Genomic DNA, 72,089 nt, shown 5'->3' with positions numbered 1-72,089 from the left:
CAGTGACAAAGTAATACGACTGATTTTTATTCTTCTGACCTTGGCAATGTGTAATATCCTGAGCAGAGCGGAGAATCGGATGCTCAAATGAGTGATATTTGTAACCCCCAATAGCTAATAAGCTAAACCTAGATTTATAAATCCTGGACTATATACCTGGACATATTGTCACCATAGCTCCTTGACCCTCTCATTGTTCCTTTCAAAAATGGAACAGTGTAGAGCTGCTTCATTTGTACTCTGTGTTTGGACACTGTGTGAGCAATAGTTGTGAGGCTGATGTTATTTATATTCATAAATATTCCATGGTCCTCCACAATCTGTGTCTTAATCTTATGTAATTTTATTGCATTGTTAGCAATAACCATTTGTACAACAGCAAGTTCTTGGTCATTATTCAGGAGCTTTACCCTTCTCTCAGAGGGTGAAAGATGTTGCATTCTGTAAAGGGACAGAAGAAAACACATGCATTACTGTATGGCCCTCTTGACATGTCAAGTAAGAATAGAAACAATCCATGTGAAATGCATGACTTACCTGTTGGTTTCTTGAAAGATGCATATAATGGAGGCAGCCATGGACCGCCTCAGATTGGGCTGCACTCTTTCACCAACCTCTCTTAGTGAAAGGCCGTGGTTAATTACATGGTCAATGATCGTGGCACGTATTTCATCAGTGACCACTGCTCTTGCAACCCTTGCAATGCCACCACTACGCATCCTTACACCTCTCCCTTGTCCTCTTCTTGGGCCTGCTCCTCTCACACGGCCCCTTTCTCTTCCTCTTCCAGACATTTCAGTGACAGTCATAGTTGTCTTTCCTTTTTCTGTTTCCAAAAACGTCACTCTTCAAAGTCCTCCTTGTATATGTGCCAAAGTAACTGAAGAAACTTCAACACCTGCCTCAGGGTCAAATGCTAATTGGAATCAGCTATGATTTGGCCCAATTAACCCATCATGAGTCAGGTGTGTCAGTTGTTTGTTTATTTATTATTAGCTGTGTTTTTTGAGCTGATATCATTGCAGAAATTGAAGTTTTATACTGCATCTAAGGTTTTGAATATTGTTTTTTTAATTGTGGTATGTTGTGTGTTAACATTTGCAAAACAGTCACAAATGAAACATAAGTTTGTTGCTGGGTATAGCTTGTCTGTTAAGAAAATGTAAGCATTGTAGAAATGTGTTCACTGACTGCATATTTTGTGAAAACAACATGCACTGTGTGACTGGTATGGCCACAACAGGCCAATGTTGTGATAATTGTATTTACAGTTTTGAAAATGTCGCAATTGTTTGGACAAATGCGTGTTAGTGACTGTAAAAAACTGTAAATCAAATGACACCTCTTTCCAAAAGTTGTAACTCAGATAACAGACTAAAATGTTTTGTTCCTCCCAAAATGAGATGTTCTGCGTTACATGAATTACATTGATGTTGACCTGCAGCACAGCCGACTGCAACAGCTCAGCTTAGAGGTATGGAGTGACATTCATGCCATTAATGCCTGAAAGGAAATGCTTTTGAGAGAAACTACAGATTTTGTTTATTTTTATTTATATCCAGAGATTAAGGATCCAGTGACCAATTTCACGGTCGCATTTCTTATTCACGGGCAGCCACCTGTTAGTCATTCTCCCTTTTCAGCACAGGATTTCTTGGATTATTTTGAGAAGAAAATAGAAGATATTAGGCTGAGCATATGGCACGCCTCGGCCCAGCCATTAAAACCTGCTATGGAGGTGGGCGCTATCATTGATGTGTTAACTAGATTGACAGAATTTACACTCAACAAAAATATAAATGCAACACTTTTGGTTTTGCTCCCATTTTGTATGAGATGAACTCAAAGATCTAAAACTTTTTCCACATACACAATATCACCATTTCCCTCAAATATTGTTCACAAACCACTCTAAATCTGTGATAGTGAGCACTTCTCCTTTGCTGAGATAATCCATCCCACCTCACAGGTGTGCCATATCAAGATGCTGATTAGACACCATGATTAGTGCACAGGTGTGCCTTAGACTGTCCACAATAAAAGGCCACTCTGAAAGGTGCAGTTTTGTTTTAATGGGGGGGGGTACCAGTCAGTATCTGGTGTGACCACCATTTGCCTCATGCAGTGCAACACATCTCCTTCGCATAGAGTTGATCAGGTTGTCAATTGTGGCCTGTGGAATGTTGGTCCACTCCTCTTCAATGGCTGTGCGAAGTTGCTGGATATTGGCAGGAACTGGTACACGCTGTCGTATACGCCGGTCCAGAGCATCCCAAACATGCTCAATGGGTGACATGTCCGGTGAGTATGCCGGCCATGCAAGAACTGGGACATTTTCAGCTTCCAAGAATTGTGTACAGATCCTTGCAACATGGGACCGTGCATTATCCTGCTGCAACATGAGGTGATGTTCTTGGATGTATGGCACAACAATGGGCCTCAGGATCTCGTCACGGTATCTCTGTGCATTCAAAATGCCATCAATAAAATGCACCTGTGTTCTTCGTCCATAACAGACGCCTACCCATACCATAACCCCACCGCCACCATGGGCCACTCGATCCACAACATTGACATCAGAAAACCGCTCACCCACACGACGCCACACACGCTGTCTGCCATCTGCCCTGAACAGTGTGAACCGGGATTCATCCGTGAAGACAACACCTCTCCAACGTGCCAAACGCCAGCGAATGTGAGCGTTTGCCCACTCAAGTCGGTTACGACGACGAACTGGAGTGAGGTCGAGACCCCGATGAGGACGACGAGCATGCAGATGAGCTTCCCTGAGATGGTTTCTGACAGTTTGTGCAGAAATTCTTTGGTTATGCAAACCGATTGTTTCAGCAGCTGTCCGGGTGGCTGGTCTCAGACGATCTTGGAGGTGAACATGCTGGATGTGGAGGTCCTGGGCTGGTGTGGTTACACGTGGTCTGCGGTTGTGAGGCTGGTTGGATGTACTGCCAAATTCTCTGAAACGCCTTTGGAGATGGCTTATGGTAGAAAAATGAATATTCAATACACGAGCAACAGCTCTGGTTGACATTCCTGCTGTCAGCATGCCAATTGCACGCTCCCTCAAATCTTCCGACATCTGTGGCATTGTGCTGCAGTCTAAGGCACACCTGTGCACTAATCATGGTGTCTAATCAGCATCTTGATATGGCACACCTGTGAGGTGGGATGGATTATCTCAGCAAAGGAGAAGTGCTCACTATCACAGATTTAGACTGGTTTGTGAAGAATATTTGAGGGAAATGGTGATATTGTGTATGTGGAAAAAGTTTTAGATCTTTGAGTTCATCTCATACAAAATGGGAGCAAAACCAAAAGTGTTGCGTTTATATTTTTGTTGAGTGTAATAGTATTTCATTGGGCGTGCTGATGAAACTTGTGGCATCTACAAAAAGCACAACCTGTTTATTTGATCCCATACTAACAAAATTGTTTAAGGACCTGTGGCCCACTCTTGGGCCGACTGTGCTGGAAATTATTAATCTGTCATTAACCTCTGGATCTGTTCCGAAATGTTTTAAATCAGCAGTGATTAAACCATTACTTAAGAAATCTAATCTTGACCCTAGTGTATTGAAAAATTACAGGCCGTTATCAAATCTATCATTCTGTTCCAAAATTTTAGAAAAGGTGGTTTCATGGCAGCTCATAGACCACCTTACTGAGAATGATCTTTTTGAGCTGCTGCAATCTGCTTTTAGGAAATATCACTCCACAGAGACAGCGCTCACTAAAGTTGTGAATGATCTTCTGCGAGCAATGGACGACGACACTACTACGGTTTTGGTGTTAGATCTCAGTGCTGTGTTTGATACCGTGGATCATCATATTTTGCTCAATAGGTTGGAGAATTTTTTGGGGATTACTGGAAGTGCCCTTGCCTGGTTGACGTCATATCTGTCCAGTCGTTCTCAATGTGTCTTGTATAATGACACTACCTCTGACCTTGCTGATATGAGATTTGGGGTTCCACAGGGATCTGTTTTAGGCCCCTTGCTTTTCTCCCTGTATGTGGCACTTCTTGGGCGTATACTGCGGAGTTTTGGGGTTGCCTTTCATTGTTATGCTGATGATACTCAGTTGTACATGTCGATAACTGCGGGAAATCTCACTCCCATAAAATCCCTGGAGGACTGTCTTCTATCAGTGAGACGCTGGATGTCTAGTAATGTCCTACTTTTAAACTTTGATAAGACTGAAATCATGGTTCTTGGTCCAGCGAGACATCGGCATCAGTCTGACCAGCTGGCACTCAGCCTGGGTTCCTGTGTCATACATCATACAGACAAAATGAGGAACCTTGGGGTAATTTTTGATCCCACGTTGTCTTTTGACCTCCACATCAGGGATGTTACTAGGACTGCTTTTGTCCATCTGAGAAATATAGCGAGGATCCGCCCCATCCTGTCCATGGCTGATGCTGAGACCCTGATTCATGCTTTTGTTTCTTCTAGACTAGATTATTGTAATGTTCTATTTTCAGGGTTACCACAGTCCAGCATTAGGTGTCTTCAGCTGGTTCAGAACGCTGCCGCCAGACTTCTGACACGTAGCAGAAGGTCTGAACATATCACACCCATTTTGGCATCTTTGCACTGGCTCCCTGTCTCTGTGAGAGCACATTTTAATGTTTTGTTATTGACTTATAAGGTTGTTCATGGACTGGCGCCATCTTATCTGGCTGATCTGGTGGAACTCTACGTGCCGGCCCGGGCTTTGTGGTCGCAGGATGCGGGACTGCTCTGTGTTCCCAGGGTGAAGAAGAAGTCAGCAAGTCAAGGAGCCTTTTCGTATCGTGCACCCACCCTGTGGAACAGTCTTTCTGCAAGGCAGTCTGAGTCTGTGGACATTTTTAAGTCAAGACTCAAAACCTATTTTTATTCTCTTTCTTATGGTTAGTTTTTATTTTTATTTGTTTTATTCTTTTACTTCTGTTTTTATTTATGTATTTGAAATTTTTATTCATTTTTAATTATTTATTCAATTTTATGTTGACTTGTTTTATGTAAGGCGCCTTGAGACGGCTTTTGCTGTGATTTGGCCCATTATAAGCTAATTAAATTAATTTAATTAAAATTATCAATACCCATCCCTTATTATTTATGTTAAAATGTGTTAGTTATGCCAAAGACATTTAAAACACACAGAGATGTTTAAATCTTAAAAAAAACGATGTTTAAAATATGACAAAAGATAAAAATAGAAGAATAGAAAGTTCTTTAAAAACAATGTTTAAAATGTTTGAAAAGGGTGGAAATTGTGTGAAAGAATAGAAAGTTCTTTAAAAACATGTTTAAAATGTGTACAAAGGCTGTAAAATGTGTAAATGCATAGACAGTTCCTTAAAAACACACAAATACTTTTAAAATGTGTTTAAGATGTGTAAAAGAATAAAAAGAAGCATATGAAGATATTGAAATTGTGTGTACTGTATGTGTATCAGAGGTGGGGGGGTAGCTAATCTTTTGTTTTCTGAGGGGGAGCTCACTCTCCTACACTTTGAAAACCCCTTTTGTAAACTGCATAAAAATGTTTGATTTGTTTTCTTTTTCAGATGTTTCTTTTTCAATGTTCACGGAGCTGATATAGATGCAGGTGATACATAGAAAGGTGTGATTTTTATTCACATGCAAAAAATAATAATTGAAATCAAAAAAGAAAAGGGCAGTTTTTCAACTTAAAAGTCAGATCATGTAAATTTTAAATGATCAAAATTAATCCTACTGCATAAACACAGTAAACTGTGTCTACTGAATCGAGCTAGGATGCAATATGGCTTCAAATCGCTAGTTTTGAGTGTATGTGTCCTTAAATTAATTATTTAAAATAATTTCTCCAGAACCAGTTGACTGTAGTTTTAAATTTGTGACACGAGTGACACTGAATATCTCTTTGGGTGCACACAAAAAACATTTTTCCAATTCTCCGTAATGTATACCAGAAAACTAGAAATAAATCATACAGATTATTCTGCAGACTGCCAGCTTTGAGGGTAATTGTATCTAAATCAAGAGAACATTGTTTCAGTTACAGCCTTTTATTCCCTGTGAGATTATCCTTTTTCAGGGAACAAAAGTTGCTGAACTACTTCATGGTGCAGCGGTTCAGAGAAACTACGTAATTTCAGTTTCTGGCAAATTCTAATTTCACATTTGCATTGAACAAATTCAGGTCATACTTCCATTACTCTCTAAGGTTGGCACTCTGTTGGAAATGATCTGTTCAGCTCAGAACGAGCCGGCAGCCAAACCTTTACTCAGTTAAGTGTTTATTTATGACTCTGAAATCCTCATGTGAACAGCCAGCAGTGCTGAGTCCATGCATGTAAATGAAGTGATTTTAATGAGTAAGTCATGTTCTCCTTATGCAATTTATTTCTCCCCCGTGAAGACGACTTCATCACTGGAGGTGATTTTATCCACCAGATAAGATTTGATATCACTTTTCTGACACTTATCGTAAATTTTAATTTCCTCTTGCAGGGTTTTTCTTATTGTATCTGCTTCTTCTTTTTTTTTTTTTATCCAGTTGAGAACTTCAGGGTCCTTTTATTACAGACCACTTACTCCTGCGTTCATTGCCTTGCTGTCCCATTAGTATGTTGGCATCGTGCTCGCTTTCATCCCCATGTCATTAGCAGATATGGTTTCCCCTGCTCACTTCATATGTGTGACATGACCATCAGGTCATCAGACAAACTGATTAGAAATCCAAGTCATTACAGATGTGGAGTTTCTTCCATCTCACGATGAGGAAATGTGTTGTCTGAGTAATCCCAGAGCCTCTAATGAAATTTAGAGTTGGGCTATATATTACAGCTAAAGAGGAGAGTGCTGATATGCTTCACATAAAAATTTACATTTTGGCCTCATGTACAATACTAGGGGAGCTATGGCCACTACCTTTGCACCCCCAGGACTAAACCAAACCAACTTTTTTAGGTTCCTTAGATGACCCCAAAACACAATCAGGATGTTCCCAAAAATAAAAACTGGCCTCAAGCCAGTTATCCAAGATGGTGTCCAAGATGGAGGTTAAATATCACAGGTTAAATATCACAGGTTAAATATCACAGAGATTCAATGATAAGGGTCTATTGGTGGCCATTTTGGACGCCATTTTGAATCTTAAACCCATGAATGAATTTAGGCACAAATGAGTTTGCTGTGACCTGCAATGGTCTTCCCATTGAATCTCTGTGATATTTAAGTTGTTTATACAACCCCTGGCAAAAATTATGGAATCACCGGCCTCGGAGGATGTTCATTCAGTTGTTTAATTTTGTAGAAAAAAAGCAGATCACAGACATGACACAAAACTAAAGTCATTTCAAATGGCAACTTTCTGGCTTTAAGAAACACTATAAGAAATCAAGAAAAAAAGATTGTGGCAGTCAGTAACGGTTACTTTTTTAGACCGAGCAGAGGAAAAAAATATGGAATCACTCAATTCTGAGGAAACAATTATGGAATCACCCTGTAAATTTTCATCCCCAAAACTAACACCTGGATCATATCAGATCTGCTCGTTAGTCTGCATTTAAAAAGGAGTGAACACACCTTGGAGAGCTGTTGCACCAAGTGGACTGACATGAATCATGGCTCCAACACGAAAGATGTCAATTGAAACAAAGGAGAGGATTATCAAACTCTTAAAAGAGAGTAAATCATCACGCAATGTTGCAAAAGATGTTGGTTGTTCACAGTCAGCTGTGTCTAAACTCTGGACCAAATACAAACAACATGGGAAGGTTGTTAAAGGCAAACATACTGGTAGACCAAGGAAGACATCAAAGCGTCAAGACAGAAAACTTAAAGCAATATGTCTCAAAAATCGAAAAATGTACAACAAAACAAATGAGGAACGAATGGGAGGAAACTGGAGTCAACGGCTGTGACCGAACTGTAAGAAACCGCCTAAAGGAAATGGGATTTACATACAGAAAAGCTAAACAAAAGGCATCATTAACACCTAAACAGAAAAAAACAAGGTTACAATGGGCTAAGGAAAAGCAATTGTGGACTGTGGATGACTGGATGAAAGTCATATTCAGTGATGAATCTCGAATCTGCATTGGGCAAGGTGATGATGCTGGAACTTTTGTTTGGTGCCTTTCCAATGAGATTTATAAAGATGACTGCCTGAAGAGAACATGTAAATTTCCACAGTCATTGATGATATGGGGCTGCATGTCAGGTAAAGGCACTGGGGAGATGGCTGTCATTACATCATCAATAAATGCACAAGTTTATGTTGATATTTTGGACAATTGAAAGGATGTTTGGGGATGATGAAATCATTTTTCAAGATGATAATGCATCTTGCCATAGAGCAAAAACTGCAAAAACATTCCTTGCAAAAAGACACATAGGGTCAATGTCATGGCATAGGGTCAATGTCAATGAGCAGATCTGATATGATGCAGGTGTTAGTTTTGGGGATGAAAATTTACAGGGTGATTCCATAATTTTTTCCTCAGAATTGAGTGATTCCATATTTTTTTCCTCTGCTTGGTCTAAAAAAGTAACTGTTACTGACTGCCACAATCTTTTTTTCTTGATTTCTTATAGTGTTTCTTAAAGCCAGAAAGTTGCCATTTGAAATGACTTTAGTTTTGTGTCATGTCTGTGATCTGCTTTTTTTCTATAAAATTAAACAACTGAATGAACATCCTCTGAGGCCGGTGATTCCATAATTTTTGCCAGGGGTTGTATGTTGTTTAAAGGCATTTAATGAAAAACCCGATTTTGGCGGTTTAAAGCTCGGTTAGAAAGCTGCTCGGTGGCAAGGCTCCTGGGGTGGATGAAATTCGTCCTGAATACTTTAAGTCTCTGGATGTTGTGGGACTGTCTTGGCTGACACGCCTCTGCAACATCGCATGGCGATCGGGGACAGTGCGTCTGGATTGGCAGACCGGGGTGGTGGTCCCCCTGTTTAAGAAGGGGGACCGGAGGGTGTGTTCCAACTATAGGGGGATCACACTCCTCAGCCTCCCTGGTAAGGTCTATTCCAGAGTACTGGAGAGGAGAATTCGACCGAACCTCGGATTCAGGAGGAGCAGTGTGGTTTTCGTCCTGGTCGCGGTACACTGGACAAGCTCTACACGCTCCATCGGGTGCTTGAGGGTTCATGGGAGTTCGCCCAACCAGTCCACATGTGTTTTGTGGATCTGGAGAAGGCGTTCGACCGTGTCCCTTGGGGCACCCTGTGGGGGGTGCTCCGGGAGTACAGGGTCCGGGGTCCTTTGCTAAGGGCTATCCGGTCCCTGTACGATCGCAGCAGGAGCTTGGTTCGCATTGCCGGTAGTAAGTCAAACCTATTTCCAGTGCACATTGGCCTCCGCCAGGGCTGCCCTTTGTCACCGGTTCTGTTCTTTATTTTTATGAACAGAATTTCTAGGCGCAGCCAGGGTGTAGAGGGGTCTGGTTTGGGAACCACAGAATCTCGTCTCTGCTGTTTGTGGACAATGTGGTTCTGTTGGCTTCGTCAAATCAGGACCTTCAGCATGCACTGGGGTGGTTTCCAGCTGAATGTGAAGCATCTGGGATGAAAATCAGCACCTCCAAATCCGAGGCCATGATTCTCGACCGGAAAAAGGTGCCTTGCCCTCTTCAGGTCGGTGGAGTGTCCTTGCCTCAAGTGGAGGAGTTTAAGTATCTTATCGGATGGAGCGTGAGATCGATAGACGGATCGGTGCAGCATCTGCAGTGATGCGGTCACTGTATCGGACGGTCGTGGTGAAGAGAGAGCTGAGTAGGGGGGCAAAGCTCTCGATTTACCGATCGATCTACGTTCTGATCCTCACCTATGGTCATGAGATTTGGCTCATGACCGAAAGAACGAGATCGCGAGTACAAGCGGCCGAGATGAGTTTCCTCCGCAGGGTGGCTGGGTGCTCCCTTAGAGATAGGGTGAGGAGCTCGGTCACTCGGGAGGAGCTCGGAGTCGAGCCGCTGCTCCTCCACATCGAAAGGAGTCAGTTGAGGTGGCTCGGGCATCTTTTCCGGATGCCCCCTGGACGCCTCGCTGAAGAGGTGTTCCGGGCACGTCCCATTGGGAGGAGGCCCCGGGGAAGACCCAGGACATGCTGGAGGGACTACATCTCTTGGCTGGCTTGGGAACGCCTTGGGTTTCCCCCGGAGGAGCTGGGGGAGGTGTGTGTGGATCGGGAGGTCTGGGCGGCTTTGCTTGAGCTGCTGCCCCCGCGACCCAACTCAGGATAAAGCGGAAGAAAATGGATGGATGGATGGATGGATATATATTAAGTATATACAAATGAGTTATAAAACAAATTTAACCTTCACTTTAGTTAAGCTCACACAAAATACTTTACTAACAGCTTGTAAAGGCTTTATAATAGTATTTTTAAGTTCACTAATGCATTGATAAGCATTTATAAATGGACAAATAAAAGTGAATTGTCAACTGTTTGACATTGTGATTAAAATATATATTAAGTATATACAAATGAGTTATAAAACAAATTTAACCTTCACTTTAGTTAAGCTCACGCGAAATACTTTACTAACAGCTTGTAAAGGCTTTATAATAGTTTTTTTAAGTTTACTAACTCGTTGATAAGCATTTATAAATGGACATATAAAAGTGAATTGGTCAACTGTTTGAGATTGTGATTAAAATATATATTAAGCATATACAAATGAGTTATAAAACAAATTTGTACTTTTTAAAACTGCATACTTATAGTGATGGGGAAAGAGACTTGAGCTTTGTACATTATTAACAAATGGTACATAAAGGATACATTGAGCATCAACTAATGGTTTATTAATGCTTAGTAAAGGCTTAATAATTTGTGAGGAGAAAATGTAAAGACAATAAACATATGATTTGTACAGTACTTTTTATCACTAATGAATAGTGTCTTATCACTAATGAATAGTGTCTGATTTTTACATTTGTAAATGATGAACTATTAATGATCAACTTTTCTTAAATGGTTTATAAAGAATTAAAAAACATTTATAAAGACATTACATATTTCATTATTAATAATTATTAAGCCATCTATTTATGTTCTTACCAGTGAGTTACTAATAAAAAAGAAAGCTTTGTAAATGTTTTACAAGTAGTTATTTAAATATTTACTTATACTTTATAAATGCTTTACTAATGCTTTATAGCGTGCAGTTAATATAAAGTGTTACCCACTTCATGATAATAAAATATGAATGTGCCTTACACCAGCAATGACATCAGCCACATGGGTTTGCAGCCAGCACACTCTTGAGTGCCATTCCCAAGTCTGCATAAATGAATAGAAGGAGGAAGGGCATTTATTGCAAATTAATTAATCCTTGCCAACTGGGGGTGTACAGCCAGTGCATTCTGAATTTTGGTCCCAAGCCTGGATAAATGAGTAGGGTTGCATCAAGAAGAGCATCTGGTGTAAAATGTGCCACAAAAACATACAGATCACAGTTTTAATTTCCATACTGGATTGGTTGAGGCCCATGGTAACAGCAACCACCACTGGTGGAAATTAGACTACTGCTGGGTGAATAAGAAGAGGAGGAGAACTTGCTAACATGTTAGAAAAAACATGACCGCTGGACTGAAATGCAATGAGGCAGATTATGAGTAAAAGATAATAGTGGTTATTAAAATGTGAACACTGAAACCAGACATGAGCTGGAAGTACTGGAAGTCAGCCAAAGTGTGGTTGTAGAGCTGATAGGTCCAGGTGGGAGTCAGTGGAGCTGGAGTGGGGGCAGGGCATCTGGAGATAGGAACAAATGGAGATTAAAGCACAAAAACACAGTTCTATCCATGCAAAAAAATGTTACATAGAATTCCTACAGACCTCTATAGAAATCAATTAGATTTTTTATAACAGCCTTTTCTATAGAAAACAGATTGTTCTGATAGAAATTCTATAGTTCTGTTGAACTTTCAATAGAAAAAAGAAGTACTTTATAGAAATTTATATACAAATTCTTAAGTAAATGCTGTCAATGAATCTTCTTGATCTGTTGTACTTTCTTTAGAGTAAAAACACAGAAATTTCTGTCCAAATTCTTTAGAAAGTACTCTCTGTGAAATTTTCTTGAAATTCAAAACCCAAGAATTGGGTGCACAACTTCGAATTTATTTTGGATCTTCATCTAATCCACACAGGGTAAGAAATTATACACACAGGTGCAAATATATACATACACCCGCTGAGTTACCCTTTCTACACACAGGTAATAGAGAAAATTTTAGTGTCATTGTATGTTTCATGTCAATTTAGTTAGGGCCCATTCACACATAGTGCAAATCAGGGCAAATCATAGCGGAACAGCTCGTATGAGCGAACCACGAAAAAACATAGAGTTGACAGGCAGGCGTGAATGATGCTGCAGCGACGGTTTCATGCACACGGGAACACAGTGTAAGCAGCTGTGGAAAAAAACAAATAAAAAATACATTCCACCCAAGGGATTCGAACCTGCAATTTGCAAAAGCTCTGATTGCCAGATAGAAACTTTACCACTGAGCTACCATCACTGTCCTGTAAAAGGTGCAGGAAAATGCCTGATATCAAGAAGGACATGGACGTATTTAAAATAAAATAAAACCACACACAATATAAAAACACCGCATTTTATTGAATTCCTCTTATCAAGCACACTGAAAAAAGAGAATGTTTGAACCAACTTAAAAAAAGTGTTACAATTTGTAAAAACCTGAAATAATTAAGTTGTTTGAGCTTACGTTTGTAAGTTAGAGTTGATTTAACTTTCAAACTTAAGTTCAAACAACTTAATTCATTCAGGTTTTTACAAATTGTAACACTTTTTTAAGTTGGTTCAAACATTCTCTTTTTTCAGTGCAGGCAACACAAGTATGAACTGTCTGTTCCTCTGTTGATGACCCATGTTCACAGACGTACAGTCATGAAATGACATGAATGAGAAGCAGGGTGCTCTTATCATGTCCACATCTGCTGCCAGCATGTCCAGCCGGCCCCGCGCGCACATCTGGCCTAACATGCATGTCTTGTGGACAGCGTGCCGCAGGACTGACACCGCGTCATGTGGAACAGAGCTCACGTGGGTGACTTGACATTCAGATCGGCCACTGTGTGTTATGATCTGACGGTCGGTTTCACCTGGGGTAGCCTGTCAATGTGCACGATGTGCGCTCACTCGCTGCAGCTCATTGCAACAGTGATATATGTTTTTATGTCTGTCCACGTGAGGACAGCAAGCACACACATGCACATCACAGTGAGCAGTTGTTAGTTCATGTTCATCCCAGCTGGGATGTCCAGAACCACAGATCTCCATAGCCGCTCTTGTTGGCGGACACACCCCCTGTCAGTTCACTCTGTGTCTGCGCTATGTGCGATACACATGCAGACCACATGTGCGTTGCTGTTTGCAAAGCCACACTCATGGCGGCACTTAAACATATTTCACATCCAGCTCAACAGTGATCATCTGCTGATTGTTTTCGTGCTAACAGCATGAATGGCCACACATTTTGTAAGTGCCCAGCAAAAGGTATAGACGTTCATGTGTTTCACCTGGAATTTGGCCGACACCTGGTGCGAGAGGGATCGAATGGGCTCTCACAGGGCACACTCTGTCTTTCAGCTGGTGGTGTGGGTAAATAGTTGTAGCAACAGGTATACGAGGCATTAGAGGCAGCTACAATTTTACACGTATTGCATACGATTCCTGCTTCATGTGCAGTTCGACCACATTTGTACTATGTGTGAAAGGGCAACCCAGTCTCACGGCAAGTCATGATTCAGCAGCAGGAAATATACATTAATCTATTGGTTCGTGATATTGTGACAAAAAGTGCCTCATTTTCATCACAGCAGCACAAATTCATTCTAATATATTCCATGATGGCTGCATGAAATTAAAAGTGAAGCGGGGTGGGGGGGAGGATGCTTATGGTTAGGGTTGGGGGAAGGAGTAGGGTTACAATATGGTTAAGGTTAGGAGTAGGGTTAGTAATAGTGAGTTTAAAAAAAACCCCAGTCACGAAAATTTAACTCATTTCGCGATGGGAGCACGAAAAAAAAAAAAAACATGAGACTGGGCTGGAAGGGGCCCTTAAGATGTAATAAGTTGCATTGCATTGTGTTTATGTTGTCATCATTAATGTTGTGTGGGCTGCTGAAGAGGAGGTACTGCTGGCCCACCACCACCAGAGGGCGCCCTGCCTGGAGTGCGGGCTCCAGGCACCAGAGGGCGCTACCGCATCATGGGAGTAATCTGGGTGACAGCTGTCACCCATCACCAAACACAGCTGTTTCTACTCAGCACCGAGGTATATCAGGAGGACGGCGTCTCCACCTCAGTGCCGAGATATCGCCTAAGACCAAGGTAACATTCTCTGCAGCATATTCTGTGATTGACAAACTTGTTAAACCTTTCAGGACTGGTGACTACTGAGACCCTCCTTCTTTGGATAAGTACTCACCTTCCTGCTGAACTTTGCCAAGAGGTGGAGGCGGCTTCTCCCCTCTCTGTACTGGGTGCGTTCATCCACTCCTGTGTGTTCTTGCTCTCTCCTGCCAGCAGTACCGGATCCGACGAGCGGAGGCAGTGGCCACCTGGGAATTCGGGACTTGGCGGTTCCGGTATTTCCAGGGTTCGGTGGCAGTGGAGATCTGGGTGGTTCCGGTTCGACTGAGACGGACGTCTCCTATCTTCGAGCCTGCCCACACGACACCAGCGGATTCGACCCTAAACATTGTGTTTGTTATACTACTCGTGCTTGTTTCAGTAGTAAATCTTGTTTTTTACTTCCTCCATTGTCCATTTATTGCGCCCCCTGTTGTGGGTCCGTGTTCCTACACTTTCACAACAATTAATTTTCATAGAGCAATTTGTGACATTCATGAATGAATGATGATAAAAGGTGATAGCATGTCATATCATGACAATGCTCTGACATGTACACAGTAGGCACATTTTAATTGGAAAAAACAAAAACAAAAAAGGCATGCCTTAACTCACACGCACATGCACTGGCCCATTCAGATTGTAATTAAACTGCACCCTCGTCAGCCACTCCTACATAGTAAGTAAACTGTGACGCTTTTTACCTGACCTGAGTACCACGTGAACTGCAAAAATAAGGGCTCCAGTGAGTGGGTCATGATCTAATATATAAGTCTGACTGTGTGTGTTCACGCACATACACTTTCAACCTAAGGACCCCAGTGACCTCCTCCTTAGTGCCCCAGTCACCACGGCAAGTTTGGTGTTGATTGCGTAATTAATGTGGCTGTGCATAGCAAACACACACGGACACACGCACGCACACGTGGTCAGCTTTATATATTAGATTCACTAAAATCTTTTAATAAGTGGTGCTGAAGTTTCTTACATATCTTTTAACATGACAAGGCCAAGGCCTATGAATTCCTCACCAGTGATCATAACTGACTACAACTGCTAGTTTTTCTTTGCCAGCATAAAAAAAGATGTGTTTGACAGAACTCAATGGACTGACTAATACTCAGGACAATGCAAAAGTCCAAGGAACTCAGTGAAGATTAACAATACGCACAAACACCTGATTGACTAACATTCCATATAATGAGCGCAAAATTGTGTGGGCATTCCAAACTTTTGCGATTTGGGGTGGAGACAATTTTGTAGGTGATTTACTCAGAGTAAATGCCCGCCTTGATGCAGACAGCAGTATGTAAATGAGGATTTTGAGTGTGTTAATTGATATAAGCCAAATTGAAGTTAAATCAGTGGTCCAGCTACACACCTTCATTACGATTAAACACTGCTACATAACTGAGCATGTTAATGCACTGGTAAATAAAAAGAAAAAAAAAAATCTCCTATTTCAGAAATTTAATACTTCTTAAATCCATAGAATTTTTAACAAACTGGTGAATAATTATGTTGGTTTCTGCCAGTGAAATGCACAGAAAACTGTGTGTCACAGTTCTTAACTCCTTGAAATTGGAGGTGGAGAGATTATATCTCCACACTGGCCTTGGGATCCCCCAGTCAGAGGTGGTCAATGTGGCAAGGGTCCTCTGTTGGAGCTGTTGCCCCCGCGACTCAAACCCAGAAAAGTGGTTGAAGATGAGTGAGTGTCCCACAGACTCTTATCTGTGTCTGTGTGTGGTCCAAATGTTAGTCAAGGAGACAGTTATTCTTAAAGAAAAAGCACAAAGGAAACTGTTAACTCCTTAAAAATGCCAGATGTTTACAGCAAATGATTATTATTGCTATTATTATTGTTGTTCTGTTTGTACTGGAACAGCATTCTGGAACTCCAATATGTCAAGCACAATGAGTTAACACAAAGATTTTAAGAGAACAAATTACAGAAACTTTTAGTACCTGCTAAATTTCCTTTTGACCTTGATAAATAGCATGTGTAGACATCACCTATTTCATGTTCCCACCCACAATTTTGTGCATTCGGGTGGACAAACTCAAATTGCAAATTCATTAAGGCTAATACACAAAATTTACAATACATGCTATTTTTCGCATTTGACAGACGCTATCCCTGCTGCACACGCTTAGTGTCTCAACATGCAAGTGTATTTGTGAGTGCAATGATATTTGCGTATGTTTGTACACAGTAAATTTTTCAGAGTAAAATATACTCTGCCGGAATAACATTTGGTCCCAGTCCAAATAGAGTAAAATACACTCTATTATAGAGTGAAATCAGCTCTACTGACTTGTCAAATCACGTGTTTCTACTCCAATAAGAGCTGATTTCACACTGCAATAGAGTTGATTTAGTACTGTGATAGAGTACATTTAACTCTGTTTGGACTGGGACCAAATGTTGTCCAAATTTACTGTGTACACACGCAATCCTTTTTGTGAATCGAGCCCATAATCTCTTCAAGTGAGGTAATAGCAACCGAGAAAATGAATGCTGTAAATTTTCCACAGGATATGAAGATTTTCGGCTTCCCTGTGCCTTCCTTGTCAAATCGAATTCCACAACAGACCTCTAGATAAGAACGATGCTGAGTTCACAGCAACAAAATTACACTTTTAAAGTGTATGAAATGAAACAACAGGCAGTGTTTTGCTTCTTGTTCGGTTCATATCAAATTAATTGCTCCGGCACCAACCCTCCTGTGCATGGATCGATGCATTTCTTGATTCTGGTCTCCTGCAGGGAGCCTTGCGGGACCTCATCTCATTAAACATACTTGGGTTCTTGCGAGAATAAAGGCTAAGGTTATCTTTGATGGCACATCTCATTTCTGCATGCATCAGCCTTCACTTTGAAAGCTGGAGGGTAAATGAGTTGTGGCACGTGTTTCTCACTCTGCCTGAGTTGAAATGACAGAACTGTCATTTATCACAAGAGCCTCGGCAGAAAGTGCTGAACCCTCCTCAGGCAGAAGAATAGACGACATAGCAGCACAAAGTTGCTTTCACTGTAGACAACAGAAATCGATTAGTTCATCATTCCTGATTCATATACAAGAACTGGATTCTGCAGAGAGAGTGTAGACTTCAGCAGCTTAAATAGGTTTTTAACTTGAAACCAGTTTAACCTCAAAGGAAGGTGTCAGCACACAGCTGTAACCACGAATATTATTAATGGGATAATCTGTGACAAGAAAATTTAACACCTTTAAAAGAAAACAAAACTTTTCAACGCATTTTATGTTGGTATTAAACTGTTTTCTGAGTAGTTACAATATTTGTTTTTTTTTAAATAGACAAATGTATTTAAAAAGCCACTTTGAAATTCCCAGCACACAAACAAAGTTGCTGTCTTATATGTCAGCTCTGAGTGCATGTTATTCCTATTTTCTTTAACAATTTAATGATTAGATAATGTTTTTTTTTAAGTTTTCAGGCATGTGGTGCCATATCAGAATGTGTAATTATGCACACACTGTTACAAATATTGTTATTTAACAAGAATAAAATAAACTGTTGTTATAAACTTGACATATTACACAAAGGTCTCTAGTGGAACCCAACTGGATTTCATTGTGTAACCATGGATGTGCCAAAGGGTCATTCCATGCCAAATCAATCAGATTTCAAAAAGTGCTCCACATACACCCCCCCCCCCCCAAAAAAAGTGAAAAAAATTCACAGTTGTTCCCCTACCAGATAAATGGAATTTCCCCAAATTGTAATGATGTAGCTTTAATACTTTAGAAAATACAGCCATTTCAAAATCGCAGTATTTTTTATTTAAAAAAATGTGGTTTTTGGCCACCTTTGGAAAGCTATTTGTCCTAGAATATTGAAGCTCCACCCCTGAAACTTAGAGTCCTGGGTAAAATCTCACTGGAAAGGCCATATCTGGCATCAAAACAATGGTAGCTGGCTTCACGTTTGATCCATCAGGCTTTCAAAACTGCATCTTGCTTTGGGTGTGCAAAATGGATGAATGCAAAACCTTCTCTTTATTGCCATACACTTTCATGGTCAAGCTGCAACATCTGAATGTTTCAATTTTATATTTCAATGAAAAATGTGGTTATGAGGCAGACATTGAAATTACTCAATTTCCGTTTTTCACAAAAATACCCTATAATTGAACACAACAATCACCAGGTGTTTCCACCAATTTCAAACCAAAACACCAGTTGCTAAAAAATAAATAAATAAATAAATGAAACTTTAACTATGTATTTATACAGGTGTCAATATTATATAAACCAAGTTTAATCTTTGGGGAAGGAATATTTCTATTTTTAATATATTTTTTTCAATGTATGCCTTTTTGGCATGAAATTGCACATGGATTATGGTGAAAAGTAATTAGATATTGTTCAATAAGTACATAAATTCCAGGTTAGTCCCACTGAGACTGAGATCTCTTTGCAAGGGAGACCTGGACAATTATAAAGTTTCCAGTCCACCGAACCTGCATCTTTTTAAACGTGGGAGGAAACCGGAGCACCCCCATGCAAACATGGGGAGAACATACAAACTCCACACAGAAAGGCCATAGGTGGGCATTGAACCCATGACCTTCTTGCTGTGAGGCAATAGTGCTAACCACCACTAAGTCACCGTGTTGCCCACTGACATCATGAACCCATAAGCTCTTCCCAGGCATCTCTCAATTTCAAAGGACAAAGACCCAGAGACATATATGTCCCTGCCAAGTCAACGTCTCTACAAGTTTAACACTGTTACCACAGAAACACTTCAGATGACCTGATCCAGTACAATCAGTAATCCAGAGACACTGATTTGTCACTCAGCTTCTTAAGTGCTGCATTCATGACATCCATTGACTGTGCAAAGATGGCAGCATTATCCATGTGCTGCCTGGGCAGTTCTACATTGCTTAATATTTCTAGGTTCAGTTACTTTTGTTGTTCCCCTAATCACATCACTATGATGACTGCAGCCCACAAAGGATGTGGCCCCTGAACTAAGACACAACCATATTCCGTATATTCCTAACCTCATGTTTTCCATCACATTCCCTGTGCTTGGGAACATCCACATAATTTCACTGAGACAGATGTAACTTGGGGAATGAGATATATATTTCAAATAACATCAAGTGAAGAACTGTCATTTCTGCACTGTCCATCAGGTGCACTCAGAATTTGAGCAGTGAAATACAATTTATTTCTGCTGCCTGCAAAACATTTTCTATTAAGGATTTTTTGCTTGTGAATAATTAAAATCCTGATTATGTTGAGAATGTCTTATAAAGTATTGAAATGCATCTGTGGTTTAAACCATTTACTATAATAATTTCTGCCTGAGGCATAAGGACTTTTTTCATCATGTTGACATTATAGAAACTAGAATTAAACAATTAAAATGGGCTTATTGCTGAAATTTGTCAGGCAACAATTGCCTTTTTTTATTGTGAATCAAGACAACATGCAGGAAAAATGAGAAATGATAGCGTTAAAGAAAAAGCTTGATGACTTGAATGTTCAACCTCTATTAAGAATTTACATGGTTTCTTGATTAAATTGAACATGAAATGTGACACATATGAAAATATATTTCTCCTTCTTCATCGATTTTTAGCATATTATAGAAACATATTTCAAGATTTATGAAAGAGGGATACAACAAATCCAACTAGGTCATCTTGGAGCTTGAACTGACTTTGAATGAGTTGTTTTACTTTGTACCATTCTTTTTAATGGTTCATTTCCTTCCTATGGTGTCAGAAGTCACCCCACTGTCAGTGAGTGTATTATGAGGCTCAAAATACACTGGGTGTTTTTGCTTTTTATTCATAGCTTCACTCCCCAGACAGCAAATAGATCCAGGCTGGATGTAGTCCAACATCTGGTACCAATCCTGAAAACAGATCCGGTCCAGATAGTTTTTGCACCCTGGCCCAGATCCGGCACGGCTCCGCTTTACAGTTCTGGAACAGATCCGGACCAGATATGAACTGGATCCGCAAAAGACCAACCGTTTACAGACCATATCTGGCACGGATCTGGGGCAGATGTGGACCGCATCACAGCACCGTGGCAGGAACAAGTTTTACAGGGGTAAGTTCCGTGGATCCGAGGAAACTGATTTGTATCTATAACACACACAGATCAGTGTCCCTGGACTTATAAAACTTAATTGTCGCAGATAAAATTGCTTATCGTTATGCCCCATGTTCCTACCATGGTGCTGTGATGCGGACCACATCTGTCCCATATCCGTGCCAGATATGGTCTGTAAACAGTTGGTGTTTTGTGGATCCAGTTCAGATCTGGTCCGGATCTGTTCCACAACTGTAAAGCGGAGCCGTGCCGGATCTGGGCCAGGGTGCAAAAACTGTCTGGACCGGATCTGTGTTCAGGATTGTTACCAGATGTTGGACTACATCCGGCCCGGATGTATTTGCTGTCTGGGTCTGTGACTGATGACTGCCCCAGAGCAGACACCCCACGTCATGGTGAAGTTCAATGTGACCACTGGCACAAACCCAGGGAAGTACGAGGACTGCACTGGTCCTCACAGATCAGATAACTGTGGCAAAATGGCATAATGTTTGGTGACTTTACAAAAAATCAGGACAAGGAGTTGCACACTGTTATTTCTACCCGGTACTTTCATGTAATTTACTGCCTCTTACCAAGAACCAAACCATTGTGTTCATCATTTTTAGTTTATTAAAGGTCACGACAAAAACCAGGCCTGTGTCCTTCAGACAGTGTCCATCCTGTGAAGGCACACGAAGTAGCTTGTGCAACACTTTACACAGTGGGTGTTAAGATAAGCTAAGACTTTATTGATCTCACAGTGGAGAAATTCACGTTACGTCAAAAAACACAAAAACACAAGATGAGTGCGAGTGGAGGAAGTGCGAGTGTATATATATATATATATATATATATATATATATATATATATATATATATATATATATATATATATATATACAGTGCTATGTGACTAAAAACATTAATCCAGGTTCTAAGTATATTTCTTATTGTTACAGGGGAAACAAGGTACATTCAGTAGATTCTCACAAATCCAACAAGACCAAGCATTCATGATATGCACACTCTTAAGGCTATGAAATTGGGCTATTAGTAAAAAAAAAAAAAGTAGAAAAGGGGGTGTTCACAATAATAGTAGTGTGGCATTCAGTCAGTGAGTTCGTCAATTTTGTGGGAAAAAAAGGTGTGAATCAGGTGTCCCCTATTTAAGGATGAAGCCAGCACCTGTGGAACGTGCTTTTCTCTTTGAAAGCCTGAGGAAAATGGGACATTCAAGACATTGTTCAGAAGAACAGCGTAGTTTGATTAAAAAGTTGACTGGAGAGGGGAAAACTTATACGCAGGTGCAAAAAATTATAGGCTGTCATCTACAATGATCTCCAATGCTTTAAAATGGACAAAAAACCAGAGACACATGGAAGAAAATGGAAAACAACCATTAAAATGGATAGAACAATAACCAGAATGGCAAAGGCTCACCCATTGATCAGCTCCAGGATGATCAGAGACAGTCTGGAGTTATAAATTAGCTTCACACAGGTGTCTTACCTGTGTGAAGCTAATTTATTTGCAACAATCCCCTGCAAAGTCTATTTGTTAAATAAGAGACATGTGCAGAAGAGGTTACAATTTGCCAAAGAACACATCAACTGGCCTAAAGAGAAATGGAGGAATATTTTGTGGACTGATGAGAGTAAAATTGTTCTTTTTGGGTCCAAGGGCCGCAGACAGTTTGTGAGACGACCCCCAAACTCTGAATTCAAGCCACAGTTCACAGTGAAGACAGTGAAGCATGGTGGTGCAAGCATCATGATATGGGCATGTTTCTCCTACTATGGTGTTGGGCCTATATATCGCATACCAGGTATCATGGATCAGTTTGGATATGTCAAAATACTTGAAGAGGTCATGTTGCCTTATGCTGAAGAGGACATGCCCTTGAAATGGGTGTTTCAACAAGACAATGACACCAAGCACACTAGTAAACGAGCAAAATCTTGGTTCCAAACCAACAAAATTAATTCCTTGCAGATGTGAAGAAATCATGAAAAACTGTGGTTATGCAACTAAATACTAGTTTAGTGGTTCACAGGATTGCTAAAAAAGCAGTTTGAACATAATAGTTTTGAGTTTGTAGCGTCAACAGCAGATGCTACTATTATTGTGAACACCCCCTTTTCTACTTTGTTTTACTAATAGCCCAATTTCATAGCCTTAAGAGTGTGCATATCATGAATGCTTGGTCTTGTTGGATTTGTGAGAATCTACTGAATCTACTGGTACCTTGTTACCCATTTGAGTAATAAGCAATATACTCAATACTGGATTAATCTTTTTAGTCACATAGCACTACTATTATTCTGAACACTACTGTGTGTGTGTGTGTGTGTGTGTGTGTGTGTATATATATATATATATATATATATATATACATACAATGGATGTGGTTTAGTTTCACATTTCTAATGTTAGTGGCTCTCACCAACAGGGGGAGCTCTCCCTATGTCTAAAACTTGGACATATCCGCCATTTTCAGGTTTCAAATCCCGCAAAACCTCGGAGAGATCGCCGCTCTGCGAGATCTCAGTAACACTGAGAACTGCACTGAGACTCTCTGATTGGGCTGCACTTTAACCGCTGCACACGGAAAACAGCATTAACATAGCAACATAACACTATTTTTATATTGTGCCTAAAACTCTCATGAATATATTCTCTGGGTTTATAGACATTGTTATTGCGTTTGTTTTATGTAAACATGCGAGAATCACAGGCTGTCTCACCGTTATTTTCATTGGGAGCTGCTGTGAGCTACGCTCGCTTCCTGATCATGTTGTTCTGGGGGGAAAGTGAAGTTTTGCTCTTTAACGTCTTGATTATTGTTCTTTACAACATTGTTTGTCCTCTTTGTTCCAGACTAATATAATATGTATGAAATTCAGTTTGCGTTGATTAAATTCCACGCAGATTAAACGTAGCAGACACAGATTATTTGTTATAATTGTTTTAGCAAGTTTTCAGGGTATCGTGCATGCAGTGTCTTATTAACGTAATGAAAAGCATAAAAGATTTTTGTAGTATAATATTCATTTACAATTGTCATCATGTGGATTCTCTGTTGTTTTGACTGCAGCGACTCTCTGGCGCGCAAGGGATTATGGGATACAATGAAAACCCTGGATGATGGAAGTGAGACTTAACTTATATTTCTCAGAACTTCCAAACAAATAACACAAATACTTGATAGCAAACATAAAATAAAGAATTAGCACAGATGTGTAACAACCTGTGTTACAAACACTGCCTGTGACTCTTTGAAAGTTTTGTTTCTTTGAGTATTTTTCATTGTTCCATTTTCCATCAACATATGCTCTCTGTCATTGGCCTTGATGAGGTCATGATTCCTGTCAATCATTATCCTGGATACATTGTGTGCTTCTTCATACATGCTCACCTCATTACCCTCTGATCACTTACTCCTAGATTATCATACATTCCTGCTTTTCTTGGTCACAGGCGAGGTGCTGCTTGTATCATATTTTTGGATTTTCTCCGACAAATCGCTTAACCTTTAACTGCTGTCATAGCTGTTGTATAAAGCCTGCCCCTCGTCAGCCCAGCCTGCCTTTACTGTGTGTATTGATCCACCTGAAGCCTCAGTAAAGTGTTTTTTAACTTTATTTCTGTGCTTACAGTCTGCTTGTGCTTCTGCCACGTCTCTCTGACCTTGTATCACCAAATCTATCATCGCTACCTGTCGTTGCACTGCCAAACCTTTTCTAGTTTTGACCTGAAAATTTCCTTCAAATCAGATCTCCAGCACATTAGTCTATTTGGCTTTCTCCTTCACCACTGTTTGCTTTCTTCTATAAAACAAATCTTGCTATTGACAGCTCAAATACCACAGCAAAATCTGCTATCCTCACCCATCACTGATTTTTCTCTACTCCCAGAAATGTTGTCAGTCACACATCCACTCCTCAACAAGTCATGTCCTAAACAGCAAGAGAATAAAGATTACACTCATGGTATTTACGTTCTGTCATGTTTGTGGAGGGTGATGCAGCTGTGGTAGGCAGGAGCTCCATCTTCTGGATTCATATAGACCTAACTGTGCAGACATAATAAATCACTAAGGTCCAATGGGCAAGGCCCTTGCTCTCGCGCTGTAGTGAGTGCTTTTCATGGCAGCACCTTGACATGTCTGTGTGAATGGAAGACTCTGAGGCATCATTGTAAAGCATTTGAACTTCTGATTCAGATGTAAAAGTGCTATGTAATTGCAGTCCATTTATGATCAAATAAATGCTTGTTGAACTTGCGTGTATGTTCTTGTAACGTCTTAATTTTAAATTTCTTAGCCTAAATAAATAAATAAAGTAAAAAATATCCACGCTTTCTAAACAATACCAGCATAAAACCTCAGAACCACCCTACAAGAAGACCTACAAACCCAAACATTCTAAAATAATGATTTCACTTATCCTAGGGGAACTGTTGCTGCACAATATACAACCCCTGGCAAAAATTATGGAATCACCGGCCTCGGAGGATGTTCATTCAGTTGTTTAATTTTGTAGAAAAAAAGCAGATCACAGACATGACACAAAACTAAAGTCATTTCAAATGGCAACTTTCTGGCTTTAAGAAACACTATAAGAAATCAAGAAAAAAAGATTGTGGCAGTCAGTAACGGTTACTTTTTTAGACCAAGCAGAGGAAAAAAATATGGAATCACTCAATTCTGAGGAAAAAATTATGGAATCACCCTGTAAATTTTCATCCCCAAAACTAACACCTGCATCATATCAGATCTGCTCGTTAGTCTGCATCTAAAAAGGAGTGATCACACCTTGGAGAGCTGTTGCACCAAGTGGACTGACATGAATCATGGCTCCAACACGAGAGATGTCAATTGAAACAAAAGAGAGGATTATCAAACTCTTAAAAGAGGGTAAATCATCACGCATTGTTGCAAAAGATGTTGGTTGTTCACAGTCAGCTGTGTCTAAACTCTGGACCAAATACAAACAACATGGGAAGGTTGTTAAAGGCAAACATAGTGGTAGACCAAGGAAGACATCAAAGCGTCAAGACAAAACTTAAAGCAATATGTCTCAAAAATCGAAAAATGCACAACAAAACAAATGAGGAACGAATGGGAGGAAACTGGAGTCAACGTCTGTGACCGAACTGTAAGAAACCGCCTAAAGGAAATGGGATTTACATACAGAAAAGCTAAATAAAAGCCATCATTAACACCTAAACAGAAAAAAAACAAGGTTACAATGGGCTAAGGAAAAGCAATCGTGGACTGTGGATGACTGGATGAAAGTCATATTCAGTGATGAATCTCGAATCTGCATTGGGCAAGGTGATGATGCTGGAACTTTTGTTTGGTGCCGTTCCAATGAGATTTATAAAGATGACTGCCTGAAGAGAACATGTAAATTTCCACAGTCATTGATGATATGGGGCTGCATGTCAGGTAAAGGCACTGGGGAGATGGCTGTCATTACATCATCAATAAATGCACAAGTTTACGTTGATATTTTGGACAATTGAAAGGATGTTTGGGGATGATTAAATCATTTTTCAAGATGATAATGCATCTTGCCATAGAGCAAAAACTGTGAAAACATTCCTTGCAAAAAGACACATAGGGTCAATGTCATGGCATAGGGTCAATGTCAACGAGCAGATCTGATTTGATGCAGGTGTTAGTTTGGAGGATGAAAATTTACAGGGTGATTCCGTAATTTATTCCTCAGAATTGAGTGATTCCATATTTTTTTCCTCTGCTTGGTCTAAAAAAGTAACCGTTACTGACTCACAATCTTTTTTTCTTGATTTCTTATAGTGTTTCTTAAAGCCAGAAAGTTGCCATTTGAAATGACTTTAGTTTTGTGTCATGTCTGTGATCTGCTTTTTTATACAAAATTAAACAACTGAATGAACATCATCCGAGGCCAGTGATTCCATAATTTTTGCCAGGGGTTGTAATTCCCAAAGGAATAAACACATTTTCTCTCCACTGTGTGTGTGTTTCCCTCCTGGTAATAGAGACAGTGCAGGTACATAGCCAGAGAGGTGAGGGGATGAAAACCCCCACCCGTTTTCCCACCCACCACACACCTTAGATTATAAATTCACTTTTGAAAATATTTTAAGACTAGTACTACCAAGGCAGTAATTATGACAGTTTTTAAAATTTGCTCTGTAATAACTGTAACTCTAGGATCCTGACTTTTCTTAAACTCAACAAAAATATAAACGCAGCACTTCTGGTTTTGCTCCCATTTTGAATGAGATGAACTCAAAGATCTAAAACTTTTTCCACATACACAATATCACCATTTCCCTCAAATATTGTTCACAAACCAGTCTAAATCTGTGATAGTGAGCACTTCTCCTTTGCTGAGATAATCCTTCCCACCTCACAGGTGTGCCATATCAAGATGCTGATTAGACACCATGATTAGTGCACAGGTGTGCCTTAGACTGCCCACAATAAAAGGCCACTCTGAAAGGTGCAGTTTTGTTTTATTGGGGCGGGATACCAGTCAGTATCTGGTGTGACCACCATTTGCCTCATGCAGTGCAACACATCTCCTTCGCGTAGAGTTGAAGAGAACACCTCTCCAACGTGCCAAACGCCAGCGATTGTGAGTATTTGCCCACTCAAGTCGGTTACGACGACGAACTGGAGTCAGGTCGAGACCCCGATGAGGACGACGAGCATGCAGATGAGCTTCCCTGAGACGGTTTCTGACAGTTTGTGCAGAAATTCTTTGGTTATGCAAACCGATTGTTTCAGCAGCTGTCCGAGTGGCTGGTCTCAGACGATCTTGGAGGTGAACATGCTGGATGTGGAGGTCCTGGGCTGGTGTGATTACACGTGGTCTGCGGTTGTGAGGCTGGTTGGATGTACTGCCAAATTCTCTGAAACGCCTTTGGAGACGGCTTATGGTAGAGAAATGAACATTCAATACATGAGCAACAGCTCTGGTTGACATTCCTGCTGTCAGCATGCCAATTGCACGCTCCCTCAAATCTTGCGACATCTGTGGCATTGTGCTGTGTGATAAAACTGCACCTTTCAAAGTGGCCTTTTATTGTGGGCAGTCTAAGGCACACCTGTGCACTAATCATGGTGTCTAATCAGCATCTTGATATGGCACACCTGTGAGGTGGGATGGATTATCTCAGCAAAGGAGAAGTGCTCACTATCACAGATTTAGACTGGTTTGTGAACAATATTTGAGGGAAATGGTGATATTGTGTATGTGGAAAAAGTTTTAGATCTTTGAGTTCATCTCATACAAAATGGGAGCAAAACCAAAAGTGTTGCGTTTATATTTTTGTTGAGTATATATACACGAGGTCTGTTAGAAAAGTATCCGACCTTTTTATTTTGTTCAAAAACCATATGGATTTGAATCACGTGTGACTGCATCAGCCAAGCTTGAACGTTCGTGCGCATGCGTGAGTTTTTTCACACCTGTCGGTTGTGTCAGTTGCCTGTGAGCAGGCTTTGTGTGAGCAGTGGTCCACCCCTCTCGTCGGATTTTTATTGCGAATAAATGTCTTAACGATTTGGAGCTTTGCTGCATCAAAGTTTTCCAGAAACTTTGAGAGACCTCCAGGTGGACACCATTCAGAAAATTCAGATGTCTTTCAGGGATGATTTTATGGGGATTACACAGATTAAGGAGTGCTCCAGCCGGTTTAAAGACTGCCCACAGCGTCTGAGAGTGCGGCGCACTCCGAGTGCCGATTGACAGGCTGACACCCCGCTGAAACAACCAGATCATTTCCAACATGAAGGCTTTGTTGATCCGGGACGTTGTCTGACTTCCACAAAAATGGCAGAAGATGTGGACATCAAGATTTTTTCGGCACATTCCACTGTTACAGGAGTTTTTTTCATGGAAAGAGAAGCGGAGGGATGCATCACGGAACCGCTCATGGCGCGGGACAAAAGCACCTCCGTGTTGATCTCACAGGATGGCTTTCAGATGGCTTTCAGACGGCTTTCGGTGGCTTTTCAGTTGTGTGACTATCCGAGAAATTGTGCATGAGCTGGACATGCCAGAACATGTCCTGTGAGGCTTCATTACTGCGTTGCTTTGCGCCATGCGGCTCCACCGTGATGCGCAGAATTCCTCTGCACGTCTGTCTCAATGTGTCGAAAAAGTGCAGATGTCCACGTCTTCCGCAATTCCTGTGGAAGTCAGACGACGTCCCAGATCAACACAGCGTCCAGTGTGGAAATGAACAGCACATTTCACTGTTACAGGAGTTTTTGTCATGGAAAGAGGAGCAGAGGAATTCCACGCATCGCGTGGCGGTCTTTAAACCGGCTGGAGCACTCCTTAATCTGTGTAATCCCCATAAAATCGTCCCTGAAAGCCATCTGAATTTTCCCAGTGGTGTCCACCTGGAGGTCTCTCACAGTTTCTGGAAAAATTTGATGCAGCTAAGCTCTAAATCGTTCAGACATTTATTCGCAATAAAAATCCGACGAGAGGGGTGGACCACTGCTCACACAAAGCCTGCTCACAAGCGAATGACGCAACCGACAGGCGTGAAAAAACTCACTCATACGCACGAAGGTTCAAGCTTGGCTGATGCAATCACACGTGATTCAAAGCCATATGGTTGTTGAAAAAAATAAAAAGGTCGGATACTTTTCTAATAGACCTCGTGTATATATATATATATATATGTATATATATTTCTACGACTTTCGACCTAGAATGGCCATAGCTGTTATTTTACCAGCCTGCATAGCAGACAGTGTATTATTTCTCTGTTTGCTACTTTTTCCCGGACTTAAGGAGTGGCACCACGTTTGCCTAGCAATGGTCTCTTCTCATGCTTTGCTTACTATTACGAAGCTAAAACACAGCCATAGCTTCAAACTAAAATCAAAGAAGAAATAATAAAACTTTTCCGAACAAAAACACAGAATGTCAGAACAACATTTGACAACATAAAAGACAATGACAGCAGAAGAGGCTGTAGTCTTGCTTCAGAGCCTGGATGATGCTGAATCTGATGGAGATGCAGGTTTAGATGGCTCAACGTGTCTTAAAATTTCATCGGAGAGTGATTAGGAGAGATTCAGATATATTTCCCCTTCATAAAAAAAGTCAACTGGACTCTGCTAATTCCACACCTGCTATCATTCAAATGGACTGCATTTATATAGCGCTTTTCCATCTGCCTTAGATGCTCAAAGCGCTTTACACATCGGTGCCTCACATTCACCCTGATGTGCACTAAGTGGAATTGATGAGCCATATTAAAAATCTGTTTAATTAATTTTTGTAAATAAATCAATACATTTTCTTCAATATTCAAAATTTTCATGAGGGGAGCATGCCCCAGACTTCCCCAGCGTGTGTGTCCACTGACACCACGTGCACATTATTGACCTTGCTCCACTCAGTCATAGGACTTCCATCTCTCATAACTTTCTAGTCAGCAACTAGTCACAGACTGCAGCTAGTAGTAGACATATAACATATGCAAAGGGACATGGGGGAGCCTGTTGTTATTAGAAGAAATGTCAGTTGTCAGTTAGAATGGCCTAAGCAGTGCGTCACCCCTCTGAGTCTGGTCTGCTTAAGGTTTCTTCCTCAAAAAACACCAGAGGTAGCTTTTCCTTACCACTGTCACCCATGTATGTGCTCAGTGGTGTTGGTAAGGTTAGGCTGTACCCATGTGAAGCGACTTCGGGTGACTTTGTTTGTTATAAATTGAATTGTCACTGTAACTGTACAAGATGTTTGTTTTTGTTTTGTTTTTTTACTGCAGCCATTCTGCAAAAGAATAGATGTAATATATTTGTTTTTTTTTAAATTTGCATATCCTTTATGAAAATGCAGAAAATCTACACATACAAATCCAGTACTATTTACAAATCCAGTACTTTAACCAGTACTATGTATGTTACATGAGCCAGCATTGAAATGTGGATGAATCTGCTCTAAATTTTCCTCATGTATTTTCTGTTTATCCATATTTATAACCATAAACTGGAGTCTTCACTGCCCTGCGACACAGCTCCTCTCACACTGAACAAAAACTCGATCAAGGATACGGGCCCTCTTGATGTAGTACATAATGCCTTGTCCTTGAAATTCAATGGCTTCCTGCCCCAGTGAGATCAGATTTTAAGGTTCTGCTATAAACCAATAAAACTGTTCATGGACTGGCACCTCCCTACTTAGCTGACCTAATAAAACCCTATGTACCGGCCCGGGCTCTGTGTTCTCAGGGTGAAGGACTACTTTGTGTCCCTAGGGTGAATAAAAAGTCTGCAGGTCACAGAGCTTATTCTTATCATGCCCCTGTTCTGTATATTTGTTTTGTAAATTCTTTTGTCAATTGTGTTGGTAGCATGGCCCAAACAGAGGGTCACCCCTTTGAATCTGGTCTGCTTGAGGTTTCTTCCTCAAATCATCAGAGGGAGTTTTTCCTTACCACTGTCACCTGTGTGCTTGCTCTGTGGGTTGGTAAGGTTAGACCTAACTTGTGTGAAGCACCTTTAGGCAACTTTATAATGATTTGGTGCTATATAAATGAAAATAAACTGAACAAAATTTAAATTGAAATGCTGTGATGATATCTGTGAGGAGTCATAATAAGACATAGGTGCTGGAGTATCCCACCTCACAGGTATGGCATATCAAGACGTTCGTTTGAGAGGAACAGAGGAAGTTGATACGTGTTCAGATACGTGTTGGTTTACGTGTTGGCATCAGAATTTTGGCTCTCTGTTGGGACTGTTTACACAGAGACTGCTACCTGCTGCTTTGGACTTGAATTAACAGTCTTTTTCAAGACTTTTTTACTTTTTTACCTTTTTACTTTTTTTTTACTTTTTTACTGGGCTCCAACGCCTAAGGAAGACCTCTAACGGTCAAAACATCGCGACGGAGCACTTTTATCAGCTAACTTTCATCAGCGTTGGCAAGCTAACTAGCTTGCTAACGCTTTCGTTTTTATTTATTTATTTATTTATTTATTTATTTATTTTTTATTGTATTTTTATTTATTTTTTTCTCTTTTAGCACTGTTGTCGTGCGTTATCTGTGCTGCTCCACAGCGTGTTTAGTTGATTTTTATTTTATTTTAGCACCGTTGTCGTGCGTTGACTGTGCTGCTTCATGGCCTGTTTGGTGCCTTGATTGGGGCACTCCTTCTTCTGAATCACCTTTAAATTATTTACACATTATTCACTTTGTGTGTTTTTAGGAATCTGCTAGGTTGCGTAGCTACTAGCTCTTAGCCGATTTAGCATGGCGGCTTCTCCTGTCTCTCCCGTACTTTTCTGCTCTGGGTGTGAAATGTTTAGTTATTCCTCGGCCTCCTTTAGCAGTAACGGTACTTGTAATAAGTGCAGCTTATTCGTAGCTTTGGAGGCCAGGCTGGGCGAATTGGAGACTCGGCTCCGCACCGTGGAAAATTCTACAGCTAGCCAGGCCCCTGTAGTCGGTGCGGACCAAAGTAGCTTAGCCGCCGCTAGTTCCCCCCTGGCAGATCCCGGGCAGTCGGGAAAGCAGGCTGACTGGGTGACTGTGAGGAGGAAGCGTAGCCCTAAACAGAAGCCCCGTGTACACCGTCAACCCGTTCACATCTCTAACCGTTTTTCCCCACTCGACGATACACTCGCCGAGGATCAAACTCTGGTTATTGGCGACTCTGTTTTGAGAAATGTGAAGTTAGCGACACCAGCAACCATTGTCAATTGTCTTCCGGGGGCCAGAGCAGGCGACATCGAAGGACATTTGAAATTGCTGGCTAAGGCTAAGCGTAAATTTGGTAAGATTGTAATTCACGTCGGCAGTAATGACACTCGGTTACGCCAATCGGAGGTCACTAAAATTAACATTAAATCGGTGTGTAACTTTGCAAAAACAATGTCGGACTCTGTTGTTTTCTCTGGGCCCCTCCCCAATCAGACCGGGAGTGACATGTTTAGCCGCATGTTCTCCTTGAATTGCTGGCTGTCTGAGTGGTGTCCAAAAAATGAGGTGGGCTTCATTGATAATTGGCAAAGCTTCTGGGGAAAACCTGGTCTTGTTAGGAGAGACGGCATCCATCCCACTTTAGATGGAGCAGCTCTCATTTCTAGAAATCTGGCCAATTTTCTTGGATCCTCCAAACTGTGACTGTCCAGCGTTGGGACCAGGAGGCAGAGCTGTGGTCTTACACACCTCTCTGCAGCTTCTCTCCCCCTGCCATCCCCTCATTACCCCATCCCCGTAGAGACGGTGCCTGCTCCCAGACTACCAATAACCAGCAAAAATCTATTTAAGCATAAAAATTCAAAAAGAAAAAATAATATAGCACCTTCAATTGCACCACAGACTAAAACAGTTAAATGTGGTCTATTAAACATTAGGTCTCTCTCTTCTAAGTCCCTGTTGGTAAATGATATAATAATTGATCAACGTATTGATTTATTCTGCCTAACAGAAACCTGGTTACAGCAGGATGAATATGTTAGTTTAAATGAGTCAACACCCCCGAGTCACACTAACTGTCAGAATGCTCGTAGCACGGGCTGTGGCGGAGGATTAGCAGCAATCTTCCATTTCAGCTTATTAATTAATCAAAAACCTAGACAGAGCTTTAATTCATTTGAAAGCTTGTCTCTTAGTCTTGTCCATCCAAATTGGAAGTCCCAAAAACCAGTTTTATTTGTTATTATCTATCGTCCACCTGGTCGTTACTGTGAGTTTCTCTGTGAATTTTCAGACCTTTTGTCTGACTTAGTGCTTAGCTCAGATAAGATAATTATAGTGGGCAATTTTAATATCCACACAGATGCTGAGAATGACAGCCTCAACACTGCATTTAATCTATTATTAGACTCTATCGGCTTTGCTCAAAAAGTAAATGAGTCCACCCACCACTTTAATCATATCTTAGATCTTGTTCTGACTTATGGTATGGAAATAGAAGACTTAACAGTATTCCCTGAAAACTCCCTTCTGTCTGATCATTTTTTAATAACATTTACATTTACCCTGATGGACTACCCTGCAGTGGGGAATAAGTTTCATTACACTAGAAGTCTTTCAGAAAGCGCTGTAACTAGGTTTAAGGATATGATTCCTTCGTTATGTTCTCTAATGTCATATACCAACACAGAGCAGAGTAGCTACCTAAACTCTGTAAGGGAGTTAGAGTATCTCGTCAATAGTTTTACATCCTCTTTGAAGACAACTTTGGATGCTGTAGCTCCTCTGAAAAAGAGAGCTTTAAATCAGAAGTGTCTGACTCCGTGGTATAACTCACAAACTCGTAGCTTAAAGCAGATAACCCGTAAGTTGGAGAGGAAATGGCGTCTCACTAATTTAGAAGATCTTCACTTAGCCTGGAAAAAGAGTTTGTTGCTCTATAAAAAAGCCCTCCGTAAAGCTAGGACATCTTTCTACTCATCACTAATTGAAGAAAATAAGAATAACCTCAGGTTTCTTTTCAGCACTGTAGCTAGGCTGACAAAGAGTCAGAGCTCTATTGAGCTGAGTATTCCATTAACTTTAACTAGTAATGACTTCATGACTTTCTTTGCTAACAAAATTTTGACTATTAGAGAAAAAATTACTCATAACCATCCCAAAGATGTATCGTTATCTTTGGCTGCTTTCAGTGATGCCGGTATTTGGTTAGACTCTTTCTCTCCGGTTGTTCTGTCTGAGTTATTTTCATTGGTTGCATCGTCCAAACCATCGGCATGTTTATTGGACCCCATTCCTGCCAGGCTGCTCAAGGAAGTCCTACCATTATTTAATGCTTCAATCTTAAATATGATCAATCTATCTTTGTTAGTTGGTTATGTACCACAGGCCTTTAAGGTGGCAGTAATTAAACCATTACTTAAAAAGCCATCACTTGACCCAGCTATCTTAGCTAATTATAGGCCAATTTCCAACCTTCCTTTTCTCTCAAAGATTCTTGAGAGGGTAGTTGTAAAACAGTTAACTGATCACCTGCAGAGGAATGGTCTATTTGAAGAGTTTCAGTCAGGTTTTAGAATTCATCATAGTACAGAAACAGCATTAGTGAAGGTTACAAATGATCTTCTTATGGCTTCAGACAGTGGACTTATCTCTGTGCTTGTTCTGTTGGACCTCAGTGCTGCTTTTGATACTGTTGACCATAAAATTTTATTACAGAGATTAGAGCATGTCATAGGTATTAAAGGCACTGCGCTGCGGTGGTTTGAATCATATTTGTCTAATAGATTACAGTTTGTTCATGTAAATGGGGAATCTTCTTCACAGACTAAAGTTAATTATGGAGTTCCACAAGGTTCTGTGCTAGGACCAATTTTATTCACTTTATACATGCTTCCCTTAGGCAGTATTATTAGACGGTATTGCTTAAATGTTCATTGTTACGCAGATGATACCCAGCTTTATCTATCCATGAAGCCAGAGGATACACACCAATTAGCTAAACTGCAGGATTGTCTTACAGACATAAAGACATGGATGACCTCTAATTTCCTGCTTTTAAACTCAGATAAAACTGAAGTTATTGTACTTGGCCCCACAAATCTTAGAAGCATGGTGTCTAACCAGATCGTTACTCTGGATGGCATTTCCCTGATCTCTAGTAATACTGTGAGAAATCTTGGAGTCATTTTTGATCAGGATATGTCATTCAAAGCGCATATCAAACAAATATGTAGGACTGCCTTTTTGCATTTACGCAATATCTCTAAAATCAGAAAGGTCTTGTCTCAGAGTGATGCTGAAAAACTAATTCATGCATTTATTTCCTCTAGGCTGGACTATTGTAATTCATTATTATCAGGTTGTCCTAAAAGTTCCCTAAAAAGCCTTCAGTTGGTTCAGAATGCTGCAGCTAGAGTATTGACGGGGACTAGCAGGAGAGAGCATATCTCACCCGTGTTGGCCTCTCTTCATTGGCTTCCTGTTAATTCTAGAATAGAATTTTAAATTCTTCTTCTTACTTATAAGGTTTTGAATAATCAGGTCCCATCTTATCTTAGGGACCTCGTAGTACCATATTACCCCATTAGAGCGCTTCGTTCTCAGACTGCGGGCTTACTTGTAGTTCCTAGGGTTTGTAAGAGTAGAATGGGAGGCAGAGCCTTCAGCTTTCAGGCTCCTCTCCTGTGGAACCAGCTCCCAATTCAGATCAGGGAGACAGATACCCTCTCTACTTTTAAGATTAGGCTTAAAACTTTCCTTTTCGCTAAGGCTTATAGTTAGGGCTGGATCGGGTGACCCTGGACCATCCCTTGGTTATGCTGCTTTAGACGTAGATTGTGGGGGGGTTCCCATGATGCACTGTTTCTTTCTCTTTTTGCTCCGTATGCATCACTCTGCATTTAATCATTAGTGATCGATCTCTGCCCCCCTTCACGGCATGTCTTTTTCCTGTTTTTTTCCTCAGCCCCAACCAGTCTCAGCAGAAGACTGCCCCTCCCTGAGCCTGGTTCTGCTGGAGGTTTCTTCCTGTTAAAAGGGAGTTTTTCCTTCCCACTGTTGCCAAGTGCTTGCTCATAGGGGGTCGTTTTGACCGTTGGGGTTTTTCATAATTATTGTATGGCCTTGCCTTACAATATGGAGCGCCTTGGGGCAACTGTTTGTTGTGATTTGGCGCTATATAAGAAAAAAGTTGATTGATTGATATGGAGTGTTTGAGAAAGTGGTGAACAAGTGCAATTAAAGTCTCTGGATATTCATCTTAAACACCAAATTGTCTAGCCACACAAAGTTATGACAAGTTTTGCTAACGTAGCTGAAGATTAAGCAAGAAAATCCTTTTTTTATTCCCCAGAAAGCAGGAGGCAGACAGAGAAGAGAGATTAGTTCAGATTACTGTCACTACTGACACTGACAGGTAATTTGGGAAAAAAAAAACTGGGACTGTGATTTAGATCCTATTGCCACCCCAAGGAAAATAAAGTGTTTGAAAGATATAAAGTTTGGGTGCACTCCATGAGAACTGAGAAATATGTGACACAACTCAACTTAGTAAAGATTGTGAATTTGGTGTGTTTGTAAATCAAATGATCAGAGATAAGTTTGTATTTAGCATAAATGTCCAGGACCTGGAGAGAATAAAATTTAAGAGAACCAAATCTTACAATAGGGAAATCTATGGACACATGTCAAGCTGCTGTGGCTCCTAATATAAGCAATGATCACACCTACCCAGGAGAACACTGTACATGCATAAGGGCCCCTTCGCACACAGTACGAATAAGTACAAATCAGGGCGAATCACGGCAGAACAGCTCATATGGGTGAACCACGAAGACATCGAGCTGACGGGTAAGCGTGAATGATCCAGTTGCAATGGTGTCATACATGTAACGGTGTCGTGCACGTAACGGTGTTGTGTGAGCAGGAACACAGTGCGAGCAGCTGGGACCTGGTGCACTATATCACACCACTGATGTGGAGAGCAATAACATAAAAATCAGCTGTATAATTATTGGGTTGATATAAATAATAAATAAAAAGGGATGCAATACAGAACCCTGGTTAATTAAAAAAAATGCCTCTCATGGACTTCAAACCTGCAATTTACAAAAGCTCTGATTACCAGACAGAAACTTTACCACTGTGCTACAATCACTGTCTTATAACAGGAGTGTGAAATCGCTAAAATCAACAAGCAGATACTTATTTTTTTTTTTTTAAATGACAAAAAGCGCTGTGATAACTGACCAAACTGCGTTTGTTTCGGTGTATTTCTGCTAATACATGACTGAAAGTGTCGTATTTGTCACACCGCTGGCTTGTCATATAGTCCTGCGCTGTTCACAGGACATACGTGTCCACATGAACTGATGGTCCATTTTCTCCTGCCCGTCGCAAAAGCGATTTATGTTTTTATGTATTTCCACATGAGGACAGCAAGCACACACACACACGCACCAGAGATGTCTCAACAGCTGTTGGCAACCAGCCATGCTCCTGTTCGTTCAGAACACACACCAAGGTGTCACTCTTGTGATCAGATGAGAGGCACCTTGCCTGCGGGGAGGCTCGAACCACATGCACGCCATGTGTTTGGGGGGTGGGGGGAGCGTGCAAACACATGCACACATGTGTTGTAGGGGGATCCAAAACTCTAGCATGCCACATGCGTACTTGGCAACTTCACAGTCGTGGGCGCACTAAGACAAATTTCACCACCAGCTCAAAAGTGATCATCTGCTGACTGTTTTCATGCTGACAGCAGGAATGGCCACACATTTTCTTTTTTTTCCCTGTCTGCATATATAGTAATGGTAAATGCCACACTGGCAGAACCATTTATGTACATTAATACGCATATATGCAATTTTTTCTTGCAAGACAGAAGGTATGTAGTGCGTATGTGAATGTGGTGTGTGTACCTTAATCTCGAACACCAGAGCCTTGATCCCCTTGAGAGCACCCAAAACCTAATTATGGTGATGGCCACAAACCCATAACCATCCATGCACAGAGACCCAGATCACAGATAAATATCCGATCACGGCTGTGGCTGGTGTGTTGGGCCAAAACAAAAGTACAGAACCATATGACGTGGAGCACCCTGGAAAGTCAGAAGCCATATGGCCGGGCGCACACAATGACGGAAATGGGTCCTGGATGCAGGGCCAAAGGAGAAACCAGGAGAAAAAGGGCAGCAGAAGGGCACAGAGGCCAGGAAGGGCAGCCACCAGAGCCACGGGGGCAGCATGACGAACCACCAGGGGAACGGCCCCGCAGTGCCGGAATGCACCACCTACACCGCTACCCCCCCCCCCCCCCTTCCCTCCACAGAGGTGCAGGAAGTAACTCCACACCTAAAGGAGGCACCTAGGGTGCTGGCATGGCCCACAAGAGGGTGGCCCCAGAACCACACCACCCGGGCCACAGGCCCCAAAGGGAGGAGTGAGCGGCAGCGGGGACGTGGGGCCAAGCAGCTATTGCAATCGAACCCAAAGCACGGGCAGGGACCACCGAGCCCAATGAGGGCGGAGTCCAGCTCCCAGACAAGAGGCGGGATCCAACATCCAGTGCCCGGAAGCACACAAGGCCCCCCCCAACACCCAAGACTCCCACAGCACAGCCAACAAGACTCCCCAAAACCCTCCCAATCCACACATTTTCTAAGTGCCAAGCGAACAGTGTAGATGTTCATCTGTGTCAAGTGGATTTTGGCCGACACCTGTCTTTCCAGGGCACACTGTCTTTCAGCCACTGGTGTGCACAAAAAGTTGTAGCACCAGTTGTACAAGGTGTTGGAGACAGCTACAATTTTACACATATTGCATACGATTCCTGCTTCATGCGCAATTTGACCACATTGATACTATGTGTGAAGGGGCCCTGAGCAATGAAAAAAAGGATAAAGAACATACCTGTAATGGGTGTGGCATAAATGCTCATGTGCACAGTCGTCAGAAGCACTCTCACAAACTCCAGCACAATGCGACCATTTAGACTGGTATTTATTTATTGTTTTTTACAAATGAAAGATTCTCTTGGGCAAGTCATGCTCCTGACAGAATTTGTCAAACTCAAATCCTGCCATCAGAAGAAGGCAGGGGTGGAGCCTATCCCCAGCGTTACACAGGGACCAGCGTGCGGCAGCATGATGGAGGAGTCACAGTTCCTGACAGCGACTACAATCAGCAGACAGGTGAGTCAGGATTGGTATCTTCAAATGGCTATGACATTTCTTATTGGTTGAGGTTGATGATTAAATTGTGGCCCAGCCACTTCTGATCAGAGATACAGCTATTACTGATAAATGCTTGAAATGAATGAAAGCTTGACATCTGACTCTTCCTGGTATAATGTACGTATGCTATGCTACATTTCTTCAGCCTTCACTGTGTGGAGATCACATTCAACTCAAAAAAATCTACAAAAAAGACAGCAGCACTACAGTGCTCGAGCAAAGTGACACCCAGAGATGCAGCCTGGTTTATACTGTTGTCATGTAGACAGAGATAAAGTTGGTGTCCACCTGTGGTCATTGCACAGAGAGTTGGACCCCAGTCCTATGACACGGTGGCATGTTCTGGTAAGCACTAATACATGCCACTTCATGAAAACCACACACTGTGCTCAGATTTACTATAAAGAAACCAGTTCACTTGATGCAAGTACTGAAGATACTAGAATATAGAATATTAGAAAAACCCTTCATAAATCGATTTGACAGTTTTGTAGAGAAACATGAGTTGTTGACATATGGCCTGTATGGACTCATAAATAATATTTTGACAGCCTGGGCACTGATTGATTTAGTAAAGGAAGTAAAGGAATCTATCGATAAAGTATGCATTTGGAGTGTTCTTAGATCTTAGACACTATCAATCATGATATGTATATGTCGCAGACATGAACGAGCGAAGCTCTTCAGCATCTCACCATGTCATATACGTCCTTCAGACTTTTTTGAGCAAATGCTTTAGGGGAGCATTAGCATGGCTAAAACCTTTCGGTTCAGTTCCCCCCCAGACCTCCCACCATTTTAAGCATTTTTCTTTTTTTGCCTTTCAGCATCTGTGGGGGCTCTGCCACCCCCCTCCCAGACCCCCTGCCTTCAAAAAAATTTTTCATTTTTTTTTTTTTGGATTTTGGCTTTGGGGGGGCTACCCCCAGGCCCCCCTGATGACGGTCCTCTTAACCCCCTCTCACTTTAAGCATTTTTTTTAATGTAGATGTAAATTAATATTCAAAGTTTTCAGCTAGTTGACAGTAGGGGCTGTACAATATGGCCAAATTATCATATCTCAATATTGTCATATCAGTATGATATACGATATGACTGTGATTTGACACAAAGTGCAGCAACAGTGAAAATTAAACATTTTTAAACAAAGCAGTAATAATACCACACTCATTTTGCCCTCTTCATAAGATTAGGATCAGTGGTGGGCACAGATAACCAAAAAATGAACTTCAAAAACAGATAATCAGATAACTGAAAAGTTATCTTTGATAAAGATAAAATGATAAACCCCCCAAAAATGTGTCGGAAGCTACAGATAACCGATAAATTTCAGTATTGTCTCCGGTACACTACAACTACTAACAAGCTGATTTTGAGTTTTAACACTACAATCGCTTTTGGAAGCATCAAAAGCAACATCAGACCCAGCACTTCTGTCTTTAAGCATCCTGCCCCCTGCTAGAAGCTTTCATTTACTACATGGCTTCCAGCACAGAGGCAACTGAGAGGAGCCACACAGCTCAGCTCTCTACCCAATCACAGTGCTGCTGTCAGGCGGAGGTCTTGGAAAATAAATCAGTGCTGAGTTATGGTTTGGTGTATAAATAAATTGAATACTGATAGAATAACTCCATTAATGTCAATTCTGTCATTTGTGCAAAATTAAGATATAACATATATCTTTTAATGTTGAATAATGCACTAATTCTGAAGTTTTGTAACAAATACAGACAGATGGCATTCTGGGTAAAATGTGCCTCTGCTCACACTGAATGGATGATTCATTCTATGTAACCAACACGTTAATGTGAGGTGTGTCGTGTGCTGGTGTTTACAGATAAATGTGCTTTTGTAAAATATGCCATTTTTTATTTGTAAAAAAAAAGGCATTTTCAAAAAAAAAAGCGCCAAGTTGTAATTAGATAACCATCTGATATAACCGGTGTCAAAATAAATAGAACACTACCATTTGCCTTCTTGACATATCCCATAATCCCTTGCGCATCAGAGTCGCTGCAGTCAAACAACATATAGAGAATCCACATAATGACAATTGTAAATTAATATTATACTACAAAAATGTATTTTTTATGCTTTTCATTACGTTAATAAGAAACTGCATGCATGATACCCTGAAAACTTGCTAAAACAATTATAACAAATAATCCGTGTCTGCTATGTTTAATCAGCGTGGAATTTAATAAACACAAACCGAATTTCAGACATCTTATATATATTAGTCTGGAACAAAGAGGACAAACAGTGTTGTAAAGAACAATAATCAAGATGTTAAAGAGCAAACTTCACTTTCCCCCAGAACGAGATGATCAGGAAGCGAACGTAGCTCACAGCAGCTCCCACTGAAAATAACGGAGAGACAGCCTGTGATTCTCGCATGTTTACATAAACAAACGCAATAACAACATCTATAAACCCAGACAATATACTCATGAGAGTTTTAGGCACAATATAAAAATAGTTTTATGTTACTATGTTAATGGTGTTGTCCATGTGCAGCGGTTAAAGTGCAGTTTTTGTAAATTAAGTTTGAAAAAAAAAAAGCTTCTGTTTACATTTTGCTTCTGGAAACATGAGTCCGACGTGTGGTTTGAAAATATCAGCCCAGTTTCAGTTTAAATACTACCATGAACACTACTGGCCAGTAGATGGTAGTAGAGACCTTGAAAACGTGCAAACACAAAATTCCAGCTAATCTGTGTTGCTACTTGGTACGTTTAAGATGCATGGAATTAATAAAAACAAACAAACACAATAACGTCTATAAACCCAGAGACAAGGTTGGGTAAGATTAATTTGAAATGTAATCCAAATGTATGTACATACATACATGTAATCCACATGTATTCTTTCAAAGTAATCCTACCCAACGTTGCCCAGAGAATATATTCATGTGAGTTGTAAGCACTAGAGTTTAATGCTGTTGTCCTGATCAGAGTGTCTGAAATGCATTTCTCCTGTCATGAACATACTGAGACTACTGTACTGAGATTACCCTATCCCATAATGCATCAGGACACAGCATGCCCCACACTAAAACGTTAAAAATTAGCACATTACTTTAAAATTAACACATATATCTGATATTTTCACTTTAGAAAACTTCAGAAATGACGTTAATTTAAATAACTTGTCCGAAATAAGTTTGGTTAAAATTTGAACCATAAGTTCAAAATGTATGCCTCTGGATGACTTGGGTGATCTTGGCCGCATGTCAGTAAGGGGTTAATTTTTTTTTTTTTTGTGACCAGTTCTCCTTTGCCTGCAGAGGTTAGAGCGGTTTCTTCTAGAAACAGCTCTTCTCTGTTTGCAGAAGGTAGAACTACGCATCTGTTCACTTTTGTTTACCACGTTAACAGTCTAAAAGTTATCAGACATAAATTTATTGGAAGATAATTAGTCTGATAATGATTTTCAAAGTTATCAGAAAAGATAATCCGATAATGAAAACTTTATCTTTGATAATTATCGGTTATCAGATTTTTGTAACTGTGCCCACCACTAGTTAGAATACAGTGCCCTCCAAAAGTATTGGAACACTTGGCATTCCACACGTTTTAATTTGTTTATGCCATTTCAAATACAATAAATACAAAAAAATGAAGAATAAACTTTTTTAAAATGATCTTCCTCAAACTCAAACTGAAAGCAAATTTCTAAAACTTGATAAAACCTGTAAATAATAATCAGTTTTATTGCCAGTTTTCTTCAGACAAGTCAGAGGATGGAAACATGAACATTTCACTGAATATGTCTTGGACTTTATTTACATCAATTATGAAGAAATACCAAAGTTTCTTTCACCACAAGGCTAAGCTTTCTAGGCTTTCATCTCAGATGTACTTCTGGCAAATTGTAGCTGAACTATTAGGTCTTCTTAATAAAATCCTCCTCTACACCACTTCATCAGGAAGCTGGATTTTATTTATTTTTTATTTTATATTTTTAATTAATTTCTATCAAGTTGTAGAGATTTGCTTTCAGTGTGAGTATAAGGAAGATAATTTTACTAAAAAATGTATTTGAAATGGTATAAACAAATTAAAATGTGTGAAATACAGAGTGTTCCAATACTTTTGAGGGCAACTGAGAAACACTAAGGAGCAGCATCTTACATTTCATATATAGTCCAGCACATAAGATAATATTTAGAGCAAAATCCTGCAAATGGTGATACAAGCATCAAATTTGGCACAAATAATCCATAGACATGAATTCTTTTGAAAAACGTGAATGGCCACTTGAATTTTCAATAGGCAGCCAGGTAGGGGTCAATTGAAGAATTACACAGGGGTCAAAATGAAAATATGCTCCAATCATTGGATGGTGCCCCCCTTCAGTTCCTGCTCTTGTCGCTAAGGTGGCTAAGGGTGAGTGGAATTTGCATATCCTGTTCCTGTTTCTGAGATAGCTGACTGTGAACTCACCTACACAGTTCCTGTCCAAGGCCAAGTTTCTGTCCTGTTTCAGATGCCCAGACACCCTCCAAATGTCTCTGCCCTGCTGTGACTGCCTGGCTGCCCGTCAGATGTCTCCAGTCTGTAGTGGCTGACCCCTAGCACTGCTTTGAAAGCCTTCCATAGGAGTCTGCACTGCTGTGGCTGCTATCCAAACCCCATGTGTGCTGGTGAGGCCATTTGTCCACTCTCCAGATTTCTTTGCTCTGTTGTGGCCATTATTTTTCTTTTTGTTTGTTTGTTTGTTTATGTCCAATGCTGTGGCCAGATTTATTTCTGATTATTTTCCATTTGTGTTACCTCGTAGTGTTTACCTGTACATGCACGCACAAGCGCCAACCTGGTTGTGTGAGTGCACGCAGATGTGCAGGACAGTGACACAAGCGAGACGACGATTTCGCTGGATGGATGCATGAAGAGCTGTTCAGATGAAAAGCTGACATGATTTTTGGCTGGACTGAGGAACTACACAGAGTCTTTTTTTATGGAAGTCCAAAGTCAGTGCGCTGCATCACCGCACTACACGTCACAATTTGGACTTTAGCAGCAGTGGAAGTCCTTTTTCTGTTGTTTATAAATTAATAAAATATCAAATAATGATTTATTTTAGCTGTTATACGTATAAAACAAATAATGAATGTTTTTACATTCTTTCAATGGAACGAATATTTAATTCTGTGAAAGCTGGATGGATACATGTTTGTGTTAACTTCTATAATTGGCTGTCCCACCCTCTAAGATCCAACCATTTATTTCCCTATTTATTCTTTATTTAATAACCAATCCTTGAGTCATCCTCTTCTCAAACAGGATGGTGCAGCTCACTGCACATTCACGATTGCAGGAACAGCAATTCTGACATCACCTTAAATACTTTTCAGCCTCTTCAGCTTTGTGGGATGCTCGGACTGAAATCCCCTTTGTGTTCCTTTTGTTTGCCCCTGGTGGGTCTCCGTCTACAAAGAGAAATATGGCTACAGGGCATCAGGCAGCTCTGGTGGATTAATAATTCACAGCTTGTCATTGTGAATCATTGGCAGACTCTCATACTGCACTCGCTCAGAACATTTATACAGCAAACCAGTCACAGCACTTGTGGCGTTTGTCACAACAATCACTAAAATCTTCACATTCTTTTCAAATCTCTGTAAATATCACTAAACTAACCATAGCTACCAAATAAGCCATATCCACATGGTTGTAAACCAATTACAGCAACACATCAGGAATTCATAGGAAGCTCATTTAAAACTGAATTACAAATGCCAACACATGCACATACTGACGTCTGACAGCATGTCACTTTATCATGATGCAAATGACAAACTGTTGTGTTCTACTTACACAATTGAATATGTAAAGGGTTAAATTTTTTAGAGTTTGTACTGAGGATGTCCTAATTCAATCATAGTACTCAGAATCAGGCCTGAAAGAGGAATTTCTTTCATTGATCATAGCATTAATTAAACATGAGTTATTTTCACCATGTTTTCAAGATCTATCTTCCTGCTAACATGAAACAAGACCATCACCAATCAATCAATCAATCAATTTTTTTATATAGCGCCAAATCACAACAAACAGTTGCCCCAAGGCACTTTATATTGTAAGGCAAGGCCATACAATAATTATGTAAAACCCCAACGGTCAAAACGACCCCCTGTGAGCAAGCACTTGGCTACAGTGGGATGGAAAAACTCCCTTTTAACAGGAAGAAACCTCCAGCAGAACCAGGCTCAGGGAGGGGCAGTCTTCTGCTGGGACTGGTTGGGGCTGAGGGAGAGAACCAGGAAAAAGACATGCTGTGGAGGGGGGCAGAGATCGATCACTAATGATTAAATGCAGAGTGGTGCATACAGAGCAAAAAGAGAAAGAAACAGTGCATCATGGGAACCTCCCAGCAGTCTACGTCTATAGCAGCATAACTAAGGGATGGTTCAGGGTCACCTGATCCAGCCCTAACTATAAGCTTTAGCAAAAAGGAAAGTTTTAAGCCTAATCTTAAAAGTAGAGAGGGTGTCTGTCTCCCTGATCTGAATTGGGAGCTGGTTCCACAGGAGAGGAGCCTGAAAGCTGAAGGCTCTGCCTCCCATTCTACTCTTACAAACCCTAGGAACTACAAGTAAGCCTGCAGTCTGAGAGCGAAGCGCTCTATTGGAGTGATATGGTACTACGAGGTCCCTAAGATAAGATGGGATCTGATTATTCAAAACCTTATAAGTAAGAAGAAGAATTTTAAATTCTATTCTAGAATTAACAGGAAGCCAATGAAGAGAGGCCAATATGGGTGAGATATGCTCTCTCCTTCTAGTCCCCGTCAGTACTGTAGCTGCAGCATTTTGAATTAACTGAAGGCTTTTTAGGGAACTTTTAGGACAACCTGATAATAATGAATTACAATAGTCCAGCCTAGAGGAAATAAATGCATGAATTAGTTTTTCAGCATCACTCTGAGACAAGACCTTTCTGATTTTAGAGATATTGCGTAAATGCAAAAAAGCAGTCCTACATATTTGTTTAATATGCGCTTTGAATGACATATCCTGATCAAAAATGACTCCAAGATTTCTCACAGTATTACTAGAGGTCAGGGTAATGCCATCCAGAGTAATGATCTGGTTAGACACCATGCTTCTAAGATTTGTGGGGGGGCCAAGTACAATAACTTCAGTTTTATCTGAGTTTAAAAGCAGGAAATTAGAGGTCATCCATGTCTTTATGTCTGTAAGACAATCCTGCAGTTTAGCTAATTGGTGTGTGTCCTCTGGCTTCATGGATAGATAAAGCTGGGTATCATCTGCGTAACAATGAAAATTTAAGCAATACCGTCTAATAATACTGCCTAAGGGAAGCATGTATAAAGTGAATAAAATTGGTCCTATCACAGAACCTTGTGGAACTCCATAATTAACTTTAGTCTGTGAAGAAGATTCCCCATTTACATGAACAAATTGTAATCTATTAGACAAATATGATTCAAACCTTTAATACCTATGGCATGCTCTAATCTCTGTAATAAAATTTTATGGTCAACAGTATCAAAAGCAGCACTGAGGTCTAACAGAACAAGCACAGAGATGAGTCCACTGTCCGAGGCCATAAGAAGATCATTTGTAACCTTCACTAATGCTGTTTCTGTACTATGATGAATTCTAAAACCTGACTGAAACTCTTCAAATAGACCATTCCTCTGCAGATGATCAGTTAGCTGTTTTACAACTACCCTTTCAAGAATTTTTGAGAGAAAAGGAAGGTTGGAGATTGGCCTATAATTAGCTAAGATAGCTGGGTCAAGTGATGGCTTTTTAAGTAATGGTTTAATTACTGCCACCTTAAAAGCCTGTGGTACATAGCCAACTAACAAAGATAGATTGATCATATTTAAGATCGAAGCATTAAATAATGGTAGGGCTTCCTTGAGCAGCCTGGTAGGAATGGGGTCTAATAAACATGTTGATGGTTTGGATGAAGTAACTAATGAAAATAACTCAGACAGAACAATCGGAGAGAAAGAGTCTAACCAAATACCGGCATCACTGAAAGTAGCCAAAGATAACGATACGTCTTCGGGATGGTTATGAGTAATTTTTTCTCTAATAGTTAAAATTTTGTTAGCAAAGAAAGTCATGAAGTCATTACTAGTTAAAGTTAATGGAATACTCAGCTCAATAGAGCTCTGACTCTTTGTCAGCCTGGCTACAGTGCTGAAAAGAAACCTGGGGTTGTTCTTATTTTCTTCAATTAGTGATGAGTAGAAAGATGTCCTAGCTTTACGGAGGGCTTTTTTATAGAGCAACAGACTCTTTTTCCAGGCTAAGTGAAGATCTTCTAAATTAGTGAGACGCCATTTCCTCTCCAACTTACGGGTTATCTGCTTTAAGCTACGAGTTTGTGAGTTATACCACGGAGTCAGGCACTTCTGATTTAAAGCTCTCTTTTTTAGAGGAGCTACAGCATCCAAAGTTGTCTTCAATGAGGATGTAAAACTATTGATGAGATACTCTATCTCACTTACAGAGTTTAGGTAGCTACTCTGCACTGTGTTGGTATATGGCATTAGAGAACATAAAGAAGGAATCATATCCTTAAACCTAGTTACAGCGCTTTCTGAAAGACTTCTAGTGTAATGAAACTTATTCCCCACTGCTGGGTAGTCCATCAGAGTAAATGTAAATGTTATTAAGAAATGATCAGACAGAAGGGAGTTTTCAGGGAATACTGTTAAGTCTTCTATTTCCATACCATAAGTCAGAACAAGATCTAAGATATGATTAAAGTGGTGGGTGGACTCATTTACTTTTTGAGCAAAGCCAATAGAGTCTAATAATAGATTAAATGCAGTGTTGAGGCTGTCATTCTCAGCATCTGTGTGGATGTTAAAATCACCCACTATAATTATCTTATCTGAGCTAAGCACTAAGTCAGACAAAAGGTCTGAAAATTCACAGAGAAACTCACAGTAACGACCAGGTGGACGATAGATAATAACAAATAAAACTGGTTTTTGGGACTTCCAATTTGGATGGACAAGACTAAGAGTCAAGCTTTCAAATGAATTAAAGCTCTGTCTGGGTTTTTGATTAATTAATAAACTGGAATGGAAGATTGCTGCTAATCCTCCGCCCCGGCCCGTGCTACGAGCATTCTGACAGTTAGTGTGACTCCGGGGTGTTGACTCATTTAAACTAACATATTCATCCTGCTGTAACCAGGTTTCTGTAAGGCAGAATAAATCAATATGTTGATCAATTATTATATCATTTACCAACAGGGACTTAGAAGAGAGAGACCTAATGTTTAATAGACCACATTTAACTGTTTTAGTCTGTGGTGCAGTTGAAGGTGCTATATTATTTTTTCTTTGTTAATTTTTATGCTTAAATAGATTTTTGCTGGTTATTGGTAGTCGGAGCAGGCACCGTCTCTACGGGGATGGGGTAATGAGGGGATGGCAGGGGGAGAGAAGCTGCAGAGAGGTGTGTAAGACTACAACTCTGCTTCCTGGTCCCAACCCTGGATAGTCACGGTTTGGAGGATTTAAGAAAATTGGCCAGATTTCTAGAAATGAGAGCTGCTCCATCCAAAGTGGGATGGATGCCGTCTCTCCTAACAAGACCAGGTTTTCCCCAGAAGCTTTGCTAATTATCTATGAAGCCCACCTCATTTTTTGGACACCACTCAGACAGCCAGCAATTCAAGGAGAACATGCGGCTAAACATGTCACTCCCGGTCTGATTGGGGAGGGGCCCAGAGAAAACTACAGAGTCCGACATTGTTTTTGCAAAGTTACACACCGATTTAATGTTAATTTTAGTGACCTCCGATTGGCGTAACCGGGTGTCATTACTGCCGACGTGAATTACAATCTTACCAAATTTACGTCAGCCTGCTTTCCCGGCTGCTCGGGATCTGCCAGGGGGTAACTAACGGCGGCTAAGCTATCTTGGTCCGCACCGACTACAGTGGCCTGGCTAGCTGTAGAATTTTCCACGGTGCCGAGCCGAGTCTCCAATTCGCCCAGCCTGGCCTCCAAAGCTACGAATAAGCTACACTTATTACAAGTACCGTTACTGCTAAAGGAGGCCGAGGAATAACTAAACATTTCACACCCAGAGCAGAAAAGTGCGGGAGAGACAGGAGAAGCCGCCATGCTAAATCGGCTAAGAGCTAGTAGCTACGCTAAGCTAGCGGATTCCTAAAAACACGCAAAGTGAATAATGTGTAAATAATTTAGAGGTGATTCAGCAGAAGGAGTGCTTTAGTTAAGGCACGTAAAGATTACACTGGGAAACAAATCGTAATCTAGATAACTAGATCAATCTAACTGCGCAGATTAAACAGCTAACAGATACAGAAAAACACCGCTGTGCTCCAGAACAGGAAGTGATACAATACCGCAGTGAGAGCCAACCACCAGCAGAGGCAAGCAAGAGCTTGCCAGAATGGCAAGAGGTCAAAAGATGCCTACCCCACACTCTTTAGGCAAAGGTCCACTGAAGAAGATATTTTGCACATGATAATAATAATAATAATCTTCTTTGTCTTTCGGCTGTTCCCGTTAGGGGTCACCACAGCAGATCAATCGTTTCCATCTCACTCTGTTTTCTGTATCTTCCTCTGTCACACCAGCCACCTGCATGTCCTCTCTCAGCACATCCATGAACCTCCTCTTTGGCCTCCCTCTTCTCCTCCTGCCTGGTGGCTCCATCCTCAGCATCCTTCTCCCTATATACCCTCCTCTGCACATGTCCAAACCATCTCAATCTCGCCTCTCTGACTTTGTCTCCAAACCGTCCCACCTGAGCTGTCCCTCTGATATGTTCATTCCTAATCTTGTCCATTCTTGTCACTCCCAAAGAGAATCTCAAAATCTTCAGCTCTGCCACCTCCAGCTCTGCCTCCTGCCTTTTTGTTAGTGCCACCGTCTCTAAACCATACAACATAGCTGGTCTCACTACTGTCTTGTAAACTTTCCCCTTCACTCTTGCTGATATTCTTCGGTCACAAATCACTCCTGCCACCTTTCTCCACCCACTCCACCCTGCCTGCACTCTCTTCTTCACTTCTTTACTACACTCTCCATTACTTTGAACAGTTGACCCCAAATATTTAAACTCATCTACTTTCACCACTTCTACTCCTTGTAACTGCAGTATTCCACTGGGCTCCCTCTCATTCACACACATGTACTCAGTCTTGCTTCTAAATTTCAAATTTCAAATTTCTTAATTTATATAGCGCCAATTCACGATAAAATCGTCTCAAGGCGCTTCACACAAAAAACAATTAAAAAATTTAAAACACACACACAAAAAAAATGACCATAAAAGAATACAAGAATAAAAACACTTCATAACACTAATGATAAAACAGAGAAAACAAATGAGTCTTTAAACGTGACTTAAAAATCTTCACAGTATCCAACTGCCGAATGTGTGCTGGGAGATCGTTCCACAGAGCTGGGGCACGGTAGGAGAAAGCTCTGTGACCGGCAGACTTTTTATTCACCATGGGAACACACAGAAGTCCTGCACCCTGAGAATGCAGGGCCCGAGCTGGTACATAAGGGCTTACCAGGTCAGCCAGATAGGGAGGTGCAAGTCCATGAACGATTTTATAAACTAATAACAGTACTTTAAAATCCGATCTTGCAGGAACAGGAAGCCAGTGCAGGGACGCCAAAACGGGTTTAATGTGGTCAAACTTTCTGCTTTGTGTCAAGAGTCTGGCAGCAGCGTTTTGAACCAGTTGAAGACCCCTAATCCTGGACTGCGGTAAGCCAGAAAATAGAGCATTACAATAGTCCAATCTAGAAGAGACAAATGCATGAATCAAAGTCTCAGCATCAGCCATAGACAGGATGGGATGAATCTTTGCTATATTTCGCAAATGGAAGAAAGCAGTCCTCGTAATGTCTCTAATGTGGAGATAAAAGGACAACGTAGGATCAAAAATTACTCCAAGGTTCCTCACTTTATCCGTATGATGTATAACACACGGACCTAAGCTAAGTGCTAGCTGATCAAATTTATGCCGATACCTCACTGGACCAAGAACCATAACTTCAGTCTTATCAGAATTTAAAAGTAGGAAGTTATTAGACATCCAACTTCTTACTGATGCAAGGCAATCTTCCAAAGATTTTATGTGAGTGAGATTACCAGCAGTTATTGGCATGTACAATTGAGTGTCATCAGCATAGCAATGAAAGGAAATCTCAAAGCGCCGCAGGATATTCCCAAGAGGTGCTACATAAAGGGAAAAAAGCAGGGGGCCTAAAACGGATCCCTGAGGAACCCCAAACTTCATGTCCCTACAATCAGAGGAGATGCCATTACACAGTGCGCAGTAAGAGCGACTGGACAGGTATGACGTGAACCAGGCAAGAGCAGTTCCAGTAATCCCAAAGTGATTTTCAAGCCTATGGAGTAAAATATGATGATCCACAGTATCAAACGCAGCACTAAGATCCAGCAGCACCAAGACTGTTGTGGTATCTGAGTCCATTGCTCGCAAAATGTCATTCACTACTTTAGTAAGTAATGTCTCTGCGGAGTGATATTTTCTAAAAGCAGACTGCAGTGGCTCAAAAAGATTTTTCTCAGTGAGGTAGTCCACGAGCTGTCGTGAAACCACTTTTTCCAGGATTTCAGAACAAAATGATAGATTAGATATCGGTCTATAATTCTTCAATACACTAGGGTCAAGATTGGATTTCTTAAGTAATGGTTTGATCACTGCAGACTTGAAACATTTAGGAACAGATCCAGAAGTTAATGAGAGATTTATAATTTCCAGCACAGTCGGTCCAAGAATGGGCCACAGGTCCTTAAATAGTTTTGTTGGTATAGGATCAAGTAAACAAGTTGTACTTTTTGTAGACGTCATGAGCTTTGTCAGCACGCCAAGCGAGATACCATCAAAATCTGTAAATCTGGGTAACACCTCAGTGGGCGCATCCACCTCCATAGCAGTATGCAGTGGTTGGACCAAAGCCTGCTGAGATATGCTCCACCTAATATCCTCAGTTTTCTTCTCAAAATAGTCCAAGAAATCCTGTGCTGAAAAGGGAGAGTGAATAACAGGTGGCTGTCCATGAATGAGAAATGCCACAGTTTCAAACAAAACCTTTGAGTTATGCTTGTTTTTATTGATCAAATCAGAATAATAGGCACGCTTTGTAGCCAGTAGTGCATGCTTATAATCTAAGACAGCATCACGCCATGCAAAGTGGAACACCTCTCATTTGGAACTACGCCATTTCCGTTCCAACCCTCTAGCCTTCTGCCTAAGGTCATGCAAATAACTGTTGAACCAAGGAGTCTGTGCCTTGGGAAGGCATGGCCTTAATAGAGGAGGCGCAGTCTTATCGAGTGTGGTTTTGAGCACTAAATTCAGGCTATCCGCAAGGCTGTCTACTGACTGAAAATTCATCAAGCTTGAAGTCAAGATTTGTGGTAGTCTCGCTTTGAGTTCAGTCAAAGTTGAAGGTTTAATACATCGCCGCAATGATAGGCAAGGTTGTTGCTCCACTAAACGCGGCAGCGTAATTGTAAACCTAATAAGCGAGTGGTCAGAGACCGCCGATGCAAGAGAGGGGATGTCGATATTTGTGACAGCAAGGCCACGTGCAAGAACCAAATCCAGAGTATTACCACTGATATGCGTTGAGCCATGAATGAACTGCCGAAATCCTAGTGCATCCATGATTTCCATAAATGATTTACCGAGGGGATCAGAGGGCTTATTTATATGAATGTTAAAGTCACCAATAATCAAAATGTTGTCTACACTAGTTGAAAGACTAGAAATGAACGCGTCAAATTCATCTAAAAAATCAGAGCATGGGCCAGGAGGCCTGTAGACAGTGACAATATAACATAGCCGATTTCCAGTTTTATGACCTTGACAGTACTTAGCATCATGGGCATAGCGGAGAATCAGATACTCAAATGAATTATATTTATGACCCCCAACAGTTACTAAAGTAAACCTGGATTTATCAATAAAAGCAACACCCCCGCCTTTCCTCACATCACATGAAACGTGACTAAAAGTGTACGCAGGTGGGCAGGCCTCATTCAGAGGAAGGACAGCTGTGGATTTAAGCCAGGTTTCACATAATCCAAGCATATCCAGGCGATGATCCACAATTAAGTCATTCACCAGAAATGACTTCAGAGACAATGATCTGATGTTAATGAGACCCAAACTAAGGATCTTGGAGGGATCAACAGATTTTAATGAAGTCATGCGGAAGTTCTGCTCCTCAGCAGCCAGTGACGCAGCGTGTTTCAGCAGCCGAAGGAGCTCAGGTGAAACGCCGCATCTGCAAGCCTGCAGACGACAGCACCGGCGTAAAAACTCCAGCCCGGCGAGAGGCAGCAGGAAGCTGCGGCACAAACGGGCACAGCTTTAGCGGAGCCGGCCCGGTCATCAGAGAGGACAGTCCAGGAACAACGGGATGAATCCAGCAGCCTCTCGTGCGCAGCGCGGGCTCCCACGCCCAAAAATATCGTCCATCCCACAGGAGGCGAGGATCAGACCCTCTAGTGAAGGCTGCCAGGTAAAACTTAAATTTCACTGATGCACCGCTCCGCGAGCACAGGTGGCAGAGCAGGGCAGGGCCCTCCCAGCCCGGACCCAGACGACAGCAGCATTAATGTCCAAGAGAGACTGACGATTATACACAAGCAAGGCAGTGGTGTCCCGGCAGAACACACAGAGCAAAAACACAGCAACAAATAACAAAAAACTTGATGAGCGGTAAAGACAGGGCTGACGGCATGCCAAACACACAGGCACCATCTTGCCACCAAACATTACTACTACTTCTACTGACTTTCATTCCCCTTCTCTCCAAAGTATATCTCCACCTCTCCAGACTAGACCCAACTTGCTCTCTACTCTCACTACAGATCACAATGTCATCTGCAAACATCATAGTCCATGGGGACTCCTGTCTGATCTCATCCGTCAACCTGTCCATCACCACTGCAAACAAGAAAGGACTCAGAGCTGATCCTTGGTGTAATCCCACCTCCACCTTGAATGAGTCTGTCATTCCGACTGCGCATCTCACCGCTGTCACACTATTCTAGGGTAGTCCTGCACTACCCTAACATACTTCTCTGCCACTCCAGACTTCCTCATACAATACCACAACTCTTCTCTTGGCACCCTATCATAAACTTTTTCTAAGTCCACAAACACACAATGTAACTCTTTCTGTCCTTCTCTGTACTTCTCCAACAGTATTCTCAGAGTAAACATTGCATCTGTAGTGCTCTTTCTCGGCATGAAACCATATTGCCGCTCACAGATCTTCACCTGTTTTCTAAGCCTAGCTTCTACTACACTTTCCCATAACTTCATGCTGTGGCTGATCAGCTTTATGCCTCTGTAGTTACTGCAGCGCTGCACATCACCCTTGTTCTTGAAAATAGGAACCAGCACACTTCGTCTCCACTCCTCAGGCATCCTCTCACTTTCCAAGATTTTATTAAACAATCTGGTTAGAAACTCTACTGCCATCTCTCCTAGACATTTCCATGCCTCCACTGGAATGTCATCTGGACCAACTGCCTTTCCACTCTTCGTCCTCTTCATAGCAGCCCTCACTTCTTCCTTGCTAATCTCTTGTACTTCCTGATTTACTCTCACCACATCATCCAGCCTTTTCTCTCGCTCAATTTCTTTATTCATTAGCTCTTCAAAATATTCCCTCCACCTTCTCAGCACACACTCCTCACTTGTCAGCACATTACCATGTGCATCTTTTACCACCCTAACCTGCTGCACATCCTTTCCAGTTCTGTCCCTTTGGCTGGCCAATCGGTACAAGTTTCTTTTAGCTTGCATCTCATATAAAGAATGTAGTCCACCTGTGTGCACCTTCCTCCACTCTTATATGTTACCCTGTGCTCCTCCCTTTTCATAAAGTAGGTATTCACCACAGCCATTGTCATCCTTTTTGCAAAATCAACTACCATGTGTCCTTCCCCATTCCTATCCTTGATACCATATCTACCCATTACTTCCTCATCACCTCTGTTCCCTTCACTAACATGCCTATTGAAGTCCGCTCCTATCACCACTCTTTCATGCTTGGGCACACTCTCCAACACCTCATCTAACACACTCCAGAAATCTTCTTTCTCCTTCATCTCACAACCTATTTGTGGGGCATATGCAGTGATGATATTCATCATCACCCCTTCAATTTCCAACTTCACACTCATCACCCTGTCAGACACTCGCTTAACCTCCAACACACTTTTAACATACTCTTATGTACTCACCATGGTACAACTTGTACCCACCGCCGATGCTCCTGCTCTTACTTCCCTTCCACTTGGTGTCTTGCACACACAATATGTCTACCTTTCTTCTCGCCATCATATCAGCTAGCTCTCTCCCTTTACCAGTCATACTACCAACATTCAAAGTCCCCACTCTCATTTACACACTTCTAGTTTTCTTCTTCTCCCGCTGTTTGTGGCAACGTTTTCCTCCTCTTCTTGATTGTCTTCACCCAGCAGTAGCCCAGTTTCCACCGGCACCCTGTTGGGCAACAGCAGAGGTGGCGGACGTTGTTAACCTGGGCCGCGACCGATCCGGTATGGGAATTCGATTCTTAGTCTGCGTAGCTGGGTTGGTTTGTTTTACGCCAGATGTCCTTCCTGACGCAACCCTCCTCATTTATCCGGGCTTGGGACCAGCACTCAGAATGTACTGGCTGCACACCCCATGTGGCTGAGTTATAATAATAATAAAAATTATTATTATTATTATATGGCTATGCCAGTAAGTGTGCTCTGATTGGCTGATTTCCAGTCTGATACTTACCCATATTAGACCATTACTATGACAATTGGTTCGGATCGCATATCAGATTTGCGACATTGTTTACAATTTTCAGGACTTGAAATAAAAAAAAAACAGAAATTATGCAGAAATTATGAGCGACGAAGAGGACCATTCTCTGAGCGACATTTATTACACTGATGAGTTTGTTTTGGAGGAATTAACCCCACTTGCTCGATCTGTATGGAAATATCAGACCTCTGTCTTTTTTTGTATGGACCTCGCTGCGCTCAGTTTGTACTGTCAAGACCTCGGTCTGATATTTTCCCATACAGGGAAATAATCAATGGTCTTGGTGAAGCATCTGGCTCCCTCTCCATTTGCCCTCCCCTACAGTCTGCGGTCGTCAAGGCTACTCCAGACTCTATGCATACACGGACAGAGACTGATATGAACTCATCTGCACACATGACACATGCCCCCTTGCCCCTATCCCCCCACCCCGGTCTCCACTCTGCCACTCCCCCCAAGCTCAGCAGTGCGGCGGAAATGCTGCTACAGCCCCCATACACTCATCGCCTCAGTTCGGATGACGGACTGAGGCAATGAGCCTGTATGTCTGTGAACTGACTGATTAAGTACCATCAACTAATCCATCTTCACTATCAGGCCCCACTGTTTTCTATAAGTCTGGTAACCTATAGTGCCTGCCATACAAAATTTCAAATGGCGTAAGTCCAGTCTCTGAGCTGGGTGTTATGTGCCTGTATAGGGCAGTAACCTAGAGAGGTGTTCCAGGTTTGTCCAGCTGAAAGGAGACACTGAGGAAGACTCATGACTAGTTGGAGAGATTACATGGTTTATGTGGCCCGGGAAAGGGAAGTTTGGGGTGCCCTGCAGGAGCTGTTGTCCCCTTGACCTGATCCTGGATAATCGGTTGAAGATGAGTGAGTGGGTGAGTGAGTGATCATGGTAGATGCCCCACATTACTCATTTAGGGTCAAATGAAACATGGTGAAGGTTAATCAAAAAGATGATGCCCTTTGATTGTCCTTCCTTTTAAACTCAAGTGTGCCAGGTACACTGGTGCACTGGTATTGAGGAAGAATATGCACGTGAAAGGATTTCTGACTTGTTAACAGATTAACTGCAACTTGTTAGAGCATGGAGTGGACAGGATTCCCAAAGCTCTCTGAGATGAAGCCTGCAGCAATGTATGTGTGTAGGGGGAAGCTGGGGGTGTCCACTAGTGTTTCCTCTTATTCCTTTGAAAGAATATTTTAATTTCATAGGGTCATGTATTTCAAGCATGCAATGTTTTTCTCCTTCTTCCTGCTCCATTTTTTTTTTCCTGTAGTGGCCATAACATACTGTTGTATTAATATTACAGCAGAAGTGATTGAAGCACAATAGAGAGTACCACCTGCATCATATTTTTGTACAGCTTTTTTTTTAAATAATGGATAATTGGACATAGCAAAACAAATAAAAAACTACTTTATCTATGTCTACTAGAGGTGGGCGATACAGTGAATTTTGGTATTGATCCGATACCAAGTAAATACAGGCACAGTATCGCCGATATCCATACCGATACTTTTTCATATTTAAGCTTCATAGAATTTCACCAAACATTGTACGTGACAACAAAATACTTTATTATCACAATCAACATTTTTGTTTAAAAAAATATCACTCAACACAACTTAAAACAAAATCTCCTGAGGTAGAGGGCTGACAAACCCAGGGGCGTAGGTTTGCATATGGACCATAGGGACAAGTCACAACCAATATTTTGGGATGGCAAAATAGTCCCTACCAATATTTAGAATTTTTTTATATAACAAAATCATTCACTATTTTTTGCGAACTCGATACTATAATTTTAGTCGTCACGTTTTGTGTTTTCGACGTGCCAGAGTGACAGGGTTACCCATGTTGCAATTTCATTAGCTCACGTTCTTCTCACATGGACGTAAACAAAGCGCATCTCGTGGCAAGCAGTGCTTAATTTGTAAAGTGGGAGGTCCCAGAGTGCAGAGGATGGGTGGCTCCGGTGCAGTGTTGCCAGATGTACGATAATTATCGTATTTGTACGATAGTTTTGCCCTCTGTACGATGTACGATCAATAAATGTACAATCAATAAATGTACGATCAATAATGGGAAAAAATCCAATATGTACGATAATTTCAGCTGGTTGCCCAAACACGCATCTCTCTCTGACACCCAAGAATCATTTTGCAGGTGTTGCACTCAGGCGGCATCAAATGCTGGCTTTGGGCGACCGGGACAGTCATTTGAAAGCCCGCCCCCTCTCCATACAAAGTAATGAGTTCCCATCCAATCTCTGCCGTGACAGGAAGATTCCCCAACCAACATCTTTTTTTTTTTTCGAAACTTTATTTCAACAAATGCAATAACAAACGAACAAAACACAAGAGCAAAGAGATATACAAGAAGAATAAAAAAAAGTTAAAGTTCCTTATGGAGGTGTCAACATTTTTTTCTGTGTTCAACAAAATCTGCACAAGTGGCCATGGCATCAGATGACGACAGCGACCTCGAGGTTGAATTCGACTCTTTCTAGTCTGGTAATTAACACGTTTGTGTCCCTTCACAGAAAAAAAAAATCTTTCTAGTCTGGTAGTGCATTTGCTTGTGCATTTGCGTTCTTTTTGTGCCATAGTTTCCCCATTACTATAATTACTGTTTAAAAATGTGACATAAAATTCTTTGTAAATTAAAAAAAAAAACGCTAAAATAGCTACGTTGTATGCGTTTTGTTTGTGTACGATAATTTCTCCCAAAATACGATAATTTTGAGGTTTTGGTACGATAGTTTCATATTTCATATCTGGCAACACTGCTCCGGTGCAGAAAAACAAGAAGGGCGGGGGCTTGCGAAGAATGCTGTGCGCCACACTTAAAATAAACTGCACACCCACACAAACACGCACACACACCTTCACAAATGATACTAACACCCTGCCTTTTCCTCAAAAATTACTACATTTATGTTTGCTGTCTGTACTTTTCTGTCACTTTTGCGCTCTTTTTCATACTTTTCCCTCCTTTCAAAAGTCACCGAACGCACTTTACCGTAATATATGCAACATATAGCATACTGTTGGAAAGCACGGGTTCTTGGCTTGCTGTCAGTGTTGAAATTTTTCAGCGTGAGGGCTTACATGAGAACTTACGGTAATGAGAATCAGCGGCGCACTAGTGTGAAACTTCCGTGTTTTTCCTCTGCGTTATGACATCACAGGCTTACGTTTACCGTAATACACCCTATATATCATTGTAAAGCCCTTTTTTTTGTTGGCAAATTAGGTTGCCAGATACCTACAACTGCATTATTGATGAAGAGAATAGATTATACATCTTGGTTGCAAAAACTTTTTTTTTTGTTAGCTCCACAAGTATTTTTTTGTTGTCTTGTTCTCTCAGGTGTAGGCCTATAGAATAGATTCGTGATTTTGGGTTTGTTATTTAAGCTATTTCTTTGTTTGCCTACACACTTAATAATGTAAAAAAAAGTGTTAAATTATTCAGCATTATGTCGTCATATGTTATGTATTATGCTGTACTTGTGCGTCTAATGGTATGAGTGGGTTAGGGGGTGGTGGTGGTGGTGGTGGGCAGGGGGGTGGTATTGTCCCTACCAAAGCTGAGACCAAACCTACGCCCTTGGACAAACCACAATACAAGGTGCGCTGCTACGTGTTGTGTGACAGTGCAGCGCTGCTCTTACAGAGAGTAGACTTTGAGGAATCTGCGTGCACAGCAGTCAGTGCGTGTGGGAGAGAAAAAAAAAGCTTGAGTATCGATCTTTTTACACAAGGATTGTTCGATATCAATACCAGTGTTGGTATCGATATTAGGATCGATCTGCCCACTTCTAACGTCTACCATGGTGGAGCACCTTAACCATCCAATCAAGTTTGACTTGCTCAAATCCCCAAAGGAGAAAAGTCTGCTTGTGCAGCTTCCAGGTTTCTAGAAAAAGAGAATGCATGAAAACAAAATTTGACACATGGCTGTTTGCCACATGTGAACATCATGGGGAAAAGTGTGGCTTTGCATTGCAAATTAGGGCTGAAACCACTGGAGGTGCTTCATCACCTAGTAGAGTCTCGAGCAGGCAGGCTGTGTTTCTGCTCGACACACTGTATGCATGCTTGGGTGTAAATGTGTGTCAGTTGTCTTTTTTGGAAAGTGTCAAACTCTTTTGCAGCCAATAACGTCTCTCATATTTTTAATTAATGGTTCTCTGGCAGTTTATTCTCCTGTGCACCGACTGAATGCTCAGTTTCCTCTGATGTCAAGAGCCAAGAATGGATATCAAACATGAACCAGGAAGTAAAACTGCAGAAAATTATGTCTTGACATCATTTCTTATGAATAATGTTAAGATAAAAGAGAGGAAAAAAGTTTTTTTTTTCCCCTCTCAAAAATGTAATTTACTGTTTTTTTGAGAATGACATATTGAAAGCACCATCAAGTGATGCACCTAAACAAGCAATCAACAACAAAACAGTGGGAAAACAGTGTCTCTACTGCAGCGACATTCAAATATTTCAGCATTAATATTCATGTTTCAGGCTTAACAACTGTTCAGATCAGGAAATGCCTGGAAAGAGGTTATGGAGTCAGGAGTTTGCTTGGGTATCATGAAAAGCATGGCTGGAGACCCCAGCGCAGAGAAGAGCATCAGCAGATAAGATTCTCAGTCTTTGTTTCCAATGTCGAGAGTGAACAAGAGAACAAGCAGACCACTCAACAGCAATACAGCGATCTTGAGGATGCTAGCAACTGAGTAATCTTGTTAAACAAACATACCATGTAGCAGTGTGCAGTTATGGCAGTGGCAGGCAACAATCAAAATACAAGGGGAGAATACAAAAGTCAGCAATGAAGAGTCAAACATGGAAAATAAATGTGAAAAGACTGCCATTAGAGCTTGACACTATAGCATGGTGTGATGGACTGCATGCAGATAAGTAGTGTACGATTCCTTAACCTGGGAAATGAACATGCATGTGAACTGGAAGCCCAAGTGCCCATGAACAGGAAGTAAATCCAAAAAAATCCACCAAGGAACACATGTTTCTGAGTAAATGCAACGAGGAAGTGAATTTACTAAGGAATATAATAAGTACTTTAATACAAACAAAATGCACAAAAACAGTTACCATAGCGACATGCCTATGCATGTGAACTGTAATAGCTGGACAGAGTTGTTTGGTGATGCCATTACCTTTGTAGAATATTGAAAGTGTTCCTTAATGTTCCTGTCTTACTGTATGGATGTGAGATTTGGACACTAACCAGCGATCTAACTCGATAACTGGATGTCTTTGATACTCCATCTCCACAGAGGATCCTTGGCTATCACTGTAATGAATTTGTGTGAATTTAATGGATTGCTTGGGAAACTAAGATGAGAAGTTTCACTTGCGGGAACATTAGCTACAGCATTTTGGTCATGTGGTGAATTTCTCACACTCAAAGCAAATCTCCACAACTTGATCTAAATTAATTAAAAATACAAAAGCCAAAATAATGGACTGCATAACAATGGAACGCTTTGGTATAATACCTGTAAATAATGATGTTTTATTGCCAGTTTTCTTCAGACAAGTCAGTGCATGGAAACATGAACATTTCCAACTCACTGAATATGTCTTGGACTTTATTTACATCAATTATGAAGAAATACAACAGTTTCTTTCATCAAAACATCAAATCTAGGTTTGCAACACAGATGTACTTTCTGGCAAATTGTAGTTGCGTTTTTAGTTAATTCATATCAAGTTGGAGACATTTGCTTTCAGTTTAAGTAAGATCATTTTAGATCTATTTATTTATTTGTATTTGAAATGGCATAAATTTGAATTTTAATATTTCACATCATTGCAAATAGTTCAGTTCATTGACAGCATGGTGGCTTAGTGGTTAGGAGTGTTGCCTCACAGCGAGAAGGTCATGGGTTTGATTCCCACCTGTGGCCTTTCTGTGTGGAGTTTGCATGTTCTCCCCGTGTTTGTGTGGGTGTCCTGCAAGGGGTCTGGTTTCCTCCTACCTTTTTAAAAAGACATGCAGGTTATGCTTTTAAATTCAGATAAAACTGAAGTTACTGTACTTGGCCCCACAAATCTTAGAAACATGGTGTCTAACCAGATCCTTACTCTGGATGGCATTACCCTGACCTCTAGTAATACTGTGAGAAATCTTGGAGTCATTTTTGATCAGGATATGTCCTTCAATGGGCATATTAAGCAAATATGTAGGACTGCTTTTTTACATTTGCGCAATATCTCTACAATTAGAAAGGTCTTGTCTCAGAGTGATGCTGAAAAACTAATTCATACATTTATTTCCTCTAGGCTGGACTACTGTAATTCATTATTATCAGGTTGTCCTAAAAGTTCCCTGAAAAGCCTTCAGTTAATTCAAAATGCTGCAGCTAGAGTAATGACAGGGACTAGAAGGAGAGAGCATATCTCACCCATATTGGCCTCTCTTCATTGGCTTCCTGTTAATTCTAGAATAGAATTTAAAATTCTTATTCTTACTTATAAGGTTTTGAATAATCAGGTCCCATCTTATCTTAGCGACCTCTTAGTAGCATATCACCCCAATAGAGCGCCTCGCTCTCAGACTGCAGGCTTACTTGTAGTTCCTAGGGTTTTTAAGAGTAGAATGGGAGGCAGAGCCTTCAGCTTTCAGGCTCCTCTCCTCTGGAACCAGCTCCCAATTCGGATCAGGGAGACAGACACCCTCTCTAGTTTTAAGATTAGGCTTAAAACTTTCCTTTTTGCTAAAGCTTATAGTTAGGGCTGGATCAGGTGACCCTGAACCATCCCTTAGTTATGCTGCTATAGACTTAGACTGCTGGGGGGTTCCCATGATGCACTGAGTGTTTCTTTCTCTTTTTGCTCTGTATGCACCACTCTGCATTTAATCATTAATAATTGATCTCTGGTGTCTTCCACATGTCTTTTTCCTGATTCTCTCCCCTCAGCCCCAACCAGTCCCTGCAGAAGACTGCCCCTCCCTGAGCCTGGTTCTGCTGGAGGTTTCTTCCTGTTAAAAGGGAGTTTTTCCTTCCCACTGTTGCCAAGTGCTTGCTCACAGGGGGATGTTTTGACCGTTGGGGTTTTTCTGTGATTATTGTATGGCTTTTGCCTTGCAATATAAAGCGCCTTGGGGCAACTGTTGTTGTGATTTGGCGCTATATAAATAAAATTGATTTGAATTGATTTAAGTGAATTGGAAACTTTAGAACTGTCTAGGTATCCTTTGCAAAAGAGGTCTCATTCTCAATCGGACAAACCTGGTTTAAAAAAAATGCTTAACATGTTCTGCACACTATATATTCTGTCATTTGCTAATTACATTTCAAAGTTGTTTTTTTTTTTGTATTTTCTCTTGTCATTTACGTAAACAGTATGGTATGAAATCACATATCCATTTAATCTCTGGTGCTGTGGTTGGTAAAGTGATGCTGACTTTTCAAATATACTTTGTAGATTTACAGCCTCACTTATTGTTTGAGACACACGCTACTAAATGCCTTTAATTTTATTTGGCTCTCAAGCGTGTAATTATGATGTCATTGCCAGCAGTGTAGATGTTTACCGCATATGACAGCTTATGTCAGCGGTCATTACCATTAAAGATTCCTAATAAATGCTTATGGTGCTGTCACACTGCACTCAGTAAGTGGGAACACAATGTGGCAGCTGATAAATTTACTGACCAATACAAAATGACAGTCATAAATGAAAAGACCCACAACTCTGACAAAATCACAACTCTAATGTATGGATCCAAGAAGTCTGTACACCAATCAAACTGCTGGCAGCACAATAGCTGTCAGCACATTTACTGTCTACACATATGGATGATAGAGCGATGATTGGATCCTCACACCCATCTGGCAGGACAATCAAAGTGAGAAAGCTGGCTTTCACCTGCAAGATAAAAAGTAACACTGTGTTTAGCATAGTCCTTTTAACATATTCAGGGTAAGCTGTAATTAAGACAGTAAACACAGTTGGGAAGTCTTCTAAAGTCAGACACACAATTAGCTTCTTCAGGACTGAAACATCAGTTGTCTCATCAGAAAAAACAAAAGCTACATTAAAGCTAAATAAAGCACATTTGTCTCATCTCTTGCACAACAATGGCCAAGAACCATTTGCTGAATGAGGCACTTTGACGTGTACTTTGCAGTTCATGATCAGAACTTTTTGTTTTACATATTTAAAATGCTTGATAGTAAGTCCCTTCGGCTGCTCCCTTGTTTGCACTCGGGGTCGCCACAGCAAATACAACAAGGTGGATCTGCATGTTGAACTGGCACAAGTTTTACGCCGGATGCCCTTCCTGATGCAACTCCACATTACATGAAGAAATGTGACAGGGGTGGGATTTGAACCCAGAACCTTCTGAACTGAAACCAAGCGCATTAACCACTTGGCCACCACCCCTGCATTTAAAATGCTTGATAAAGATTTAAAAAAAAATACACCACACTCACAGTCATAAGGTGCCAGAGGGATTCATAAATCAATGAAAAAAAAAAGGCTCTACATACTTATCTCCATGCAAAAATGTATTTATCCAAGCTTTCAGTCACACAATGCCCTGATGAAGGTTTTTGCATGGATATAAGTGTGCAGAGCCTTTTCTTGCACATATTTAAAATGCAAAAAAAAAAAGTTTGATACATTCTGGTAATATACGAGGTCTGTGAGAAAAGTATCCGACCTTTTTATTTTTGTTTTTTCATTTTCATTTTTCATTTTCGTTTTTTCACGCCTGTTGGTTGCGTCATTCACCTGTGGGCAGGCTTTGAGTGAGCACTGCTCCACCCCTCTTGTCATTGTTTCATTGCGAGGAAATAGCGGAATGATTTGGGCTTTTTTTCCATCAGTATTTTTTCAGAAACTGTTAGAGACAGGCAGCTGGAAACCATTCAAAAAATTTATCTGACCGATTCGCTGATGAAGCGAGACAAAGGAACACCTCCGTTTCGGAGTGTTAAAGGACAAGTTGGGACATGCCTATCTCAGCTTTCAGTGCTTACCAGTCGAGTGAGTATAAGAGAAATTGTGGAGAGCTGGGCTTGTCCCAACTTGTCCTTTGGCCGCTCGGTGCGCCGCGCGCCCTCCGCCGCTGTGGCCCATCTTTAAAAAGGTTTTAACACTCCTTAATCCGTGTGACGCCGACAGAATCTTCACCGAAAGCCATCTGAATCTTTTGAATGGTTTCCAACTGGCTGTCTTTAACAGTTTCTGAAAAAAATTTCATGGAGCAAAGCAGCAGTCGCTTTGCCATTTCCCTGACAATAAAAATCTGACGAGGGGGCTGGACCAGTGCTCACTCAAAGCTTGCCCACAGGCGAATGACGCAACCGACAGGCGTGAAAAAACTCACGCATGTGCACGAAGGTTCAAGCTTGGCTGATGCAATCACATGATTCAAATCCATATAGTTTTTGAAAAAAATAAAAAGGTCTGTTACTTTTTGGACAGACCTTGTATGTGTTTCTTGTAGAAGACTAATATCTGCATTTAATTTTGCGATGTGATCCATGACTTTTACCTTCTTTGCCTGTGAGCGAATGTCACGCACATTCCATGACACCAAATTTATGCGTAGAGGATGCATATTAAAGAAAAAAAAATTCTGATACTACATATTGAAACAGCTCACAGAAAAGAGAAACAGACACAAGTACGACATACATTGAACATAGATTACACATGTGCATGATGAGTGAGTGTAACAGGTGTGAGTGGGTTAAAGTGCGCGTGTAGCTTAAGGAGAGACTGCGTGCAGTGGGAGTGTGTTTAAATTATCCATTTTCTTAAGACTGCGGACATCCTCAGAAGAGCCACGGGGCTGTGGATGGATTCCGATACAGCTGACCATCTATATACAGTTTATCTACTACCAAGTATGCACGTTCATTATTCTGCCTATGCCGTTTCATGATCGGGTAAAGAATCTTTCTGCGGTCGTTGATTTCTTTTGGAAACTGGTCATTTATTCCAAAGTTGGTCCCTCTGAGCTCTCTGACTTTGCTTTTAATGAGATCTTTATGTTTGTAGTGTTCTAGCTTGGTGATGATGGGCCGAGGTCTTCTGTTCTTGGGTCCACCGAGTCTGTGCACACGATGAAAAGTGATGTTATCGACAGTAGCTGAAGGAAGTTTGAGTTTGGAAACCATGAAGTCTTTTAAAAGGGTTTTTGGATCATCTGAGGTGGGGTTTTCTGGTATCTCTGAGAAAAATAAGTTATCACGCATGCTCCTGGAATGAATATCCAGTATTATTTCATTAGCCTTCTTGTTTTCTTTGGTTAGCATGTCTGTTGTTTTGGTTAATAACTCCACCAATGCTTTTAGTGATTTATTTTCTTTCAATTATTTTGCATCCACAACATCCCCTTGGACCTGTCTTTTAGCTGATCCAAACTTTTGCATTTTTGACCTTGTACAAGCTGAGAAATAAATCATAATGTATGGATATGTGATTCTGGTGAAATAGGCTCTAGGCCTTAAGGGGTTTTAATTATGGTGAAAAAAAAGCGTTGTAATTGCCCCTGTTGTGGAGGAAAAATAATAAAACCACACACCCCAAAAAAACACCACATTTTATTGAATCCCTCTTATTGAGCGGGCAATACAAGTCTGAACCATCTGTTCCTCTGAAGATGACCCCTTTCACAGACGTACAGTCATGAAATTACATGAATGAAGCAATGCACTCCATCATGTCCACATCTGCTGGCCTGGCGTGTCCTGTGGACATCGTGCCGCAGGACAGACACCGCGTCATGTGCAACAGAGCTCACGTGGGTGACGTGACATTCAGATCGCCAGCTCCGTGTTATGATCTGATGGGCCGTTTAACCTGGGGTAGCCTGTCAATGTGTACCCCGTGTACTCGCTTGCTGCAGCCCATCGCAACAGTGACATATGTTTTATATATTTCCATGTGAAGACAGTAGGCAGAGATACACGCCTCACGGAGGAAAGTTGTAAGTTCATATCCTTCAAAGCACAGTATGTGTTCCCCAACTGGGATGTCCAGAAGCAGATATCTCAACAGCAGCTGCTGTTGGCAGCCAGCCATGCTCCCTGTCAGTCCAGCGCCCACACCAAGTCATTTTGTTTCTGTGTTATGTGGTCATTAATTTTAGTTATTTGTTATGTAATTGCGTATGTAGGTGTTGTTGTAATTATTTATATACCTGTCCTGGCGGTGGTGTCTGTGTTTTTAATGTTACACATCTTGTGCACTGACCTGTCATGCTGTCAGTGTGCTGCGATCAGCTGAGAGGCACCTCTCTGTGCTGTGTGCGATAAGACATGGCTGTCCGGCCCCCATGTGATCATGTCTGTACATATATATATATACATATCAGCATTTTATGCAAGTGTGCCCCACACGCAAAACACACGTACGCCGCCTGTGTGCCCCATGAGTGTGCTGTTGCTTTTTGCAACGCCACACTCAAGGGCACTTAGACAAATTTTACATCTAGCTTGAAAGTGATCATCTGCTTGCTGTTTTCTAAGGGCCCAGCATGTTGTGAAAGTGTAGTGACACGGACCCACAACAGGGGGTGCAAATGAACGGCCAATAGATGAGCCAAAAAGTAACAATTTAATGTTGTGAAATGTGCACAACGAATATACAGACAATCTCAGAATATGATTACAGTCAATCCACAAAGGTGACGTGTGGGCAGGCTCGAGGATAGAAGACGTCTGTCCTGAGAAGAGCCGGAACCACACGATTTCCGCCGCCACAGAACCTGGTGAATACTGGAGCCGCCAAGTCCCGAATTCCCAGGTGATCACCGTCCCCGACTGTCGGATCTGGTACTGCTGGCGAGAACAAAGACAGTCAAGTGTGGGTGTGTGTACACCCAGTAACAACAACGGTGGGAATGCCACCTCCACCTCTCACTCAGTATGTTGCAGAGTACCGCAGTGATTCCTCAGGGGAAAAGAGTGCCGTCCTGCACTCACTCAGCCTCCACAGAAAGAGGGACCGGTACTCCTGCAAACACTCACAATATACAGATATAGAAAACACAAATGGCTGAGGATATTACCTCCAATGAAGTATGATATCTCGGCGATGAAGTGGAGATGACGTCTGGGTTTTATGGAGTGAGATGATGAAGAATGAGTGACAGCTGTCAGGAAGTAATGAGTAACAGCTGTCACTCCCGGCTGTGTCCGTGGCGGCAGCGCCCTCTCGTGCCTGAAGCCCGCACTTCAGGCAGGGCGCCCTCTGGTGGTGGGCCAGCAGTACCTCCTCTTCTGGCAGCCCACACAACACAGCAAGCGGTGTTGGATGTTTGAATTTGGCCGACATCTGCCGCGAAAGGGATCGAATGTACTCTCACAGGGCACTCTCTGTCTTTCGCTGCTGGTATGCGTGAATAATTGTAGCGACAGGTGTACGAGGCGTTGGAGGCACCGCCGATTTTTCACGAACAGCATACAATTCTTCCTTTGTGCACTGGTCGGCTTCATTCATGTTATGAATGAAGGGGCCTTTATTGATGACACACATGTGACACAACCATATGGACACAGTGAGGTCACATTGGGACACATTGGCAAGCTGCTGAAAACAGTGACCTCTGGTAATTTCTCTCTCTCCCACTCGACAAATTTCATCTTAGCCTCTCAAGCTCATTGTCTGGACCAGTGGTGTAGTGGTCCCTGGAGAAGTGGATATACTCTCAATTTTCACCTTTTTTTTTTCCAAGTAGTCCAGAAAAACGCCTTGTTTTAGAAACGGTGACATGTAAGACTACTATTTAGTTTACCCCACAATCCGCCATTTCTACTTGCTCACTATTATAAAATTATCATGACTTAGGAGCAGTTTGTAGCTATTACTGGTCACCCAAGCAGCCTGGATGAATTTAAAATGTATTGATCATGAGGCAAACATGGTGTTTCAGTTATTTTTTGAACATTTATTAAAATAAAATGCTTCAAATCTGAAGTTGACAATGCATCCTTGTTCATATTTCATCTTAAAATAAAAACGCTCAAATCATTCTCTTCCACACATCAAAACCAATCAGATAAACTCAAAAGTGCACTGTCATAAAATTAAAATAAATTATTTGGTTTTTAATAGCTGAACACTATTTTAGCATACTTCTTTAGATATTAATACAATGACATGCTTATGTTATTATACTTATGTCACCCAAAATGACCGATATTTGCCCTCGTCTAACTCGGGCGAATATCGGTCATTTTGGGCAACTGGGCATGGATGGAGGGACTCTGAAAATGCATACCGCACAACAACTCCATGTTATTTATACTATTATCACTTACTAAGATACACAACACGTGGACTCACATTACTAATATTTAATGTCGTCAAAATGCACGACACCCAGCAAACGTGTACATAAAAAGTTGGCTCACTTTAACTTTTGTCGTGTTGGCTGGTACCATGCTGCTGTCCAAATTTGCCAGGGCATCCTCATCAAGCTGGCTGCTTTGGCTGCTGTTCATTGTCGGACTATCCATGAAAAATCATCCGGAATATCCATACTGGGACCAGCACACACTTCTCATCTTTCATGTTATCGTCTGCGGACAGTCTGCGCATGCTATGACATCATCACTTTATGCACAGCGGGCGGGTATTAGGATACTTGGCATTATAATTTAGACCTTTACAATAACAAACAAGCTGAATAGACAATGAGATAATCACTGGGCATTCACAGTCTGGTATGAAATTCTTGCAAACTGGGTTGATTATATATTTACTGAAAGCCAACGGTTTCCCCACATTATCCCATTCTAGCTAGCTTCAGGCTTATGTTAGGATAACGTTAGCCTTTCATAACATTAGCTGACGCGCGGTTTAACTATCCATCCATCCATCCATTTTCTTCCGCTTTATCCGGAGTCGGGTCGCGGAGGCAGCAGCTCAAGCAAAGCCGCCCAGACCTCCCGATCCACACACACCACCCCCAGCTCCTCTGGGGGAACCCCAAGGTGTTCCCAAGCCAGCCGAGAGATGTAGTCCCTCCAGCATGTCCTGGGTCTTCCCCGGGGCCTCCTCCCGATGGGACGTACCCGGAACACCTCTCCAGCGAGGCGTCCGGGGGCATCCGGAAAAGATGCCCGAGCCACCTCAACTGGCTCCTTTCGATGTGGAGGAGCAGTGGCTCGACTCCGAGCTCCTCCCGAGTGACCATGCTCCTCACCCTATCTCTAAGGGAGTGCCCAGCCACCCTGCAGAGGAAACTCATCTCGGCCGCTTGTATTCGCGATCTCGTTCTTTTGGTCATGAGCCAAATCTCATGACCATAGGTGAGGAAGGGAACGTAGTTCAATCGGTAAATCGAGAGCTTTTTCCCCCGACTCAGCTCTCTCTTCACCACGACAGTCCGATACAGCGCATGCATCACTGCAGATGCTGCAAAGATCCGTCTGTCGATCTCAAGCTCCATCCGTCCCTCACTCGTGAACAAGACCCCGAGATGCTTAAACTCCTCCACTTGAGGCAAGGACACTCCACCGACCTGAAGAGGGCAAAGCACCTTTTTCCGGTGAAGAATCAAGGGCCTCGGATTTGGAGGTGCTGATTTTCATCCCGGACGCTTCACACTTGGCTGCAAACTGCCCCAGTGCACGCTGAAGGTCCTGATTTGACGAAGCCAACAGAACCACATTGTCCGCAAACAGCAGAGACGAGATTCTCTGGTTCCCAAACCAGACCCCCTCTACACCCTGGCTGCACCTAGAAATTCTGTCCATAAAGATAATGAACAGAACCGGTGACAAAGGGTAGCCCTGGCGGAGGCCAACGTGCACTGGAAACAGGTTTGACTTACTACCGGCAATGTGAACCAAGCTCCTGCTGCGGTCATACAGGGTACAGGATACAGGATAGCCCTTAGCAAAGGACCCCGGACCCCGTACTCCTGGAGCACCCCCCACTGGGTGCCCTGAGGGACACGGTCGAATGCCTTCTCCAGAACCACAAAGCACATGTGGACTGGTTGGGTGAACTTCCACAAACCCTCGAGCACCCGATGGAGCATGTAGAGCTGGTCCAATGTGCCGCATCCAGGACGAAAACCACACTGCTCCTCCTGAATCCGAGGTTCGACTATCGGTCGAATTCTCCTCTTCAGTACACTGAAATAGACCTTACCGGGGAGGCTGAGGAAGCAGAGACTGGGGACTCAAAGGCAGACTCATCCATTACCCAGGCCGAAGTCACCGAGGTAGTTCGAAAGCTCCTCAGTGGCAAGGCTCCTGGGGTGGATGAAGTCCGTCCTGAGTACCTTAAGTGTCTGGATGTTGTGGGACTGTCTTGGCTGACACGCCTCTGCAACATCGCATGGCGTTCTTGGACAGTGCCTCTGGATTGGCAGACCGGGGTGGTGGTCCCTCTGTTTAAGAAGGGTGGAGGGTGTGTTCCACCGGTTTAATTATTGGCAACAAAATCTCTTCTCCTCGAAATGTGCAGTCATATTGCCAGTACTTTAAAACAATGATTCATTTGGAAACCACCTTAAAACGTACCTCAGAATTATGTCTTTCATGAAAGTAGTTTCTCTCGATAGGTGGTGCCACTCACTTGAAAGATGTTTATTCTGCCTTTCCCGCATTTCCACGCATCTTTCAAAGAGACATGCAGTGACCTGTCAATCAACTGGAGTGGCACTGAGGTGTTAGCAATATTTTCCTCGGCATGACCTGCCCTACTCTGCCTCTGATTAGGGATGAGGACTGATGACCCAAAGTTAACCAATCTAATCAGTGAAGACAGCAAGTACCAGCCAATTAGAGGCAGAGGAGGGTTGGTCATGGCTTCACTATCCTTGAAGAAAAACTGGGCAATCTGGCACACAGATATTACTGAATGGTGCACATCGGGGGGATTTAGAAGTGGGTATATGCAGTGCTGACTGAAAAATAAGTAGGTATACGCCATATACCGCCATATACCCTAGACTACACCACTGGTCTGGACGAAAGATCTGCTGTTGAAGTCAGAAAGATAATATTGCCCAAGTTAATTAATTAACGATGTATGTTTCATTCTGGCACTCTTCTTGTTCTCTTCTGCCAAGAGCAA

Source organism: Thalassophryne amazonica, chromosome 9 (assembly GCF_902500255.1).
Source record: "Thalassophryne amazonica chromosome 9, fThaAma1.1, whole genome shotgun sequence".
In the NCBI taxonomy this organism is placed as follows: domain Eukaryota; kingdom Metazoa; phylum Chordata; class Actinopteri; order Batrachoidiformes; family Batrachoididae; genus Thalassophryne; species Thalassophryne amazonica.
The sequence above is the reverse complement of the archived record's forward strand: the minus strand, read 5'-3'. Positions refer to the sequence as shown.